The 64310-nt window shown below is 42.3% G+C and overlaps 5 protein-coding genes across 5 annotated transcripts in view; 3 read left to right on the top strand and 2 right to left on the bottom strand.

Annotated features, from left to right (window-relative positions):
- The first annotated feature begins 11139 nt into the window (after positions 1-11139).
- LOC132890334 (uncharacterized) lies at positions 11140-13674 on the top strand. The gene is made up of 6 exons (XM_060927144.1): positions 11140-11220; positions 11517-11897; positions 12083-12199; positions 12297-12386; positions 12494-12528; positions 13435-13674. Exons 1-6 carry the CDS (start codon positions 11178-11180, stop codon positions 13546-13548), a joined length of 780 nt encoding a protein of 259 aa, XP_060783127.1. The 5' UTR covers positions 11140-11177; the 3' UTR covers positions 13549-13674.
- A 10228-nt stretch (positions 13675-23902) lies between these two features.
- LOC132889998 (uncharacterized) lies at positions 23903-26138 on the top strand. The gene is made up of 6 exons (XM_060926798.1): positions 23903-23988; positions 24326-24691; positions 24846-24938; positions 25555-25677; positions 25781-25806; positions 25939-26138. Exons 1-6 carry the CDS (start codon positions 23946-23948, stop codon positions 26074-26076), a joined length of 789 nt encoding a protein of 262 aa, XP_060782781.1. The 5' UTR covers positions 23903-23945; the 3' UTR covers positions 26077-26138.
- Positions 26139-36884: 10746 nt separating this feature from the next.
- On the top strand, positions 36885-38744 carry LOC132889996 (uncharacterized). The gene is made up of 6 exons (XM_060926797.1): positions 36885-36959; positions 37193-37573; positions 37759-37875; positions 37973-38062; positions 38149-38186; positions 38562-38744. The coding sequence occupies exons 1-6, from the start codon at positions 36917-36919 to the stop codon at positions 38676-38678; spliced, it is 786 nt and encodes a 261-aa protein (XP_060782780.1). The 5' UTR covers positions 36885-36916; the 3' UTR covers positions 38679-38744.
- A 10774-nt stretch (positions 38745-49518) lies between these two features.
- On the bottom strand, positions 49519-52356 carry LOC132890333 (uncharacterized). The gene is made up of 6 exons (XM_060927143.1): positions 52314-52356; positions 51681-52025; positions 50217-50552; positions 49952-50068; positions 49744-49787; positions 49519-49650 (listed from the first exon to the last, which is right to left on the bottom strand). The coding sequence occupies exons 1-6, from the start codon at positions 52354-52356 to the stop codon at positions 49519-49521; spliced, it is 1017 nt and encodes a 338-aa protein (XP_060783126.1).
- An 11311-nt stretch (positions 52357-63667) lies between these two features.
- Positions 63668-64310, bottom strand: part of LOC132889995 (uncharacterized) — a 6133-nt gene continuing 5490 nt past the window's right edge. The window contains exons 5-6 of the mRNA XM_060926796.1: positions 63903-63946; positions 63668-63799 (exon numbers count right to left, since the gene is read on the bottom strand). Of these exons, the coding sequence (XP_060782779.1) occupies positions 63668-63799; positions 63903-63946 (176 nt within the window). The remainder of the gene's footprint in view (positions 63800-63902; positions 63947-64310) is intronic.

The raw sequence follows: 64310 nt of genomic DNA, 5'->3' as shown, positions 1-64310 counted from the left end.
CATGTTGTAGGCAAGGAACTGGACTCTCTGACAGTGGTGTTGGAGAAGAGGACACTGTCCAAAATAAAAACAATCCTAAACTGTCCTTCCCACCCTCTACATATGGAGCTGATCAGCCACAGGAGCACGTTCAGTGAACCGGCTGATTCTTCCATGCTGCACAACTGAGAGACACAGGAAATCATTCCTACCTGCTGCAGTCAAGCTGTACAATGCCATTGTATAACTGGTACATTGTCTTACCATGTATACTGTATCCTTAACTCAGGTGCAATATATATAGAGAGGAATCATTGTATATAAAGTCACTTCATTTTACTTTTACTTAAGTTATTGAACTCATTTAAATGTATTTTATTTTTATTTATTCTTTTTGAAAGACTATTTTATCTTCTATTTTTAGACATGTTTACTTCTTCTTTGATTCAGGAGCTTGGTTGCAAATTTTAATTTCCCTCCAGGGATTAATAAAGTAATTCTAATTCTAATTCTAGTGAGAGGGTCATTGAGTTCAACTGCCCTGTTTATGGAGGATTTTTTCACTTTATTTCTAATTATATGTCCAGTCTAATCCAAAAGTCTCAGATCACAAGTGAAAATGCTCCAATTTCGCATTTTTTTCGAAATTAAACCAACAATTTTCATTATAAGTTCAAAGACAGGGCGGCACGGTGGTGTAGTGGTTAGTGCTGTCACCTCACAGCAAGAAGGTCCAGGTTCAAGCCCTGTGGCTGGCGAGGGCCTTTTTGTGTGGAGTTTGCATGTTCTCCCTGTGTCTGCGTGGGTTTCCTCCTGGTGCTCTGGTTTCCCCCAAAGACATGCAGGTAAGGTTAACTGGTGACTCTAAATTGACCGTAGGTGTGAATGGTTGTCTGTGTCTATGTGTCAGCCCTGTGATGACCTGGCGACTTGTCCAGGGTGTACCCCGCCTTTCGCCCGTAGTCAGCTGGGATAGGCTCCAGTTTGCCGCGACCCTGTAGAACAGGATAAAGCGGCTAGAGATAATGAGAATTATATATATATATATATATATATATATATATATATAAAGTTAATTAAATCTTTCTTTTTTTCTCAGGAATCTGGAATCTGTTGGTGACAGTTTGACTTATGAAGCTTCACAGATGTTGAAGAGGAAAGTTAAACCTGGAGGACGGGATGATTTGCTGTACTCTCATGTGATGTATATGAAACTGTTATATTTATCAGAAAAGACCCAGGACACTTTATTGTTGTTGTTTTTGTATAAATGATACTAATAAATGTCACACATCTGAGTGTATATTGTATCTCTCAATGTTCTCATTGCTCTGTGTTCTACACGACATCCATCTCCAACACTTGTTTATAACAATAAATGTCGTACTTTTACTCTGAGCTTCATGAATGATTTTGATCACTGAATAGAAAATCCAGATCATCCAGATTGTTCAACATTAGATCTCGACTCTGAGTGAAGTGACACACTGGAGACTTCAGCGTCACCCAGACAGCAGTGTCAGAGACAGTTGAGCGATTGAATGTTCAGCACTCAGGTTCACTTTCATGTGCATTATTACATCCTTTTCATTGTGGTTACAGCATTTTGCACAAGTATCTGTTGGCACGTCACTGCGCTTAAACAGGAAGACTAACAATAGCTCACAACTGACCTCAACTGTCATCCAACAGCAGCTTTGACCAACGGTGAAGTGTGTTCAGCTCTTCCAGCTCTTTAATACTGACTTTCACACACTTGGTTTCTTTCAATGAGTTGTAAATTATTAATTTAAAATTTATTTGCGGTTCGATTTTTAGCCTCAGAGTCAAAGATAATTTCTAAAGTGGTTTCTTTGATTGATCAGGCTGATAAAATACATTGAAACGCGATAATGATGTCATTTACTTTTGCGCACAATTTAATATATGAATTCATTTTCTTATTTAATCTTTCTATAAAGTTAAAACAGTTCTTGTCTGTGTCTTGGTGATATTTTTCAACTGTTACTTTTTATTTTTTATAAACTGTTCATCTCCTGCTGTAGATGATCTTCATCACTACTTCAGTTCACCTCACTGCTCAACTCCCTTTCACTGCCTTTGTCTCTTTTATTGCTCTGGTCTTCATCTCTTCCTCAAAATCTTCATCACTGCTCTCACTCTCACTACATGACGGACCTGATGGAAAGGTTTCTCCCAACACCCTTCATCCTCAGCACTTACTTTTGTGTTTTTTGTGTAGTTTGTGTGTCGACCCAAAAGGGTGTTAAAAACAGATGGGGGACATTTCAATTTGAATTTCTACACTGAAATTCTAACTACATCATTTTCCATATTACATCACAGAGTACATGATTAATAAACTGGAGACTAATTCTACAAAAAATAATTATTTTAAATGTCCTGAATCAATTCAACAGTTAACAGGCCCAGGAGATGTTACACTCCCATACACTTTGCCACAGATATGGAACCAATTTCACAATCAGTCATCATTTCTGAATAATCCATCACATATTGTATCCACCTTGTCCCAGGCTACAGCTCTCACACAGTTTTTCATCAGTCGGCCTATGCTGCAAGGCTGATAAAGAATATCTGGATCACAAAACAGTGGTGTAGTGGTTAGCACTGTCGCCTCACAGCAAGAAGGTTCTGGGTTTGAGCCCAGTGGCTGATGAGGGCCTTTCTGTGTGGAGTTTGCATGTTTTCCTCGTGTCTGTGTGGGTTTCCACCGGGTGCTCCGGTTTCCTCCACAGTCCAAAGACATGCAGGTTAGGTTAACTGGTGACTCTAAATTGTTCGTAGGTGTGAATGTGTGAGTGTGCAAAAAGGAATGAGCCACACAACCAAACACAGTTTACAAAAAGCCTGGATCGGGGTCGGCAGTGACAACAATGGAACACAAAATACAGTACATTAAATATAAACAGATAATGCACACTTCTGGCTGAATAAATGTTGCTTAATATTCAGGATGGGATTGATTAATAAATAAATAAATTCCTGACTGATGAGGGTAATTAATGACGATATTAAGATTTTTTTCCCCCCGGAGTTTGAGATCAGTGAGAAGTGCAGTGTGTCGCTGTCCATGGTGTTGAAACTCCTGTAACAAAACCAATGAAGTTCGCTGACCAGAGCAACATAAACAACACAACAATCAACAACAAATACAAATTCCGATGAATAATTGAGGAGCACATATTAATGTAAAGACAAATGTGTCAAACAAAAACAAATGAATAAATAAATAGTCCAGCACTGTCTTCCAATCAGAAGGCCGAGTCTTATATGAACATCATTTCTGAGTGGTGTTTGTCCTCTCCTGAGAAAAGGTGGGATTTGAAGGCAGCATGGCGTGTCTCCTTCTCAGACAAGACAATCCCATAATGCACTTCACCAGACCAGAGATCTGAAATTTGGATTCAGTTCAATTACATTTAAACTCACAGCTTTCTCCAGCAGCGACCAAACAACTGTTGACACAAATTATTTAAATCTACACCAATTTTAACCACTAGGTGGCAGTGTCCAGCTCTGATAGTCAAATGTAGGTGTAAAAAAAAAGTTGTAATACAATTGACTTCTTCTTCTTCTGCTTCTTCTTCTTCTTCTTCTTCCTCTTATTATTATTATTATTATAATTCAGTGTCTTGTTTATTTGATTTACTGTTCAGTCTTCAGTCCCTTTAATAACTGATCTGTTTCAGGTCACAGAGCAGGACATGACTTTGCTGTTTACTTCTGGGATTTATTAGATTTTATTTATCAAAAATTAAAGAGAATACTCAAGACTTTTGAGATTTTACAGTATTTAATATTAAAGGAAGGAGTCTCCAGTGTCAGTGCATTGTAACAGTCAGAAGTAATGACATTTTATAATGAAATTAATCAATATAAATTCAGATATAACATGATACAGATTTTCCAGCATGCATTAATAATAAAATCTTATTCCTTATATATCATTAATAATAAACTACACAGACAAAATGAGTTGCTCAGCAATTGCAGTGTTTAATGTACAATATAGAACATTACAGTGTCAATAGTTTGTGCACCCTGATGAATCATCATGATGGTCAAATTTTGAGGTGATGTTTGTTCTTCATGCAGAAACAGAACCCCACACTGACACGCCCATGTTCCAGGATGGTCACTCTCAGGTGAACTGAGGGTCAAATCCGTGCCTGTTATTACCTCAACCACGATGGAGTAAGCGGGGCGAAGTATTGTCATCAATGTGGTTTGTGTGTGTGTGTCTGACTTTTAACAATCTAGCATCTAGACAGTTGCACCAATTGACTTCAAATTTTCAGGGTAGGTGGGCAATGGTCTGTAGATTGCCTGATTAAATTTTGGGGGGAATCGGGTCAAGGTGAAGGTCAAGGTCAACAGAAAGGTCAACCTTTTGGTCAAAATAACATATTTTCCATTATAACTAAAAACGGTTGCTGATAGACATATGTTTACTATTATGAGTGTATAGGAACTCCCATATGACCTTTCATTTGGCACCATGATCTTTGACCTTGAGTGACCCTGAAAGGTCAAACTCAAGGTGATGGATTTTCAGAGGGCTGTAACTTTAAAACAGTTGATGGTAGACAGATATTTACCATTATCAACATATTGGAAGTGCCATATGGGCTTTCATTTGGCACCTTGATATTTGAACTTGAAAGGTCAAACTCAAGGTCATGCATTTTCAAAGGGCTGTAACTTTACACTGATGGAATGAAAGTATTTTGATGGTCAGAATGTATCTTTTTTATTTTTCAAGAATTATCACATTTTTCACAAATTGCTCCTTTCACCAGTTTGTTTACATTCAAAGCAGAAATGATTTGGTCACAGCTTTTGTATAAAGATTTTATTCCTCGAATTTGCAAAAAAACAAAAAAACAAAAATGCTCTGTTTATCAAAATCCAGTGAATGTGGATAGAATAAAACAGTTATTCCACTCAATCTTGTCGTACATGGATTATAGCTAACTCAGTGCTATGTGTCTTGTTGACTAGCAGCTCATGTACGACTCAATTTCATGGAATAACCATTAAATATAACTTAATCAGAGGGTCCCTGTGCTGTGGAAGACATCAAGCCTCATCCCTGTACCGAAGAAGCCGCCTCCCAGTGACCTCAAAGACTACAGCCTCGTGTCATTGACGTCACACATTATGAAGACCCTTGAGAGACTCATCCTGGAGCAGATCTGGCCTATGGTCCAACCACTTCTTGCCCCCCTTCAGTTCGCCTACCAACCCCATCTTGGAGTAGAGAATACAATCATATACTTGCTCAACAAAGTCTACGGCCACCTGGACAAGCCAGCCAGCACTGTGAGGATCATGTTTTTTTATTTCTCCAGTGCTTTTGATACCATCCGGATGGCTCTGCTGGGTTAGAAGTTGACAGCGATGCAGGTGGATGCCCCACTGGTGTCCTGGATTGTAGATTATTTGACTGGCATACCACAGTACACGTGCTTGCAGTGCTGTGTGTTGGACAGAGTGATCAGGAATACCGGGGCTCCGCAAGGGACTGTCCTTTCTCCTTTCCTTTTCACTCTCTACACCACTGATTTCAACTACTGCACAGAGACCTGCCACCTCCAGAAATTTTCTGATGACTCTGCAGTGGTTGGATGTATTACCTGTGGTGATGAGAGCGAGTACAGGATGGTGGTGGATAACTTTGTCACGTGGAGCAGGAAGAACCACCTACAGCTCAACGTGATGAAGATGAAAGAACTGGTGGTCGATCTGAAGAGAATCAGGGCTCTGGTGAACCCTGTTAACATCCAAGGGGTCAGTATGGACATAGTGGAGGGATATAAGTACCTGGGGGTGTACTTGGATAATAAACTGGACTGGTCCAAAAACGTGGACACTGTATACAAAAAGGTCCAGAACTGTCTCTATTTTCTGAGATGGCTGAGGTCCTTCAACATCTGCTGAACGATGCTGCAGATGTTCTATGAGTCTGTGGTGGCCAGTGCCATCCTGTATGCTGTCGTCTGCTGGGGCAGCAGCTTGAAGGTGAAGGACACTAACAGACTCAATAAGTTCATCAGGAAGGCCGGCCATGTTGTAGGCAAGGAACTGGACTCTCTGACAGTGGTGTTGGAGAAGAGGACACTGTCCAAAATAAAAACAATCCTAAACTGTCCTTCCCACCCTCTACATGAGGAGCTGATCAGCCACAGGAGCACGTTCAGTGAACCGGCTGATTCTTCCATGCTGCACAACTGAGAGACACAGGAAATCATTCCTACCTGCTGCACTCAAGCTGTACAATGCCACTGTATAACTGTGGTACACTGTCTTACCATGTATACTGTATCCTTAACTCAGGTGCAATATATATAGAGAGGAATCATTGTATATAAAATCACTTCATTTTGCTTTTACTTAAGTTATTGAACTTATGAAATTTATTTTATTTTCATTTATTCTTTTTGAAAGACTATTTTATCTTCTATGTTTAGACATGTTTACTTCTTCTTTGATTCAGGAGCTTGGTTGCAAATTTGAATTTCCCTCCAGGGATTAATAAAGTAATTCTAATTCTAATTCTAGTGAGAGGGTCATTGAGTTCAACTGCCCTGTTTATGGAGGATTTTTTCACTTTATTTCTAATTATATGTCCAGCGTAGTCCAAAAGCCTCAGATCACAAGTGAAAATGCTCCAATTTCGCATTATTTTTTAAATTAAACCAACATTTTTCATTATAAGTTCAAATACAGGGCGGCACGGTGGTGTAGTGGTTAGCGCTGTCGCCTCACAGCAAGAAGGTCTGGGTTCAAGCCCCATGACTGGTGAGGGCATTTCTGTGTGGAGTTTGCATGTTCTCCCCGTGTCCGCGTGGGTTTCCTCCGGGTGCTCCGGTTTCCCCCACAGTCCAAAGACATGCAGGTTAGGTTAACTGGTGACTCTAAATTGAGCGTAGGTGTGAATGTGAGTGTGAGTGGTTGTCTGTGTCTATGTGTCAGCCCTGTGATGACCTGGCGACTTGTCCAGGGTGTACCCCGCCTTTCGCCCGTAGTCAGCTGGGATAGGCTCCAGCTCGCCTGCGACCCTGTAGAATAGGATAAAGCGGATAGAGATAATGAGATGAGAAATATATAGTTTTAATCTGAAACATTTTGTTTATGCCCAATTTTAAATCATAATAAAATAAATCCAGATCTCACACTCCTGGACCCCTCAAAAATGTTTCCGTTTTCAGTAATAGGTCGTGCAGAGACCACTGGGATATAAACCATTTAAACAATGCTGATCCAACGACTCACACAAGATTTTCTTTCAAGCTGGTTATGATTTGGGCCTTAAAATAAACTTCAGTGAAGTTTCCATTCCACGTGTGAGTGCACAGAAACCAGTGGAGCTGAATGGGGTGAGATGTGGTTTGGTCAAAACACTGCGTGGCTTATTGTCTCTGCTCCACCCGCCCCCTTTTTTTTATTAGAACAAATCACATGGTGTATTTGGGGCGTGCTCAGTCCAGACCAGTGATAGTATAAATAAAATCCTTGCTTCATGCACATTCATAATCTGATTATAAATGAGATCGAAAGGAAATTTAAAATGACTGGATTCTGGATTTCAGTTTTGGTCTTTAGCACCATGTGTGAGTATTTTTTTTCTTCTCATTCTGTTTATTGGTTCTTTAGGATGATTTTAAAATACCAAACTATATCTCAAAAAAAAAAAATACTGGAGCTGATTAGTCTTCTCCAAATGATGTTAATTTCATTTGCTGCATTTTTCATGAAATTAATGTTTTTTTTGTTGTGTTTTTTTCTAGATCCAGTCCAGTCTGGTAGACGCCGTGTTACTGCACAATCCTCAGAGCCAGATGTTTATCAGCCTGATAAGAAACTCATCGTGGATATCGGAGCCTCGGCGACTCTGCAGTGTTTTATTTTTGAAGTCGAAGTTGAAGAAATGATCTTTTTTAAGCAACAAAACAGAAAACAGCCTCGAATAATCGTCAGATTCTTTAACGCTGGTCGAGAAACGTTTTACAATGAATTCCAAAATCCTCGTTTCCAGATTAAAAAACATACAAACTGCTTCAATCTGACCATTTTAAACCCCACGCTGTCTGATGAAGCCGTGTACTACTGTGCACTGACGAGACCCGACCCTGTGTTTGGAGAAGGAACTGGTTTAAAATTTAAAGGTAGGATTTCTACTGAAATGAATAATGTGCTGGTTAAATGTAGAAACGTTTCATTCTTCATTACTGTTAGTGTGTGAAGGAGTGAAATGTTCACTGTGTTTGGTAACTTTAACAACACGGCATTCAGGGTTTATTTTTAGTCCGTGATTCATGATAAATGTTTACAGGTCAGAGTTTTACCACTGAATCAGAAACATCGAAACCAGCTCTGTGTGATCACAACACGAACATGAACACACAAGAGAAAACACTCAGATGTCTCATAATTTTATAATTCACAATAAACTGCGTTCATGGCTCATAACGTTCTCAGAAGTGACCAGATCTCTCCACTCCTCAGTGCTCGGTTTGGGAACGGCTTTGGGTTTGTGTGCACTTCTGATTTTCTGCCTCTTTTATTTCATACTGAGGAGAAGAAAATGGGATAAAAGTAAGTGATTCTGTGATCAGATAAAAATTCCAGTTACTTTTATTTCTATTAAAACACTAATAACTGTGTTTGTGTATTAATAGTGAACCCTTCTGTAGAAGATTCTAAAGGAATGAATCAGGTACGTGTGTAAGAAATTATATTATCTCTTTATATTATTATAGTGTCGCAGTAAGTCTGTTTTTCTCTCTCTCTTGATATCACTGTCCCTTATTCGTGTTTGATTCTCACTTTGACTTTTCCTTCTCATGGATGTGAAATGTTGCTCATTAAAGATTTAAGATACGGATTTTACAGTCACTTTGACGAAATTTGCACAACAATCCCATGTTTTGTTTTTGTCCTGAGTGTGTTTCATGGCTTTGACCCGGATTTCTTATTTCTTATTATTTTTCTGTATTATTATTATTATTATTATTATTTTCATCTCATCTCATCTCATTATCTGTAGCCACTTTATCCTGTTCTACAGGGTCGCAGGCAAGCTGGAGCCTATCCCAGCTGACTCCGGGCGAAAGGCGGGGTACACCCTGGACAAGTCGCCAGGTCATCACAGGGCTGACACATAGACACAGACAACCATTCACACTCACATTCACATCTACGGTCAATTTAGAGTCACCAGTTAACCTAACCTGCATGTCTTTGGACTGTGGGGGAAACCGGAGCACCCGGAGGAAACCCACACGGACACGGGGAGAACATGCAAACTCCACACAGAAAGGCCCTCGCCGGCCACGGGGATCGAACCTGGACCTTCTTGCTGTGAGGCGGCAGCGCTAACCACTACACCACCGTGCCGCCCTATTATTATTTATTTTATTTTATATTTTTCAGGAATCTGAAGCTGAAACACTGAATTATGCAGCTTTGAAATTCTCCAAGAGGAAACCCGAAGCTGGAAAAAAGAAAACTGACTCTTCGGATGAGTGTGTGTACGCCGATGTGAAGAAAACTGGGAGATGGAACAGAAATAATGTTTAACACATGCTGCGATTACACTGCAGAAACAGGAAAAACATATTTTAGTGAGTGTCTGGACTATTTGAGAATTTATTTCATCTTTTCATCATGAGATCAGAATGTAACAGAGAAACGGTTAATAAATGAAAATTTGGGGGAATTTAAAACTTGACTGATTATTTATCAGCAAATATACATTCTAGAAGCAGAATTGTAAAAAAAAAAGTCACATCATGAAAGGTATTCTTTCTTTCTTTCTTTCTTTCTTTCTTTCTTTCTTTCTTTCTTTCTTTCTTTCTTTCTTTTTTCAGTTTCAATGTAGAGCTAAACCTCCAGACTACAGGTTTTACTTTGGTACAGATGATCACAATTACTGCTTATTGTCTTTTGTTTGTTTGTTTGTTTGTTTGTTTGTTTGTTTGTTTGTTTGTTTTTGGCAGGTTGACTGTTTGCTTGTTTATTTGTTTTATGGGTTGTTTGTTAGTTTTTGGGCTGATTGATTTTTTTTTGTTTGTGCATTTGTTTGCTGGGTTGATTGTTGTGTGTTTGTTTGCTTGCTCTTTTTCAGTGTTTTAATGAAAAAATAAAAGGTTTTGTCGTATCATTTGTATAATTTTGCTTCTTTTTTAACAAGAAACAATTTCATTAAAGATGTAACAAAAACATGCTCTGAAACATTATTCTGAAATTTCTGAGTAAAAGTAAAGTCTCAGTGTTGCGTATGTTCAAGACAGAAGTGTGTTGGACATAAAAGTCAATGACTGCAACCACGACATTAACTGGGGGCGGGGCTTGTTTTCTCCACCCACCTCTGGGCTTGAAACTCATGCCCTGTGAATGCAGTACCCAGAACCAGGAAGTAGTTCAGTGTTGAAAAAAACTTCAGACACATTTTACATGAAACAAAGTGAATCATTAAACCACAGCAGAGTCTTGTGATGATGATGATGATGATGCCTTTTAGTGCACTGTTTGTAAATGCACCATCGTGTCTCTCTGAGGGAAATCCTCCTCAGTGTCTAATCCAGCTGCGGTGGGAAGTTCACCCTCAGTACAGGAAATGATTAAATCCAGCCATCAGGGCTACAGATGCCTTCAGAGATCAAACAATACAGTAGAAACACATTTAATACATAAAATCATCCATCACTTATAATCTGAACACGACTGTCAAGGCCTTACGGAAAAAAAACATCTGATAAAATGCCAAAATTGAAATGTATTGACGCTGTGTTTGTCCCAGATCATCATGAATCTGTAGGGAAGATTTTGTACAAACAAGTTGAATAAAGACAGCAATTAAAATAATAACAATGAGGTGTTAGTGTCAGCACACGTGAGGGTAAAAATAATTTTTCTTTTCAGTGCAAAACCGAAACACAGATATGGAAAATACAATATGGGGCAGATGTAACTACATCAGAATACCACGTGCTTGTTTATCATGACTTTTTTTTTTAAACAACCAATCACGTGTCATACTCTGGGACGTCCTTAGTGCAGAGTGTCTTTAGTATCAGGATAAATTCAAATCAGGCTTCGAGCACATTCACATTCTGTTCATAAATGAGACACAAACACTGTCGAATTTATAAGAAATAATTTAAAAAAACATGAAAACCTTCTGGATTTTGAGTTTCATCTGCAGCACCATGTGTAAGTAATATGAGTAATCTTAATTTATATTCATCTTCATTATTGCTGAATAATTTCTATTTAGAACATTATTATTATTATTATTATTATTATTATTATTATTATTATTATTATTATTATGACCTGTTGTTTTAAAGCACTTTTGTGAGCTGAATGTGGAAGTAACTTTCTTAAACTTTGTTTAAGGTTTTAGTTAATAACCCGGTGTTTATTAATATCTGAAATACTGTACATTATTATGTGTTGTGTTCTGCTTTTTTGCTCTACCTTTCAATGTTTTTTTCTTTTTTCTCTAGATCCAGTCCAACCCGGGAGACGCTGGGTTGCTGCACAATCCCTCACAGAGTCAGGAGTTTATCAGCCTGATAAAGAGCTCAGTGTGGATATCGGAGACTCGGCGACTCTGCAGTGTTGTATTTCTGAAAAAGTATTTGGGATGATCGCCTGGTTTAAGCAACCAAACAGAAAAAAGCCTCAGATTATAGTCAGGGTGTATAAAAGTGCTGGAGAAAGATTTTCCAATGAATCCCAAAAGTCACGTTTCCAAATAGAAAGATCTTCAAACTGCTTCAATCTGATCATTTTAAACATCATTCAGTCTGATGAAGCCATGTACTACTGTGCACTGACGGACTCCAGCCTTGTGTTTGCAGATGGAACTTATTTAAAAATTAAAGGTAGGATTTCCACTAAACTTTCTTAAACTCCTGGTTTAATGTCGTGATATTTTTCCTTATTATCATTAAAATGTTCAACCTGGAAGACAAATAATCCTGAAGTAGTGAAATGTTCACTGTGTTTTCTTCTTCAACTACACTGAGTTACAGACTTTTAGTCAGTGAATGATGATAAATGTTTCCAGGTGAACATGTTACTATTGAATCAGAAACATCTAAACCAGCTCTGGGTGATAATTCAGTGGGCTGTGAACCAACACTGCATGGAAACAGCACTAACATGAACACACAAGAGAAAACAGGTCAGATGCCTGATAATTCATTATTAATTAATCATCCTTAATCCATAATATAGTGAAATAACATTCTCAGAAGTGACCAGATCTCTCCACTCCTCAGTGCTCGGTTTGGGAACGGCTTTGGGTTTGTGTGGGCTTCTGATTTTCTGTCTCATTTATTTCTTCCTGAGGAGAAGAAAATGGGATAAAAGTAAGTGTTTCTATCATTAAATTATAGTAATAATTACTTGATAACCACTAATTAATAATAATCTAATGAGTGATTTTTTTTTTATTTTTTATTTGGATCCTCTGTAGAAGTTTCTCCAGGAACAGGACAGGTACATGTGCAGGTAAGTAAAGACTTTTTGCTTTGGGTTGTATTTAGTTGACAGGAATTACATTTTGATTGATGGAGTATTTCTCCACTCAGAAAAAAAAAAAAATCTGCTCAGTGCTCGTCCTGTTGTAACCCGATATACATGTACATTATATAATCAATTACACCATCACCTTCCAAGTAGCACAAACATCAGTGAAGATGAACGATCACAAATCAGAGCTTTTCACAAATCAGATGTTTTAGTTGCTCCGAGTCGACTATAAGCCATGTACGACGAGATTGAGTGGAATAACTGTTTTATTCACTCCTCATTCACTGGATTTTGGGAAACAGAGCATTTTTATTTATTTAATTTTTTTACAAATTTGATACATTTGATTAAAAAACAACCTTTACACATAACATCTGACAAAATCATTTCCGCTTAGTCGGACTTCTTAAAAACCTATCGCTGGCTGCACGAATTGACTTTAGTGTTGTTTTTGTGTAGAAAGTGCCGTCTTGCTGTCGTGCCGAGGTATAGAACAGCTTCATACATTTATTTAATTCTTCCGTGGACATTTCAGTTGTTTAATTTTCAAACATCTTTGAGCTTTTGAACCAGTCTAAAAAAAATCAACAAGTTTTATTGTGTAAAGATGACGAATGTAAACAAAACAGTGAAATGACAGGAGCAATTTTTGTAAAATGCGATAATAATTCTTAAAAAAAGATAAATTTTTTACCATGAAATACTTTCATTCCATTTTTTGTTTTAATATTTTTTGGGAGATTTGTTTTCGAGTAGAGTTTTTATTTTATCCTCGGTTGGTTCAGCAACACGCTCCTCCATTTTGTTTTTCTGTACTCATGGTATATGAGCTGATATCCTAGTAGTAGAGTAGCCAAGTGAATTAAATCTTTCTTTTTTTCTCAGGAATCTGTTGGTGACAGTTTGACTTATGAAGCTTCACAGATGTTGAAGAGAAAAGTTAAACCTGGAGGACGGGATGATTTGGTGTACTCTCATGTGATGTATGTGGAACTGTAATATTTATCATAAAAGACCCAGAACACTTTAGTGTTGTTGTTGTTATTGTTTTTGTATAAATGAATATTTGTAAAATAAATGTCACACATCTGAGTGTATATTGTATCTCTCAATGTTCTCATTGCTCTCTGCGACATCCATCTCCAACACTTGTTTGTAAAAATAAATGTCGTACTTTTACTCTGAGCTTCATGAATGATTTTGATCACTGAATAGAAAATCCAGATCATCCAGATTGTTCAACATTAGATCTCGACTCTGAGTGAAGTGACACACTGGAGACTTCAGCGTCACCCAGACAGCAGTGTCAGAGACAGTTGAGCGATTGAATGTTCAGCACTCAGGTTCACTTTCATGTGCATTATTACATCCTGTTCATTGTGGTTACAGCATTTTGCACAAGTATCTGTTGGCACATCACTGCGCTTAAACAGGAAGACTAACAATAGCTCACAACTGACCTCAACTGTCATCCAACAGCAGCTTTGACCAACGGTGAAGTGTGTTCAGCTCTTCCAGCTCTTTCATACTGACTTTCATACACTGGGTTTCTTTCAATAAGTTGTAAATTATTAATTTAATGTTTATTTGTGGTTTGACTTTTAAGTTCAGAGTTAAAGATAATAAAGTGGTTCCTTTGAGTGATCAGGTTGATAAAATACATTAAACTGTGATAATGATGTCATTTACTTTTCATTTACTTTTACGCTCAATTTAATCTATGAATTCATTTTCTAATTTCACTTGTCTATAAAGTTAAAACAGTTCTTGTCTGTGTCTTGGTGATATTTTTCAACTGCTACTTTTCATTTTTTTCTAAACTGTTCATCTCCTGCTGTAGATGATCTTCATCACTACTTCAGTTCACCTCACTGCTCAACTCACTTTCACTGCCTTTGTCTCTTTTATTGCTCTGGTCTTCATCTCTTCCTCAAAATCTTCATCACTGCTCTCACTCTCACTACATGACGGACCTGATGGAAAGGTTTCTCCCAACACCCTTCATCCTCAGCACTTACTTTTGTGTTTTTTTGTGTAATTTTGTGTGTAGAACCAGATGGGTGTTAAAACAGATGGGAGACATTTCAATTTGAATTTCTACACTGAAATTCTAACTACATCATTTTCCATATTACATCACACAGTACATAATTATTAAACTGGAAACTAATTCTACAGAAAATATATTTTTTTAAATGTCCTGAATCAATTCAACAGTTAACAGGACCAGGAGATATTACACTTCCATACATTTTGCCACAGATATGGAACCAATTTCACAATCAGTCATCATTCCTGAATAATCCATCACATATTGTATCCATCTTGTCCCAGGCTACAGCTCTCACACAGCTTTTCATCAGTCGTCCTACGCTGCAAGGCTGATAAAGAATATCTGGATCACAAAATGGTGGTGTCATGATTAGCACTGTCACCTCACAGCAAGAAGGTTCTGGGTTCGAGCCCGGTGGCTGACGAGGGCCTTTCTGTGTGGAGTTTGCATGTTTTCCCCGTGTCTGTGTGGGTTTCCACTGGGTGCTCCAGTTTCCTCCACAGTACAAAGACATGCAGGTTAGGTTAGGTTAACTGGCTCCTCTAAATTGTTCATATGTGTGAGTGTGCAAAAAGGAATGGGCCACACAACCAAACACAGTTTACCTCAAGCCTGGATCGGGGTCGGAAGTGACATTAACGGAACACAAAATACATTAAATATTTTATAGTGGGCCTGTTAAGCATAACAATTGTGCACAAAATGAAAAAAGCATGAAACTTTCAGAGTTTGTTCTTGAAGGCATAAGCTTTAATTTGAGACGTGGAGGCATTCTCAGTTTGACCTCTGGGGTCAGCTAGAGGTCATTGACCTCCATGATGGCACATTTCTATGCATGAAATTAGAAAAGGCTGTATCTTAACATCTAAATGTGATGTAAATGTAAAATAAATGTGTTTTTCCATGTTACTGGGCATGAAAAAATCATATATAATACTGATATTCCTCTTAGGGGTAACTTCAGGGGTCAGGTAGAGGTTATTGACCTTTGAAATTTGAAGCTTCTATGCATGACATTCTAGACGGGTGTATCTTAGGATCTAAATGTGATAGAAATGTGAAATTAATGTGTATTTCCTTGTTTCTGACCATGAGAAACCCATTTTTGATACTGATATTACTAAAGAATACTGATATTATTAAAGAAAGGAAAGAAAACACACAAGGGTGCACTTGTACTACTGAGTCTACTGTTTATTTTCCCATGCTGCTGAACAGTGTTGGGAGAGAGTGAGAAAGAGAGAGCAGCACACAGGTTTTGAAGGTTCCAAGCGTGGGAAAACCACACCCCTTGCCCCACTCTGAACCACGGGAAAATAATGGGCTACGCACAAAACATGAACATGAAAATTCCGTTGAATCTCTACCTCTGCTAGACTGACATATAGTTATTCCTGTGAATTTAGAATTGCCCTATCAATGTCCAACATTAAAATGACTGAAAATTAAACTACAATATACTGTATTCTTCAACTCTAGTGCAAATGAGAGCAAATGCTCCAAAACATTACTCACTTTGAAATTATCAATGGAAATGGGGCAACTGTGTTCAGCTTCTGACATAGTTTGTGACCACTGGAGATGTTTTACTTATCAGAAATGAGTTGTGTCATGTCCAGAAACATGGAATCATATATTAACTTTACATTTACAGTATTTCACATTTTAATCCAAAGATAGATTGTTTCTAATTTCATGCTTAGAAATGCATTATCGTGGAGGTCAGTGACCTCTAGCTGACCTCAGAGGTGACTTATAAAAATGATATCGGTATTAGAAATTAGTTTATCATGGCCAGAAACATGGAAATACACATTTAGTTTACATTTCTATCACATTTAGAACCTAAGATACACCCATTTCTAATTTCGTGCATAGATACTGTATGCATTATGCTGGAGGTCAGTGACCTCTAGCTGACCCCAGAGATGACCCGTAAGAGTAATACCAGAATTAAAAATGGGTTTCTCATGGTCAGAAACAAGGAAATACACATTAATTTCACATTTCTATCACATTTAGATCCTAAGATACACCCGTCTAGAATGTCATGCATAGAAACTTCAAATTTCAAAGGTCAATGACCTCTACCTGACCCCTGAAGTTACCCCTAAGAGGAATATCAGTATTATATATGATTTTTTCATGCCCAGTAACATGGAAAAACACATTTATTTTACATTTACATCACATTTAGATGTTAAGATACAGCCTTTTCTAATTTCATGCATAGAAATGTGCCATCATGGAGGTCAATGACCTCTAGCTGACCCCAGAGGTCAAACTGAGAATGCCTCCACGTCTCAAATTAAAGCTTATGCCTTCAAGAACAAACTCTGAAAGTTTCATGCTTTTTTCATTTTGTGCACAATTCTTCTGATAATAAGAGCTTAACAGCCCCACTATTAATATAATATAAACATGTAATGCACTCTGCTGGCTTGATAAATATTGCTTAATATTCAGGATGGGATTGATTAATAAATAAATAAATACATTCCAGACTGATGAGAGTAATTAATGATGATTTAATTTTTTTTTTTTCCCCAGAGTTTGAGATCAGTGAGAAGTGCAGTGTGTCGCTGTCCATGGTGTTGAAACTCCTGTAACAAAACCAATGAAGTTCACTGACCAGAGCAACATAAACAACACAACAATCAACAACAAATACAAATTCTGATGAATAATTGAGGAGCACATATTAATGTACAAACAAATGTGTCAAACAAAAACAAATGAATAAATAAATAGTCCAGCACTGTCTTCCAATCAGAAGGCCGAGTCTTATATAAACATCATTTCTGAGTTACTAAACTAGGTAAGAAGGGGGATTTCCCTATTGTGAAAACAACAGAGGAATTACTCTCCACTGTGTTGCATCCAAGCTATTCCAAATCATCATCATCACGAGATTGTCTGATGGAATCGAAACCACACTCCGTGAGAACCAATGCGGCTTCAGAAAAAAACGTTCCTGTACAGACCAACTCTTTTCCTTAAGAGTCATAATAGAGCGTGCTCTTGACTATAATCTACCACTCTACATTAACTTCATCGACTTCAAAGCTGCCTTTGACTCGGTAAATCGTGAATACATCTGGTCTGCCCTGGAGCACTACGGGTTCCCAAACAAGTATATCAACATCTTCAAAGCCTTTTACTGTAACACCGTGAGTGCAGTGCGTGTCGAAGACAATTTAACAGATTGGTTCAAGGTGAAATCCGGGACAGGGCAAGGCGATATCCAAGCCCCTTCAATCTTCAACATTGTCCTGAACTGGGTAATGGAACAAGCCATCAATGAGAAGTCCATATCGAGTGGCTTCTTACTCCAACGCCGCAGGAGCTCACGATACCCTGCTATCTTTGTTACTGACATGGACTACACCGATGACATAGCTGCCCTGGATAGTTCCGTTGCTGGTTTACAAGAAACCACCACTAACATCAGGAATTTCGGCAAGGTAGCCGGCCTACAGATAGGGGTCAACAAGACCAAGATCATGCTCATCAGTAAGTTTCACAACCAGCGCCCCTACCACTGGTCTGAGATGCTAGATCTAGAGGTTGATGGTGCACACCTGGAACAAGTGAACCACTTTTGCTACCTTGGCTCTACGATCTCCAGTGATGGATCTATTGACAAAGAAATTAACATGAGGATCGGCCTAGCATCTAATGCCTTTAATGCCCTCAATAACATCTGAAGGAACAGAGGAATTTCTCTCTCCAAGATTAAATTCTACGAATGTGGGGTCATAACACCTCCCTTATATGGCTGTGCTACCTGGGCTCTTAAACTGCAGCAGTTGCATCGGCTGGATGCCTTCCATCATAACTGTCTGCGTCGTATCCTTAAAGTACGATTTTATGACCACATTTCTAATGTGGAAATCAGGAATCGCACTGGATGCTGTAGTCTGGGTATCACCACTAGCTACGCCTGCCTCCTATACTTCGGTCATGTTGCCCGTATGCCTGATGGCAGGCTTCCTAAGTTTTTACTAGACTGGATCCCCTCCCATGGTTCTCGCGCTGCTGGATGCCCAAGACATCATCTAATAAAAGCCATAAGCAGTGATCTAAAGATGTTCCTAGGAGAAGATTGCGATATTGAGTTGGGGAAGCGCATCGCCTCAGATCGCGCAAATTGGCGGCGTCTCCTAAAGTCCGCCAAATCTCATCTGAGTAATTGTGAGCAGGCAGACCCGTTGAAAGACGGATGAAGACCTGATCAAGGTACGAGGTAAGGTATTTCTGAGTGGTGTTTGTCCTCTCCTGAGAAAAGGTGGGATTTGAAGGCAGCATAGAGTGTCTCCTTCTCAGACAAGACAATCCCATAATGCACTTCACCAGACCAGAGATCTGAAATTTGGATTCAGTTCAATTACATTTAAACTCACAGCTTTCTCCAGCAGCGACCAAACAACTGTTTACACAAATGATTTAACTCTACACCAGTTTTAACCACTAGGAGGCAGTGTCCAGCTCTGATAGTCAAATCTAGGTGTAAAAAAAAGTTGTAATACAATTGACTTCTTCTTCTTCTTATTCAGTGTCTTGTTTATTTGATTTACTGTTCAGCCTTTAGTCCCTTTTATAACTGATCTGTTTCAGGTCACAGAGCAGGACATGACTTTGCTGTTTACTTCTGGGATTTATGAGATTTTATTTATCAAAAATTACAGATAAGACTCAAGACTTTCTAGATTTTATTTAATATTAAAGGAAGGAGTCTCCAGTGTCAGTGCATTGAAACAGTCAGAGATAATGACATTTTATAATGAAATTAATCAATATAAATTCAGATATAACATGATACAGATTTCCCAGCATGCATTCATAATAAAATGTTATTCCTTATATATCATTAATAATAAACTACACAGACAAAATGAGTTGCTCAGCAATTGCAGTGTTTAATGTACAATACAGAACATTACAGTGTCAATAGTTTGTGCACCCTGATGAATCACCATGATGGTCAAATTTTGAGGTGATGTTTGTTCTTCATGAGAAACAGAACACCACACGGACACGCCCATGTTCCAGGATGGTCACTCTCAGGTGAACTGAGGGTCAAATCCGTGCCTGTTATTACCTCAACCGCGATGGAGTAAGTGGGGCGAAGTATTGTAATCAGTGAGGTTTGTGTTTGTGTCTGACTGTTAACAATCTAGCGTCTAGACAGTTGCACCAGTTGACTTCAAATTTTCAGCGTAGGTGGGCAATGGGCCGTAGATTATCTGATTAAACTTTGGGTGTAATCGGGTCAAGGTGAAGGTCAAGGTCACCGGAAAGGTCAACCTTTTGGTCAAAATAACATATTTTCCATTATAACTCAAAAACGGTTGCCAATAGACAGACGTTTACTGTTATGAGCATATAGGAACTCCCATATGGCCTTTCATTTGGCACCATGATCTTTGACCTTGAGTGACCTTGAAAGGTCAAACTCAAAGTCACAGATTTTCAGAGGGCTATTACTTGAAAACGGTTGATGGTAGACAGGTATTTACTATTTCAACTTATAGGAAGTGCCATATAGGCTTTCAGTTGGCATTATGACCTTTGACCTAGAGTGACCTTGAAAGGTCAAACTCAAGGTTATGGGTTTTCAAAGGGTTATAACTTCACGCCGATTGACTTCAAATTTTTAGGCTAAGTGAGCAGTGGTCCGTAGATTATCTGATTAAATTTTGTTGGTGATTGCCTCAAGGTCACTGGACAGGTCAAAGTCTTTTTTTGTGATAACTTTCTTCAAATGCATCATTTTTGACTTCAAACCAAAACACAAATGTACATCTTTCATTTCTGCTTCCAAACATATGCTGCATGGTGGGGTAGCTTGGACAATCTCCATAGCAGTTGGGGTTAAAGGTCGGGGAGTCAATGTCATTGGTCAAAATAACATATTTCCATTATAACTCAAAACCGTTGCCGATAGACATATGTTTACTCTCATGAGCATATAAGAACTCCCATATGGCCTTTCATTTGGCACCATGATCTTTGACTTTGAGTGACCTTGAAAGATCAAACTCAAGGTCACAGATTTTCAGAGGGCTGTAACATGAAAACAGTTGATGGCAGACAGATATTTACCATCATCAACTTATAGGAAGTGCAATATGGGCTTTTATTTGGCACCATGATCTTTGACCTTGATTGACCTTGGAAGGCCAAATTCAAAGTCATGGGTTTTCAAAGGGCTATAAATTTAAAATGGTTAATGATAGCCAGATGTTTACCATTATCAACATATAAGAAGTCCCATATGGGTTTTTCAGTTGCCACCATGACCTTTGACATTGAGTGACTCTGAAATGTCTAACTCAAGGTCATGAGTGATCTTTGTTGGTTGACCTCTCCTGGGGAGGGTAACGATGGTTTTGAATTTCCTCCATTTGTACACAATCTGTCTGACTGTGGATTGGTGGAGTCCAAACCCTTTAGAGATGGTTTTGTAACCTTTTCCAGCCTGATGAGCATCAACAACGCTTTTTCTGAGGTCCTCAGAAATCTCCTTTGTTCGTGCCATGATACACTTCCACAAAAATGTGTTGTGAAGATCAGACTTTGATAGAGCCCTGTTCTTTAAATAAAACAGGGTGCCCACTCACACCTGATTGTCATCCCATTGATTGAAAATGCCTGACTCTAATTTCACCTTCAAATTAACTGCCAAACCTAGAGGTTCACATACTTTTGCCACTGACAGATATGTCACATTGTATAATTTTCCTCCATAAATAAATGACCAAGTCTAATATATTTGTCTCATTTGTTTAACTGGGTTCTCTTTATCTACTTTTAGGACTTGTGTGAACATCTGATCATGTTTTAGGTCATATTTATGCAGAAATATAGAAAATTCTAAAGGGTTCACAAACTTTCAAGCACCACTGTAGCTTGTACTTAGTGTATTTAGCTTGCAACATTTATTGCGCCCACTTTACATCATTCCTTCTGGACTAGACGGGGATGGAGTGAGGTACGCCATCATAATTCTTATTAATTTTACAAATGTTTGCAAATTTTGAGCTTGAACTTGCCTCATGTTGCTGACAGATAGATTTCATGCCAAAGCAAAATTATATTCAAAGGAAAAAAAAATATGGAAAAGCCTAGAAATAATCTGACATGGTATTTGTTTAAACTAAACTTATATTATAAAAAGATATATTAAATAATTTGCTGATATTCAAAAAATATATATATATTTTCACTCCTGGACACATGTTTAAAGTAACTCCTCGAGATATTTCCCCCCGTCCCCAAGTTTAACTAATAGTGTGTCATGTCAGCACCAGAGTCCATTCCGCACTCCGATTCCCAGAGCACGCAATGGCATCGAGACCTGACCGCTGCAGACTCCAACTCTGAGAAACCATCACATCAACCATCACAAACTCTCTCCTGACTGTTGGTTCAGCTACATACTGATTGCACACAACTGGACTCACTCACACAATCACCAACAATGCACACACACACACACACACACACACACACACACACACACACACACACACACACACACACACACACACACACACACACCACAGAGACTTTGCAAAGTGTACTCTATGTGTTGGTTAAGCTTCAAGGTGTGACCAAGTCTGTTTATTTTCACAAGTGTTATTCTGGTTTTGACTCAAGTTCTGGTTTCCTGTTTTCTTGTTTGTTGATCACCTGATGGGAAGTAAAGACTTCATTCCGGCCCTTAACTCAAGTTCTCAGGTATCTCTACTTTGAGTATTTATTTTTCTGACAACTTTACTTTCACTTCAAACACTTTAACACAAATATCTGTCCTGTCTCCTCCTTACATTTTCAAATCAGACTTGTTACTTTAGCTTTAATGGAACTGTCAATTATAATTATTGACTATTTTTATCTATATAAAATGTCGCCTTATATCCAGAAGGTTCTGAGTTTGAACCTTATGGCCGATTTGGAGTCATTCTATGTTGAGTTGGCATGTTCTCCTCATGCTTGTGTGGGTTTCCTCCGGGTGCTCTGGTTTCCTCCCACAGTCCAATCACATATTTATGGATGAGGTCAACTCGGCTCCTCTAAATGGTCCATAGGTGTGAATGTGAGTGTGAAGATGTTCAAATGTTGATGGTGCGATAGATGAGTGACCTGCTCAGGATGAACCCCGCCTCTAACCGGAAGTCATCTGGGATTGGATCCAGCTTCCTCCACAACCCTGTGGATGGACTGAAGTTCCGTAGTTTGAATGCTATTTACAGGTCTTTTGTTTCATGAGAACTAAAAGGCAAGAAGCACCACTGATTTTTTGCAATCTGTTTAAAAAATCAGGTGCTATGTTTCACAGTGCAGTCAAGGGTTTAAACAGCTCAGATTGTAAAATAGATAGATAGATAGATAGATAGATAGATAGATAGATAGATAGATAGATAGATAGATAGATAGATAGATAGATAGATAGATAGATAGATAGATAGATAGATAGATAGACATATATTCAAACTTTGTAAACCAGAATCGGTGCCATGTGTGCACCATGTGAGGTTTATGCCAACACTTGTTCTTACTGAATAAAGCCATCCTGTCTCACAGAACAAAATGAAGCCACCTCTCGAGACGACGCCATTCACTCATTATGAATACATAATGATTTCATACAGTTTGACAAACTAAAGAAAATGAGGGTGGATGTCACACTCATTAATTCTTGAATTCATATAAATACTTTTTTTTTTAAATATTTATATCTAAACTAATAAATTAACAAAATACTATAAATATTCATATACATATGGTATTGAATACACACACACAATCATACATATATATATATATATATATATATATATATATATATATATATATATATATATATATATATATATATACACAACAATGTAATATAAATATGAATATTAAAAAAATCTACTTTTCTCTCAGTTTATTACTGATAATATTATTTCTCATAAAAAAACTGCCCTATCTTCTCCTTTGATTTCTCCAGTTTTCCATGAATACTTTCTTGAGATGTTCTACAAGAAGAAATAAGAAAGGATTTTCAAGAAACTACAATGAAGCACACATGTGAGCGAGTGCGTGTCAAAGTAAACCACATTTCCATTTTGAGACCTTTGTCAAGGTGACAAAAATGGAACAAAAAAAAAAGTGAGCTGATGTTGAGAAAACCATGTGGCTGCTGATCCTGTCCAACCAATCATGTCATATCCTGGGGCGTGTTCAGTACAGAGTGCCGAGAGTATAAATATAAATTCAAAGCATGCTTCAAGTACATTCATATTCTATTCGTCAGTGAGATACGAACACTAGAATTTCAATGTAATGAAAAATGGCTGGTTTGTGGATTTTAGTTTTGATCTTCAGCACCATGTGTAAGTAAAATGTCTCAGCATTACGGCTGACTGATTTAAATATTGTCTGATGCTTATTTTCATCATTATTGATGGTTTCTTATTATCACAGAGTACTAAAAAAAACCTATAGAGACTAAAACTCTAAACTAGCTTAGTGTGATCTGTAAAAGTGATCAGTAAAAGTCTTTAGATTAATTTTGTAAAAATAAATAAATTAATAATAATAATAATAATAATAATAATAATAATAATAATAATAATTATTATTATTATTATTATTATTATTATTATTATTATTCCTGGATATTGTTATTTATTTATTTAAGTTTCCCAATTAACACATTTGCTTTTCTAGGCACAATGCAAACTGACAGACTCTGGATTGCTGCACAATCCCTCACCGACGCAGAAGTTTATCAGCCTGATGAAGAGCTCAGTGTGGATATCTGTGGCTCGGTGACTCTACGGTGTTGTATTTTCCAGAACAAAGGAGGAAAACTTTTCTTGGTTAAGCAACAAAATAAAAAAACGCCCGTGTTTATCGCTGGACCGTTCAACCCTGCTGAAGAAACGTTTCACAGTGAATTCCAAAATTCCCATTTTCAGATTAATAAAAGTGGAAACTGCTTCAGTCTGATCATTTCAAAGGCCACGCTGTCTGATGAAGCCATGTACTACTGTGGACTCACGTTTTCATCTGGGACTCAATTAAAAGTAAAAGGTAGGATTTGGACTGAAATGAACCGTGTGACTGGCTGAATGTAGTAACACTGTGCTCTATATTACTGTTTGTATGAGTTTTAGTGAGAGTGATATTCAGACTTTTAGATATTAATGATAAATATTGATATGTGCGAATGTTATTATTGCATCAGGAACATTGAAACCAGCTCTGTGTGATAATTCAGTGGCATCTGAAACAATGCTGCATGGAAACAGCACAAACATGAACACACAAGAGAAATCAGGTAACACTGCTGGTGTATAGTACTGTGCAAAAGTCTTGGCACCCTTTTCATACAAACTTTGTTATCGATTCCTATTTTATGACTTCTACATTACTGAGTCAGCACAAAAACATTTTAGAGTTCCAAATGTTTTTTGTTTGTTTGTTTTTTTGTTTTCCCAGCACAAAATTAAATGCTACAGGAAAAAAAATGTATCTGAGCAGCATATTCCATAAGAGTGCACTTTTCAGATAAAAAAAGAAAGCATAACGAAGGCTACTGAGTCAAAGTGTCCAGAAGAACTGTGTCTGGTTCTGTAAGATGCTCAGTAAAACCTACAGCTCATTTCCTTATAAAACTGTCCTCACTGTGCCTGAGACGACTATTTTTTTTTTTAAAGCAAAGGAAATTTCATCTCACACCAAATACTGACTTTGTTTCATTTTTTATGGTTTACTGTTTTTAGTATTTTTATTTTTTATTTCATTTCATTATTTTTAAGCCATTTTTGGTCGACAGCATTTCTTTACATCTCTGTAAGACTTTTGCACAGGACTGTGCATGTAAGAAATATACATACATATATATATTTCTTATCATCTCCCATAAACTGTTCATATCTTCCTAACATTCTCAGAAGTGACCAGATCTCTGCACTCCTCAGTGTTCGGTTTGGGAACGGCTTTGGGTTTTTGTGCACTTCTGATTTTCTGCCTCATTTATATCATACTGAGGAGAAGAAAATGTGAAAACTGTAGATGTAAGTGTTTTTGTCCACCAATATACTTTACCTCACAGCAGTATACATATTTAACTATTGTTGACCATCAGAAAGACTGATAAGTGTGTTTCTGTATTAATAGTGAAGGCTTCTCAAGGAACGATGGAGGTACGTGTGCAGATACATAAACACTTTCTGCTATAACTTTTATACAGTGAGTGAAGTACCCGTATTGTCTGTTTTTTACTTTGAGCTGAAATTCTTATTTTGTTTTTGCTTTGATATTATTATTTTTTCCAGGAACATGAAGCTGAAACAGTGAATTACGCAGCTCTGAAATTCTCCAAACAGGAAGCCAAAGCTGAAAAGAGAAATGCTGGTTCATGTGATGAGTGTGTGTACTCTGGTGTGAAGAAAACCAAACATAACAGAACATGAAGTAACATAACACACAGTAACACTACAAATACATCATTATGATTCTTTATTTCTTTTTTTCATTTCACAATTATAATAGTTTATTTCTAAACATAAAATAAATATAGAAATATACCAAAAGGAAAAAAAAAATAATCTTCGGTTGATTTCCAAGATCTGATAAGAAATGTTCAATCAATTTTCCTGAAATTCAACATATTAGATAAACTACGATGCAACATCATTTATTCCATATCCATTTTTAAAATATCTCCTGATGCCCCCCCCAGAGTTTGATTCTTTTTTTCCCATTCTTTTTTAAAATTATTATTATTATTATTATTATTATTATTATTATTATTTAACTTGAACTTTGTGGAGATTTTGTGGTGTCAATCATCTACCTCTGAATTTTATTGAATACACAATAAATGTAAAAAATCAACTTAATTAAAAATGTTCCAAATGCATTCTCTTAATCATCATTCTGAATAATGAATATATTCTGAGTTTCAACAAAAGTAACCTTTCAGTGGATTTTCAAAAAGGATGTGTGTTGGACTTAAATCTAAGTTGTATCGCTCACCGTTGTGCTTGTGTTCCGGCAAAAGTGAAAGGACAGAAAATCATATATCATGTATCAATGTGGTGCCCAGAACCTGGAGATAATATTGTTCAGAATTAAGTGTTGAGTAAGGCTCGCCCCACACGAGAGGATAATTGGGCTGATTTTGGGTCCAGTTCACTCCATCTGATAATCCTGGTGGCGTTCCTGATTCAAGCCTGGCCGGAACTGAATATCAACCCAAATAATCCTGTAATGTGAGGTCTACAGACACAATCTTATGGTCATCACCTGGATCTGAGTCTCACTGATTTCAAAGCCAGGGTGGGTTCCAGAAAGCAGGTTGAACAAACCCTGAGCTTGACCTTGAACACTAGACTTCATTTTCAGTTCTTGCTATGGGACATATATTTATTTCTAGAAGCAAAAATACTGTAAATGACAGCAGAAAAAAACAGAGAAGCTGATAATCATATCTGTTTACAATAATCTGCGAAGGCATATTCAATAAATTTGCTTATATTCAATATTTTTTCCTGTGTTTATTTCAAGTGTGGATAATTAAGCATAACTAATGGAGAACATGTGAATAATACATTTTTGCAAAACATAACATTTTGTGGCCTCATTTGTGTGACTATCTTTAGCTGAAGAGCAATTTCATTAAAGATGGAACAAAAACATGATTAGAAATATTTCATAATGGTTGGGGGTTGGCCTTAAACATAAGTCAAGGACTGTGACAGCCACATTAATTGGGGAGGGGCTTGTTTTATTCACTCTGTGGCCGTGTTTCCAGCACGAGTCAAAGGACACCAGGGCTCAGATAGTAGTGGGAGGTTTACTACCAGTATTAGTGAGAAATCAGTGATTGTGCAGGGGATTATGACAACAGCAGTAAGCAAAAAAAAACAAACAAACAAACAAACACTGATGTATTTAAGGGAAGCCTTTAGAGAAACAGCTTTGGGACCAGAAGGTTGCTGGCTCGATTCCCTGGACCAACAGGACTAGCTTAAAGCATATACGCAGAACCATGACCTCACTTTTTGTTTATAAATGCCCTGAGACCTCAAGAATGGCACAGGAATAGTTTTAAGCGTTAACAATAAATCTATTACAGTAATTTTTACGATTAAACTGATTTATATAGGTAGCGGTCTGAGTGAATGACCTTGATGTCCGTAACGTCACAGCAGGAAGTCTATCGGTCTCATTGCCACTTCCATTATACTAAAACACAGAGCTGACTGCAACTCCGATCCTCCATTTTGAGCTAATTTATCGCCATGCCATGTAGATGTATTTTTGGCCGGTGCAGCAACATGACAGAAGGTGGATTTATGTTGCATTCATTATCCAAGAATTTTCAAACTGCAAAGACTTGGACGCGTTTTGCAAGAATTCACGGGCACATTGGGCACCTATGAAGTGGTCTCTACTCTGCTCCGCACATTTTACTGAAGACTCATACGAAACCTCTGATCTGTTGAGGAGCGTTGGCTATAAGCCCATATTGAGAGGGTGCAGTACCAACAATTAAAGAAAAAGAAAACTACAAGAAAAGGAAAGTATTTATTTATTTATTTATTTATTTATTTTTTAAAGGAAAGTGAGTTTAGTTGCACCAGTCCTCCCAGAGTGAGCTGAGGGTTGTTGCTAAAACCTGGGATGGAACCGGATGGAACATATCGCTCAGACAGTGATCTCCCTGCAGTTGTTGCTAAAACTGGTGACATCCCGCTCCATCCCGGGTTTTTGTAATTTCCTGAGCTGAGTAATAATGGCAGACTACACAGTATGCAGAAAAGTGAATGAGTGGAGCAGATAAACTGGATATTGCTGCCATCTTGCCCTTACATGGAAGAAGTGAATGAATGGAGAACTGAACGAACAAATGAAAGTCAGATTGTTTCAAAAACAATCAGCCTTCAAGAAGCGAGAACACAGATGGGTAAACTCTGACTCTCATTTGGATAAAAAAAACAACAACATTGTTTACCTGCATTTAGATTAATACATGGGACTTGTATTGTGTGTTTAAGTTCCTGCTATAAGATTATTTAATTAGCTTCAGAAAGTGATTGTCTGAGTTCATCTGATTATTTACATAATTAGCCTTTTACGTTTTATCAGTGAAAATGCATGCATGTACTTATATGTTGCATAAGTTATAACACCTATCCTGTTTTAATGAGAGTCAATTCACAATCAGTGAAGTCAAATCAGTCTTAGTTGAGGAAGTCGGTAATGGTATTTCTTACTTTCACCATAATTTTTGCATACAAGAGTCAGGGATGGGGATACTATCCACTCAGAAATTTAATTAAAAATTAGGGCTCTGTGCATCTCCTTTAAGTGCCGTTGAGCAAGATGCCTAACCCCAAACTGCCCTGGCAAAAGTGGTGGCATACCTTGTGTCTGATTAGCCAATGAAAAACTGATCAGTTCAGGCATTGAACCTGATCAACTGAAATGATGGTGCAGACTTCATCACCTCATAACACTGGACCATCATATCAAAATAAAACATTTCAGAGAATATGAAGATGAGAGAGAGAGAGAGAGAGAGAGAGAGAGAGACAGAAGGAGAGAGAGAAAATGAACACAGGCTGTGTTTGATGTGTAATAGTTAACAACTCTGCTGTTAAGTTTTGTAGAGGTTGCAAACACAGTGGATGTCCGAAAGGTCATTTCAGTCCCAGGAATTTAAACCTCTTTCAGTCTGAAGTTCTTGGAGCTGCTAAAGGCCACGAAGGTTACTCTTTAAATCAAAAACGTATAGGGAAATAAAATGCTCATGAACTCAATTAAAAGTTAGATCGATTCATATTCTAGCATATAGACATTTTCATGACATTACGTTACATGGCATTTAGCAGACAGACACTCTTATCTAGAATGATGTACAACAAGTGCAAAAGTCAGGTACAAAAAGTGCTGAACCTCTAGATAAGAAAGTTCTCAGGCCAATTGAACAAGTGACAGAATCACACTTAGTGTGATTGTGGCAGCGGGGGTGTGGCCAAGCAGCAGTCTGTGAATGGAGGGTGGGGTCGGGGAAGGTAAGTGGCTAAGTCATTCTACCTGCTGTCAATTAGTGTGGGTGTGTTTGTTACAGGGATGGAGCATAAAAGGAGAGAGAGAGCAGAGAAAAGGAGCTCTCTCCCCGACCACAATGCATGTGTGAGTGAGTGAGTGAGTGAGTGAGTGAGTGAGTGAGTGAGTGACAGACAGACAGAAGGGAGGGTGAGGGCGGAAGACCACAACGCTGACGAGATCATTGATCTGGTGGCACTGGAGCAGTTTGTCTCTCGACTTCCGGAAGGAAAGGCGGAATGGGTCCAGTGTCATCACCCGGCGTTGCTGGAGCAAGCCATCGAGCTGGCAGAGGACCATCTGGAGGCGGCTCTGACGGCAGGCAGACGAGGCATCTCCCCTTGCTTCTCTTCTCTCTCTCTCTCTTCTCCCACGTCTCTCATCCCTCTCTCCACCCTGTTCCCCTGCCACGGAGGTGGTGGCTGGCTCCTCCCCAGCCGGCCCGTCACACTCATGTCCTCCCCTCTCCCTCTCCTGTGTCTGTGTTGTCTCCCCCTCAGGTGAGTGACACCCATAACACCAGTGCAGAGGAAAAGCCTGGGCTGGTGTGCTGGCGCGGCAGGGAATCAGAGCATCTCCAGGGTCAGAGCTCTGCACGGGAGGTGAGTGCTGTAATCTGGATCCCCAATGCAGCAGAAACCACCCCCGATTGGGCGTATTGCATACCGGTGAGTAGTCAAGGGGCTACATATCATGCTTTGGTGGATTCTGGTTGTAATCAGACCTCAATTCACCAATGCCTGGTGCAAGGTGAGGCACTGGGGGGAGCACAAGTGGTGAAAGTGTTGTGTGTGCACAGAGATGTTAACCATTACCTCTAATGTCTGTCCAAATTCTATTCCGGGGCCAAATGCATAGAATAAAGGCGGCGGTTAGTCCCCGTCTCACCCTCTCGTTGATTTTGGGTGCTGATTGGCCAGAATTTAAAAAAACTAATGGGATATTTAAAATGTAGTGGGTCCTGCACTAGTAAGTCACATCATATCCTGGTGTGGCATTGACTGGAGAAGCTGTCACAGAGACGTCTAAGTCAACACTGTGTCAGAGTGAGGAGCAGCCCACTCCTCCTCCCTCTCTCAGGGAGTCCTTTGGGGATTTCCTGTTAGAGCAGTTGCAAGATGAGACTCTGTGGCATGCGTTTGACCAAGTGAGAGTAATCAATGGTCAAACTCTTCAGCCAAGCGCAGCACCAACCTTCCCCTATTTTGCCATTATTAAAGATAGATTGTACCGAGTGACACAGGACACTCAAACTAAGGAATGAGTAACCTAGTTGTTCATCTCAAAGAGCCATAGGGAACTCCTATTCCATGCGGCTCACTTTAATCCCATGGCTGGACACTTGGGGCAAGATAAAACTCTAGCCCGAATAATGGCCTAGTTCTATTGGCCAGGGATTCACGCAGATGTCCGTTGGTGGTGTGTGGCATGCCGTGAATGCCAATTAGTAAATCTCGTGGCCACTCCAAAAGCACCTTTGCACCCTCTTCCTCTGATCGAGACCCCATTTGAGCGAATTGGGATGGATCTCGTGGGGCCATTAGATCGGTCGGCATGGGGATATCACTTTATTTTAGTTCTAGTGGACTATGCAATGCGATATCTGGAAGCAGTGCCTCTCCGCAATATCTCAGCAAGCAGTAAAGCAGTATTGTGGAAGCGGTCTTCCGCTTTATCTCCCGGGACGGGATTCCAAAAGAAATCCTGACAGACCAAGGCACTACATTGATGTCACGCACACTGCGCAAGCTGTATAGGTTACTGGGGATAAAGTCTATCCGCACCAGTGTCTATCACCCACAAACGGATGGCTTAGTAGAGCGATTTAACCAAACACTTAAAAACATTATCCAGAAATTCGTAAGTGAAGATGTGCATAATTGGGATAAGTGGCTTGAGCCCCTGGTATTTGCAGTATGAGAGGTCCCACAAGCCTCCACAGGGTATTCTCCCTTTGAATTATTATTTGGGCGTAAGTCGTGTGGCATTCTGGATGTGCTACCGGAAAACTGGGAGGATGGACCTTCACAGAGTAAAAATGAAATCCAGTACATTCTTGACCTGTGCGCAAAACTCCACACCCTCACACACCTAACCCAGGAGAATTGGCGGCAGGCACAAGAACGTCAAAGCCAGCTGTATGACAGGGGCACATGCCTTGGAGAGTTCATGCCAGGAGACAAAACGCTCGTATTATTGCCCACATCGAGTTCTAAATTAGTTGCCAAGTGGCAAGGGCCCTTTGAGGTCACACGGCGAGCCGGGGACGTCGACTATGAGGTGAAGCGAACAGATAGGGGCGGGGCACTGGAAATCTATCACCTCAACCTTTTAAAATGCTGGAATGAGGGGGTCCCCATGGCATTGGTGTTGGAAGTCCCAGAGAATGCAGAATTGGTGCCAGAGGTAAAAAAGATAACATCTCGGACCACTCCGGTCCCTTGTGGAGACCACCTCTCACCGGCCCAACTCATGGAGGTAGCAAAGTTGCAGAAGGAATTTTCCGATGTGTTCTCGCCCCTTCCTGGTCATACCCACTTCATAGAATACCACATCGAAACGACCCCGGGGGTGGTAGTGCATAGCCGCCCTTACCGATTGCCCAAACACAAGAACAAGGTGGTTTGGGACAAACTCAAGGCCATGCTCGAAATGGCATAATCGAGGAGTCCCACAGTGACTGGAGCAGCCCAGTGGTCCTGGTTCCCAAGACTGACGGGTCGGTCAGGTTCAACCGAAAGGTCAACGCGGTGTCTAAATTTGACGCATACCCAATGCCTCACATTGATGAGTTGCTTGATCAGTTAGGAGCTGCTCACTTTTATTCCACACTGGATCTAACAAAGGGATATTGGCAGATCCCCTTGACTCCTCTATCCCGAGAGAAAATGGCCTTTTCCACACTGTTTGGATTACACCAATGTGTCATGCTCCCTTTTAGGTGGTTTGGGGCACCCGCTACATTCCAGTGGCTTATGGACAGGGTCCTCCGACCTCACGCTGCCTACACAGCCACCTATCTAGACGGCATCATAATTTACAGTAATGATTGGCTGTGGCACTTGGAACACCTGAGGGCCATTCTAAAGTTACTGAGGCGAGTCTGCCACATAGCTAACCTGAAAAAGTGTATGATTGGGCAGGTGGAAGTACGGTATCTGGGGTTCCACTTGGGCCCTGGGCAGGTGCGTCCCCAAATTAACAAGACCGCAGTGATTGCGGCCTGCCCTACGCCCAAGACCAAAAAGGAGGTGAGACGGTTCTTGGGGCTGGCTGGCTATTATCGTAGGTTTTTACCTAATTATTCGGATGTCACCAGCCCGCTAACTGATCTCACGAAAAAGGGGGCTCCAGATCCGGTCCAGTGGAAAGAGCACTGTCAACAGGCCTTCTCTGAGGTAAAAGCTGAACTGTGTGGGGGGCCACTTTTACACTCCCCTGACTTCTCTCTCCCCTTTATTTTGCAGACTGATGCATCAGACAGAGGGCTGGGGGCGCTTTTGTCCCAGGAGGTGGAGGGCGAGGAGTGCCCCATGTTATACATCAGCTGGAAACTCTCGATGCATGAAAGCAGGTACAGCACAATCGAGAAGGAGTGTCTCGCCATTAAGTGGGCAGTCCTCGCCCTCTGATACTACCTGCTGGGGTGCCCTTTCTCTCTCTGTTCAGACCATGTGCCCCTCCAGTGGCTCCACCGCATGAAGGATACCAATGCGTGGATCACTCCTTGGTATCTTGCCCTCCAGCCATTTAAGTTCGAGGTGATCCACAGGCCGGGGGCACAGATGGTGGTGGCAGACTTCCTGTCCCATTGGGGGGGAGTCAGCTTCAAGCCGGACAGCTTCCCGGCCTGACTCAGGCAGTGGGGGTATGTGGCAGTGAGGGCGTGGCCAAGCAGTAGTCTGTGAATGGAGGGCATGGTTGGGGAAGGTAAGTGGCTAAGTCATTCCACCTGCTGTCAATTAATGTGTGTGTGTGTGTGTGTGTGTGTGTGTGTGTGTTACAGGGATGGAGCATAAAAGGAGAGAAAAATCAGAGAAAAGGAGCTCTCTACCCAATCACAACGCATGTGTGAGTGAGTAAGTGAGTGAAAGAAGGGAAGCTGAAAAGATAAAATAAAGTGTTAATGCAACCATCAACTCTTGCCTGCCATGCTTCTGTGCTTCACCCACATCAGGAAGTGATACAGTGATATTCTGTTGCATAACAAGAATCAGGAAACAGCCAAGGAAAACAAGCCAACCGAAGAAATTAGCCTCCAAAGTACAACTAAATAGAGAAAAATAAAACTCCAATGCATAACCCAAGTCATCTTGACCAGGCTAGATAGTACACAGCCTGGGTTGGTCAAGACAGATCTTGTCACATGATTACACAGTGGGTAGGGAAGCAGGGGAGAGTTACAGCCTGAAGAGATGGGTCTTCAGTCTCCATTTGAAGGTGGTTAGGGTTGTTTCAATCTCTGGAGATATGCTGGACCTGACCCCTTGACTGACTGGTAAGCTTGCACCAATGTCTTAACTTTGATGTGAGCTGTGACAGGGAGCCAGTGAAGGGCAGTGTGCAGAGGAGTAATGTGAGAGGAACAAGGGAGGTTGTAGACCAGGCAAGCTGCAGCATTCTGGATGAACTGTAGGGGTCTGGTGGCAGATGCTGGGAGGCTGGAGAGGATAGAGTTGCAGTAGTTCAAGCGGGAGAGGATCAGCACTTGGACAAGGAACTGAGTAGAGTAGGTGGTGAGGAAGGGGCAGATGTTGTAAAGGAAGAATCTGCATGTCCAGGTCACTGGAGCACTGTTCACCAATGAGGAGAGTCTGTCATTGAACACCACCCCTAGGTTCTAGCTAAGTTGGTAGCTGGCTAAAAACAGATCTGGTCCTCAGAGTCAACTGGCAACTGACATTTCTTCACATGTTATTCTGTTCTGACATGATGTTCTCTTCCATACCCAGCTACTGACAGTAGAGATTGAACCTGTAAATTCAGAGACCAATAAAATGTTTGTTCGTGACTCACTCAGACATTCTGTCAACCCAAGAATAGTCTGGACAGAGAAAGCTGATCACAGAGTGCCTCACACATGTAGTCTCCAGGGCCCCTGCAGCTCCACATCCATAAACCAACAAACAAATGGCATGGAGACTGTGCCCAGAGTGCCATCATTTGGTACAGGTCTTAAGCAAGAAAGGTACCACCAACCCCCCCCCCCCCCCCCCCATACAGACCCTTAAGGGGCGGTCACACAGCACTCCGCGTCTATATCACGTACAAAAAGATACAAAAATCTGGTGGACGTGGTCGTAAGTGCTAATTTTTGGTCAATTTTGGCTTTGCCGTGCTTTGTACGGGGTATGGCCGTCGGTGGCTGTTTCACTGCTGCAGCACTGCCTAAGCACAGCTAACCAAGTCCAGCCACGCACCCAGATGTTCCGTACCACCCTCCTCCTCCTCCTCCTTCTTCTTCTTCTTTCAGCAAGGATATGTTGAGCCTGTATCAGTTGGTTCTGTTGGTGCTGGAGCATTAAGATGAGGACATCACAGCGTTGAGGGTTCATGTTCACCCCTTGACATCTAGACTGCAAGTGCAGAGGTCTCAGAAAATTACGGTATTTATACATGCCGCAAATCAGAAGTGATGCAGAAGTGATTAGACAGTGATCAATCGAATTTAGAACTTGTTTGAGACGTCGTTTAACGGGCTTAGACAGTGCTATGTACGCGGAAAAATCCATTTCTCAGTGATAAGCCGCTAAACACACGCTATATCCCGTGATACCAACGCGTAACACCCGTCCGATGACCGTGTTCTGCCCGTGATAGACCGCCAAACTTTCGCGTCTTACCACGTCTCCCCAAGTTTTAATAACGGCCGGGACACTGATTATCACGTGTTTTTCACGTGTGTTGCACGTCTTTACCACGTGTGCCGGCCGTGGTTGTCCGCGGTCGAAAGTTTTTAGCAGTCCAAAACTTTTTGCCGCGTCCGACACCGTTCCGATTTTCCCCTGCGTCCTGTCACGTCTGTATATCGACTGTAACACGTCTTAACTTCGACATCAACATGAACAACATCGTCTGCTTCACGGGAGAGCACTTTTTGACGGGTTTTGGCCGTGATAAAGCCGTAAAGCGCTGTGTGACCGGGCCTTTAGATTGTGCTTTCAACCTGTTGCCAAGGGACCATCATCCTAGTTCCAACATCTAACTTCTGTCCATCACAGAGGCTGCTGCTCTGGAGGAGTACTTCCAGAATGGCCTGAGGCAGAGGTTAATTTAACACACCATATCTGTTTGCAACTACATGGAGAAAAAGGACAGATGACTGTGGTCATGGGTGGCATGGTGGTGTCGTGGTTAGCACTGTCACCTCACAGGAATTAGGTTCTGGGCTCAAGCCCAGTGGTCGATGACCGCTTATCCTGTTTTGGGTCACGGGCAAGCTGGAGCCTATCCCAGCTGACTATGGGTGAGAGGCGGGGTGCACCCTGGACAAGTTACCAGATCATCACAGGGCTGACACATAGAGACAAACAACTATTCACACTCACATTCACACCTACGGTCAATTTAGAGCTACCAATTAAACTAACCTGCATGTTTTTGGACTGTGGGGGAAACCGGAACACCTGGAGGAAACCCACACAGACACAGGGAGAACATGCAAACTCCACACAGAAAGGCCCCCATCGGCCACTGGGCTCGAACCCAGAACCTTCTTGCTGTGAGGTGACACCTATAATAATAATAATAATAATAATAATAATAATAATCTGATAAAATACCAAAATTGAAATGTCTTGATGCTCCATTTGTCCCAGATCATCATTAATCTGTAGTGAAGATTTTGTACAAACGAGTTGAATCAAGACAGCAATTAAAATAGCAACAATGAGGTGTTAGTGTAGGCGCACGTGAGTGTAAAAATAAACCACATTTTTCCTTTCAGTCAGAACACCATTGTTTGCTATAAAACCAAAACACAGATATGGAAAATACAATATGGGGCAGATATAATTACATCAGAATACCACGTGCTTGTTTATCATATTTTTTTTTTAACAACCAATCACATCCTACTCTGGGACGTCCTTAGTGCAGAGTGTCTTTAGTATCAGGATAAATTCAAATGAGGTCTCGAGCACATTCACATTCTGTTCATAAATGAGACACAAACACTGTCGAATTCATAATTTAAAAATGGCTGGTTTCTGGAACTTAATTCTGATCTTCAGTGCCATCTGTGAGTAATATGCATCATCTTCTTTTATTCTCATTTTGATAGTTATTATTTGGAATTACCAGAAAATTTAAACAATTATTGGCACCGATTACACTCAAACACTTTGGGATGAGCTGAATGTAGAAGGAACTTTACATTTTTATTTGTTTAAGGTTTAATACACCAATGTATTTAATAATACCTGAAATACTGAACCTTATTGTGTGCTGTGCTTGTTCTTTTTATTTTTCAAGATCCAGTCCAACCTGGTAGACGCTGGGTTACTGCACAATCCCTCAAAGAGTCAGGAGTTTATCAGCCTGATAAAGAGCTCAGTGTGGATTTCGGAGACTCGGCGACTCTGCAGTGTTGTGTTTCTGAAAAGAAATTTGGGATGATGGCCTGGTTTAAGCAGCCAACAAGAAAAAAACCTCAATTTATTGTCAAATTCTTTAAAACTTCTGGAGAAACATTTGGCAGTGGATTCCAAAAGTCACGTTTCCAAATAGAAAGATCTTCAAACTGCTTCAATTTGACCATTTTAAACACCACTCAGTCTGATGAAGCCATGTACTACTGTGCACTGATGACACCCAACCTTGTGTTTGCAGATGGAACGTATTTAAAAATTAAAGGTAGGATTTCCACGAAACTTTCTTCAGCTTCTGGTTTAATGTCATGATATTTTTCCTTATTATCATTAACATGTTCAACCTGGAAGACAAATAATCCTGAAGTCGTGAAATGTTGACTGTGTTTTCTTCTTCAACTACACTGAGTTACAGACTTTTAGTCAGTGAATGATGATAAATGTTTCCAGGTGAACATGTTACTATTGAATCAGAAACATCTAAACCAGCTCTGGGTGATAATTCAGTGGGCTGTGAACCAACACTGCATGGAAACAGCACTAACACGAACACACAAGAGAAAACAGGTAAGATGCCTGATAATTCATTATTAATTAATTATCCTTAATTCATAATATAGTGAAATAACATTCTCAGAAGTGACCAGATCTCTCCACTCCTCAGCGCTTGGTCTGGGCACGGCTTTGGGTTTGTGTGCACTTCTGATTTTCTGTCTCATTTATTTCATACTGAGGAGAAGAAAATGTGATAAAAGTAAGTGGTGGTTTTGTGATCAATTAAAAATTACTTCAGTTATGTTTTGTTAAAATAACTAAGTAGTTGTATTTCTGTATTAATAGTGAACACTTCTCGAGAAGATTCTTCAGGAATGAGGCAGGTACGTGTACAAGAAAATATGGTATTTTTTTTCATGATTAAATGCCGTATGAGTAATTCTGTTTTTTGTAAGTGAACAGCCAGTGTTTACTTCAGTCATGTACGAGTCTTCTGACTGATCACTCTTCACTTCTTATGTATATTATTTATTAATATGTTACTTTCATATATGGTTACTTACTTTCTTAATTTCCCTGAGGGAACCCGCCCAAAGGGATCAGTAAAGTTTTATCTAATCTAATCTAATCTAATCTAATCTAATCTAATCTAATCTAATCTATAATGGTAATTTATATAATCAGTCTGCTTAGCTTTGTACAAATGTTAATTTAATTCATTTAATTTTGAATTTTATTCCATTTTATTTTAAATTCAGGAATTTAAGACTGAAACGGTGAATTACGCAGCTTTACAATTTCCCCTGAGGAAAGCCAAAGCTGAAAAAAGGAAAATTGTTTTATCAGAGAATTGTGTGTACTCTGATGTGAAATAAAATTGTTCTTATGTAACATTAATGATTGGAGATTTTACTTCTGTACACATATTAATTTATATATGTAATGCCACTACCATTGCGCCTGAGTTGAACTAGTCTCTTAAATTATTATTATTATTATTATTATTATTATTATTATTATTATTATTATTATTGTTGTTGTTGTTGTTTTTGCTGTTATTTGTAAGTGCAATTTATGTATATTTGACTCTACTGGATTATTAAAATGTTGTCCTGTGTCCAGTGGCCTGTTTTATGACAATAACAGAGGTTTTTACAAGATATTAGGGAAATAAAACTGTTTTGGAGCAAGTGTTTATTTTATTATTTCATTTAAAATTTACTCACAATGAGCAATGAAATAATGAAAAGAAAATTAAGCAGGCTTTAAATCACATTTCAATATTGTATTTTTGTACACTTTAATGAGACTCTAAATGAGTGCATCAAGAGAATGCACTACTTTGGTGACACATTTACAGGTACAGTGAAACTGTCAGAGTGCAACAAAAACTTGCAAACATTTCTCAGTTCACTTTTATGTTCTAATTCTCAAAGTTCATGGCTTGAATTTCTTGAATGTTGAAGTTGTTCATATAATTTGCTCAAAAACCTTTGAGTGTGAGCAGATATACACACCCACCTTCCAGCCGTGGCATGGTTGTTGCTATCAGATGGGCTGGTTTGAGTATTTCAGAAACTGCTGATCTGGGGTTTCCACACAAAATATTCTCTCGAGTTTACACAGAATGGTGAGAAAATATATCCCATGAGCAGAAGGTCGACAGACTGGAAAAAAAAACAAACTTGGGACAGAGGCATGTTTACCACTGTGATACATCACCTCAACTTTTAACAACACTCTCTAAACATTTGGGAACTGAGAAGACCAAATGCTGTATACACCGCCTTTGCCATGTTAATGGGCACAATCTACTGCCTGAACCTTGAGTATCCCCATGAGATGAAATACTCTTGAGTTCATTCAGAGGGTTATTATGAAGATCAAACTGGATCAGTGCTCGGCAAGCATCCATGGGCTCAGAAGCCTATGTACTGTATGCACATCTCAAGCCCATTCCAGGAGCACGCTGTTCAGGACTCCTGCATTGTTCTTCACACAAAAAGTGCCCATGTTTTCAGTTTGGTTTGCACAAAACAAGTATGGTGTGACAAATTAATAAACAAAATGTAACTGTTCTGAACTGAAGTATGACTGTTCCGCATTTACGTACTACTAAGCAACGAATGTTGCTTTAGAATTGTGTTCTAAATTGTGTTGAAAGAAACTTCACACATATTACACACAGTTAAATGTGGTTTTATGAAGCTCAATAATTCCCACATGTTGTCACTGTAGCAAGAGTTCTAGGTGGGTGGAGCACAGAAGCACGGCAGGCCAGAACTGAGTTCTCAAAAACTCTTTTATTTTAGCTTTTCATCTGTTATGTTCACTCTCTTACATACATGCACACACACAAGCGTCCAGGTTGAGGGAGAGCTCCCTTCCTCTGCTCTCCCTCTCCTCTTTATAGGGCACAGTCACTGGGGAAGACACACAAACACAGGTTAATTCCCATCAGGTGCAGTGATTCTGCCACTTACCTTCCCTAACTCCGCCCTCCATTCACAGACTGACGCTTGACCACGCCTCCGCTGCCACATACCTCCACCACCCGACTCAGGCCGGGGAGCCATCTGGCCTGAAGCCGACTCCCCTCCCCCCCTTGACGGGAGAGGAAGTCCGCCATGACCATCTGCGCCCCCAGCTTGTGGACCACCTTGAACTTAAATGGCTGGAGTGCCAGATACCAACGGGTGATCCGCGCTTTGGCATCCTTCATGCGGTGGAGCCACTGCAGGGGTGCGTGGTCATGGGTGAAACAGAGGGTGAAAGGGCACCCCAGCAGGTAGTAGCAGAGGGTGCGGACCGCCCACTTGATGGCGAGGCACTCGTTTTCTATTGTGCTGTAGCGGCCCTCGCACACCGACAGCTTCTGGCTGATGTACAGCACTGGACGGTCCTCCCCCTCCACCTCCTGGGACAGAAGGATTCCACCGCATGAAGGATGCCAATGCGCGGATCATCCGGTGGTATCTGGCACTCCAGCCATTTAAGTTCGAGGTGGTCCACAGGCTGGGGGCGCAGATGGTCATGGCAGACTTCCTCTGCCATCAAGGGGGGTGGGGAGGGGAGTCGGCTTCAGGCCGGATGGCTCCCCAGCCCCTGTCCGACACGTCTGTCTGCAAAACAAAGGGGAGAGCGAAGTCAGGGGAGTGTAATAGTGGCGCCCCACACAGTGCAGCCTTTACCTCCGAGAAAGCCCACTGGAATTGCTCTGTCCACTGGACAGGATCTGGTGCCCCCTTTTTAGTGAGATCAGTCAGTGGGCTGGTGACATCCGAATAATTAGGTATAAACCTACGATAGTAGCCAGCCAGCCCCAGGAACTGTGTCACCCCCTTTTTGGTCGTGGGCCTCAGGCAATCCGCAATCGCTGCTGTCTTGTTAATTTGGGGATGCACCTGCCCATTGCCCAAGTGGAAGCCCAGATACCGTACTTCCACCTGCCCAATTGCACACTTCTTCGGGTTGGCTGTGAGACCTGCTCGCCTCAGCGACCCAAGGATGGCCCTCAGGTGTTTTAGGTGCCGCCGCCAGTCATTACTGTAAATAATGATGTCATCTAGGTATGCAGCCGCGTAGGTGGCGTGGGGGCGGAGGACCCTATCCATAAGCCGCTGGAACATAGCGGGCACCTCAAACAGCCCAAAAGGAAGTGTGACGAACTGGCATAAGCCAAACGGTGTGGAAAAGGCTGTTTTCTCTCAGGATAGCAGAGTCAAGGGGATCTGCCAATATCCCTTTGTCAAATCCAGTATCGAATAAAAACAAGCCGTGCCTAGTCGATCAAGCAACTCGTCAATACGAGGCATTGGGTATGAATCGAATTTAGACACCGTGTTGACTTTTCTATAGTCCACACAGAACTGGACCGACCCGTCGGCCTTGGGCACCAAGACCACTGGGCTGCTCCAGTCACTGTGGGACTCCTCGATGATGCCCATTTTGAGCATGGCCTCGAGTTCTCCCCAAACCACCTTTTTTTGTGTTCGGGCAGTCTGTAAGGGTGGCTGCGCACTACTACCCCCGGGGGCATCTCAATGTGGTGTTCTATGAGGTGGGTGCGGCCGGGCAGGAGAGAGAACATGTCAGAAAATTCTGTTTGCGACTGGGCAACCACTGCGAATTGGGTCAGGGAGAGGTGGGCTCCACAGGGGACCGGAGCAGTGGGCGATGTCAATTTTCCTTTTTGAACCTCCGGCCCCAGCTCCGCCTTCTCCGGAACCACCGCCACCAATGCCATGGGGACCTCCTCACTCCAAAGTTTTAACAGATTGAGGTGGTAAATCTGTAATGCCCCGCCCCTGTCCATTCGCCTCACCTCATAGTTGACATCCCCGACTCGCCGTGTGACCTCAAAGGGTCCTTGCCACCTGGCGATTAATTTGGAGCTCGACATGGGCAACAACACGAGTACTTTATCTCTCAGTGTGAACTCCCTCAGGCGTGTGCCCCTGTCGTACAGATGGACTTGATGTTCTTGGGTCTGCCACAAATTCTCCTGGGTTAAGTGCATGAGGGTGTGGAGTTTGGCGTGCAGGTCGATAACGTACTGAATTTCATTTTTAATTGTTGAAGGTCCCTCCTCCCAATTTTCATGCAGCACATCTAGAATGCCATGCAGCTTACACCTGTATAATAATTAGGATGGGGAGAACCCCATGGAGGCTTGTGAGACCTCTCGCACTGCGAATAACAGGGGCTCGAGCCATTTATCCCAGTTGTGTGTGTCCTCGCTTACAAATTTTTTAATTATGTTTTTGAGGGTGCGATTGAACCGTTCAACTAAGCCATCCGTTTGTGGGTGATAAACGCTGGTGCGGATAGGCTTAATTCCCAGTAACCCATACAGTTCGCGCAGTGTGCATGACATAAACATAGTGCCTTGATCAGTCAGAATCTCTTTGGGGATTCCAACTTGGGAGATGATGCGGAAGAGCGCTTCTGCAATACTACATGCTGAGATATTGCAAAGAGGCACTGCTTCTGGATATCGTGTTGCATAGTTCACCAGAACTAAAATAAAGCGATATCCTCGTGTTGACCAATCTAATGGCCCAACGAGATCCATCCCAATTCTTTCGAACGGGGTCTCAATTAATGACAGAGGGTGCAAAGGCACTTTTGGAATGGCTGCTGGATTTACTAACTGGCATTTGTGGCACGCCGTACACCACCTACGGACATCGTTGCAAATCCCTGGCCAATAGAACCGGGCCATTATTCGGGCTAGTGTCTTATCCCGCCCCAAGTGTCCAGCCCTGGGATTAAAGTGAGCTGCCTAGAATATAAGTTCCCGGTGGCTTTTTGCAATTAAAAGCTGAGTTATTGTTTCTTTAGTCTGAGTGTCCTGCGTCACTCGGTATAACCTATCCTTCATAATGGAGAAATAGGGGAAGGATGGTGTGGCGTTTGGCTGGAGTGTTTGACCATCGATTACTCTCACTTGGTCAAATGCATGTCGCAGAGTCCCGTCCTGTGACTGCTCTAACAGGAAATCCACGAGGGATTCCCCAAGAGAGGGAAGAGGAGCAGGCTGCTCCTCACTCTGATGCAGTGATGACGTAGACGGCTCTGTGACAGCTGCTCCCCCCAATGCCACACCAGGACCTCCCCCCGCTAAACTATGGCTGGCCCCACTCTTCACTAAATGAGTCATTAATTCCCTAAATCCTGGCCAATCAGTCCCCAAAATTATCGAGTGGGTAAGGCGAGGATTAACCACCACCTTTACTCTCAATTTCTCCCCTCGAAATAGAATGTGGACCGACACTAAAGGGTAGTTGTGAACATCCCTGTGCACACACAACACCTTCACCAATTGTGCTCCCCAATGCCTCATCTTGCACCAGGCTTTGGTGGATTGAGGTCTGATTACAGCCGGAGTCCACCAAAGCCTGACACATATCCCCTTGGATACTCACCGGTATGTGATACACTCCGGCCCAATCGAGGGTGGTCCCTGGCGCTTCGGGGATCCTGACCACCGTGCCCACCTCCATTGTCGAGCACTGATGCTGGAGGTGCCCCGGCTCCCCACAGCACCAGCATACCGGCCCAGGCTCTCCCTCTGCACTGGTGTTCTGGAGTTCACTCACCTGAGGGGGGAAGACACAGACAAGGAAGAAGGAAACAGTAGGGCACCGCAGGTGCGGCGGGCTGGCTGGGGTGGAACTGGCCCCCACCTCCATGGTGGGGGAACGGGCTGAGGACGAGGAGCAGAAGGAGAGGGAGAGAAAGAAGAGAGGGGAGAAGAGGGGACACGCCATCCTGCCGTCGGAACAGCCACCATATGGTCCTCCACCAGCTCGATGGCCCGATCCAGCGATGCCAGGCGATGGCACTGGACCCATTCCATGTTTCCTTCCAGAAGTCGGGCGATGAATTGTTCCAGTGCCACCAGGTCGATGATTCCCTCGGCGTCGCAGTTGTCAGCCCTCAGCCACCGCCGGCAGGCATCCTGGAACTGCTGGCCAAACGCGAATGGCTGGCCAACCTCCTCCAAGTGCAGTGCGTGGAAGCGCTGCCGCTGCTGTTCCAGTGTGGACCCCACATGTTGGAGGACGGCCCTGCGGAGGTCGGCGTAGACCAGCCGGCTGTCGGCGGGGAGCTGTAGCGTGGCCAGCTGCGCCTCGTCCATTAGCAGGGGGAGGAGGCACACCACACGCTGCTCCACCAGCCAACCCCATGCCTCTGCTGCCTGCTCAAAAAGAGCGAGGAAGGCTTTGGGGTCATCCTGTGGACCCATCTTCATTAGGGTGAGGTGGGAAGGGTCCACTCTGGTGGTGATGGCGGACCCCACCAACACGAGCAGGTGCCGGAACACCTGGTGATCTTCCTGCTGTGCCAGCACCAGGGCTTCGGACCGTTGTTCTTGCTCCTTCTGGAGGGCGACCAGTACCTGGTGCTGGCTCTGTTGGGCCGTGGCGAGGGCATGGACCAGGTCCTTGAAGGGGGAGGACTCCATGGGGCTGTTCTCTTCCGTACTCTGAGTCCTGTGTTGTGGCATCACTTTAGCAAGAGTTCTAGGTGGGTGGAGCACAGAAGCACGGCAGGCCAGAACTGAGTTCTCAAAAACTCTTTTATTTTAGCTTTTCAGCTTTTATGTTCACTCTCTCACATACATATACACACGCACATACACAAGCATCCAGGTTGGGGAGTAGCTCCCTGCCTCTGCTCTCCCTCTCCTCTTTATAGGGCACGGTCACTGGGGAAGACACACAAACACAGGTTAATTCCCATCAGGTGTAGTGATTCTGCCACTTACCTTCCCTAACTCCGCCCTCCATTCACAGACTGATGCTTGACCACGCCCCCACTGCCACAGTCACCTTTAAGGTAATTTGTACTGTTAAATAAATGTGATATTTTCAACATTCAAGAATTTGGTGTGATTTCTGAGAGAACATGCAAACTTGCAATTATTAGTCAGGATAACTTATACAGTACAGTACATGTAAATTCAAACAAATCTGGAATTTGTATCCCCTGAACTTGAAATGGAAAGTTGTATAAATTTAGTAAAGTTATTTCAACCTGAAAGTCTCAGTTACAATAATGCAGAAATGTGTGTTTGTGCAACTAGGTAATGGAAGTTTTCTTGTGTTGATGATGCGAAATAATATTTATTTTAACTCGCAGTATAACATTGAAACAACAAATGATTAAAGGTTCAATCAACTTTGACAACTTGGTAAAATATTTTGAAACAACTAGAACCTTGTAGTTTAATCAACTCTATTAAATTTGTCGCATTTTGCGCTTAATAATGCACCAAATATTTTAAATGAGAGTCAGGTCTGGACTGCAGGCAGGCCAGTTTAGCACCCAGACTCTTTAACGACAGAGCCATGCAGTTTTAATATGTGCAGAAAGCAGGTTGGCATGGTCTTGCTGAAAGAAAGTAGGCCTTCCCTGAAAAAGATTTTGCCTAAACGGCAGCATATTGCTCTGAAATGTGTATATATCATTCAGCATTAATGATGCCTTTCCAGATGTACAAGGTACCCATGTCGTGTGCACTAATGCCCCCTCATACCATCACAGATGCTAGCTTTTGAACTGTGCGCTGATAACAAGCGATATGGTCCCTTTCCTCTTTAGCCTGGAGGACACAGTGTCCATAATTTCTAAAAAGAACTTCTACTTTTGATTCGTCAGACCTCAGGACAATTTTCCACTTCGCCTCAGTCCATTGTAAAAGAGCTCAGGCCCAGAGAAGGGGTCGGTGTTTCTGAATATAGTTTATATCTGATTTTAACTTGCATTTGTGAATGCAGTAATTAACTGTTTTCACAGCCGATGTTTTTTTGAAGTGTTCCTGAGCCCGTACAGTGATTTCCACTACAGACACTTGTCTGTTTTTAATGCAGTGTCACCTGAGGGCCTAAAGGTCACAGGAATCCAATGACAGTTTTCAGCCTTGTCTCTTGCATACAGAGATTTCTCCAGATTCTCTGAATTTTTTCATGATATTATGGACCATACATGATATGATCCCAAAATTCTTTGCAGTTTTACATTGAGGACGTTATGTTATTTTTAAATTGTTACACTGATTGCCCATGCAGTCTTTCAAAGAGCAGTGAACCCCTCCCCAGCTTTACTTCTGAGAGACTCCGCCTCTCTGGGATGCTCTTTTTATACCCAATCATGTTACTGACCTGTTGCCAATTAACCAAATTATTATTATTATTATTATTATTTTCACATGACAACTTTTTCAGACTTTTCTTGCCCCGTCCCAACTTTTCTGAAACATGTTGCTGACATCAAATTGAAAATGAGCATATATTTTTCAAAAATAAAAAAAAAAACTAAACAATATTTTTTCTCAGTTTCAACATTTGATATTTTGTCTTCATTCTATTTTAAATTAAATACAGAGTTTCCATAATTTTCAAATCCTCACATTCTGTTTTTATTCATGTTTTACACAGTGCCCCAACTTTTTTGGATTTGGGGTTACAATAGTTTGTTTAAATAATGAGAACATGAAGGTACAATTTCATGATTATTTACCATATTGGCTGGTTTCTCTACCACAGAATCTCATTGAGGTCTCACTGTCAAGAGAAAATATACAGGTACATATATGGTGTACACCAATCAGCCATAACATGAAAACCACTGACAAGTGAAGTGAATAACATTGATTATATCATTACAATGGAACCAGTCGAGGGGGTGGGATATATTAGGCAGCAAGAGAACAGTTCATGTGTTGGAAGCAGGAAAAATGGGCAAGCGTAAGGACCTGAGTGACTTTGACAAGGGCCAAATTGTGATGGCTAGATGACTGTGTCTGAGCATCTCCAGAATGGCACATCTTGTGGGGTGTTCCTGGTATGCAGTGGTAAGTGCCTACCAAAAGTGGTCCAAGGAAGGACAACTGGTAAACCAACAATGGGGTCATGGGTGTCGAAGGCTCATTGATTCACATGGGGCACAAAGGCTAGCCTATATGGTCCAATCCCACAGAAGAGTTACTGTAGCACAAACTACTGAAAAAGTTAATGCTGGCTAAAACAGAAAGGTGTCATTCTACGAGTCATGGAAACAGGAAGCTTGAGGATTAATGAGTGTCACAACCACAATCCAGGATGAAACGAGGAGCATCCATGAATACATCAGAAAGAAGACCCACCCGGGATTAACTAGTAAGAGAGTGCCTCAGGCAGCCAAAGACAGGAGGTGATGAGCATGAACATCCCACTATGGAATGTGTCATCAGCAGATACAGCAAGTGGTTAGAGACATCTACAGTAGCTTGAAGGATAGCACAGAGGCCCTGATTATGGCAGCACAAGAAGAGGCACTAGTTTCTGGACCTAAGCACTAGTGTAGGTCCATTGAGGCAGGGTCTAAGATGCAAGCTGAGACAGCGTACACTGAGAGGCATAACCAAGTGACTGGGATAGTGCAGAGGAACATCTATGTTGAGTACAGACTAGAAGTCCCCAAGTCCTCAGTGGGACATACAAAAGGTGGTTGAGAACAACAAAGCTAAGCTTCTGCGGGACTTCAATTTCCAGACTGATAATAAGGTGCTGGCTAACCAACCAGACATAGTGGTGACAAGTGGTGTCATAGTGGTGACAAGGAGCAGAAGAGTGTAGTTGAGATAGATGTGGCAATCCCAGCTTATACGTAGTAACATTTGGCAGAAAGAGCACGAGAAGCTCGAGAAGTACCAGGGAAGTAGCTCCAGGTAGTTACACACTGAGCGATACTTCACACTGAATGTGTGGAGAGGGAGAACTTAAGTACTGTTGGCTATTTGGGCTGGAGATGAGGACCAGGTGCGGTGGTAATTAGAAGTCCGGAGAGGGAGGACGATGTGGCGTTTGGGAGTTGTAGTCCATGGCAGCCATGTTTGGAGGCTGCCATAAACTCTTGTCTCAAGCATGATGTGTGACAAATACAGGTCAAATATTATTTACAAATCATTGTTTTGAGCTTTAATTTCAATTTCAGCATACTGTTCTGGCAGCATGGTGGTGTAGTGGTTAGAACTGTCGCCTCACAGCAAGAAGGTTCTGGGTTTGAGCCCAGTGGCCGACGAGGGCCTTTCTGTGTGGAGTTTGCATGTTCTCCCTGTGTCTGTGTGGGTTTCCTCTGGGTGCTCCGGTTTCCCCCAAAGACATGCAGGTTAGGCTAATTGGTGGCTCTAAATTGACCGTAGGTGTGAATGTGAGTGTGAATAGTTGTTTGTGTCTATGTGTCAGCCCTGCAATGATCTGGTGACTTGTCCAGGGTGTACCCTGCCTCTCACCGATTGTCAGTTGGGATAGGCTCCAGCATACCTGTGACCCTGCACAGGATAAGCAGTTATGGATAATGGATGGATGGATGGATGGATGGATGGATGGATGGATGGATGGATGGATGGATGGAGATACTGTTCTAGGTTTTTCTGATTTGGTGTTGTAACATCTGTTAAACTTGTAGCCTTTATTTGTTACTATTAAAGAAACACTTTAAAACTTGCACATTGTGTTCAGAGATCAGAGAATAATCCACAGTGGTGTCTTCAGAGGTGAAATAACACTCAGGTCGAGCTGCTAAAATGTGGTCAAGGGATGAAAGCACTAGGTGTTTTGTAATGGAGACGTCATCTGATTGGCTGATTCGAGTCACAAGTTGTATTTCCTTTTTACATTTGTTTCTATTTTTGTCACACAACGGAAAACAAACAAACAAACAAACAAACAAACAAACAAACAAACAAAAACCATGTTGGAAGAAAATGTCACAGAAAACATATCTGCACTGTTACATATCTGTGTGCAATGAATTGTCACTAAATTTGGATGAACTAAACATTCATACAAGGTTGAAGAAAGATCAGATACTTTAAATTTTATCATTAGTATATATTTTTTTTAATTTGAGTGAACTGTCCCCTCATTCAGTGTTCATTTATAATAAACGTTCGTCAGATTCTTGTGAAATCATAGAAACAAAACTCAAGCACTTTCTCAAGAACAGTGTTTTCTATTAATCAGCTCAATGATCATTTTTATCAGGCTTTTCCTGATTGATAAATATAGAAACTGTAGGTGCCATTAATATCCGATCACAATTTATTTGCTGTCAGTCTTTGAGATTAAAATGAAATAAGCAGCCACTAGTATAAACTTTATTCCTGAACAGACTCAAAACAAGTAAAATTTGAAGAAATAAAGTTAATTATTGAAGACGTGCGATCTAAGTGAGGGTCAGAGATCTGGCTTCAGAGTACACAGTGTCTTCTGACCGTTCTTTTTTCTCTCTCTTTTTTGTGGTTTTCCTTTCATTAAAATGTAATGCAGCATAATTCAGCTCCACGGCGTCACGGTCCTGTGTGAATGAAAATGAAATTAGAATTAACCATTAAAAGTAAAACTACTAATAAGGGAAATTCTGAGTCTTTTTTTTTTTTTTTTTTTGTACCTGAGTGCTTGTTCTTTCTGGTCGTCTCTCAGTGCTTTGTCTCTCTGGTAAATAAATAAATAAATAACATCATTGAACATTAATTTTAGTATTTAGAGGGCCAGTCTCATCATATGCAGAGATCTGACCTGATCTGATATTACTGTAGTTCTAGAAAACCCAATTTAAATGTATTTAAAAAGGTATTGTTGTGCTATAGAACACTTACTGATGAGTTGTTCACGGTTTCTCCATTTACAGAGTAAAAGAGCTTGAACCAAGTTCACAACCGCACACACTCCCAAAGCTACAGTGAGGCAGATCACTACAGGATCCACAGACTCAACTGTAGCACAAAAATAATAATGATGTAATAATCAGTTTACCTCCCTGTAATAACAGTGATATTATAAATATTTACAGTCAGTAACTTAAGCAATTAAAGACAACAATTACAAAATAAAACCCAGTAATTTTCTGAAGCGCGTTCTTACCCAACTGTACTCGAGTCCCGTTCCCAAAAATGATCTTCCCACACACGGCCACAGCGCAGTAGTAAGTTCCAGTATCATTGATGCTGAGGATGTTCTTGGAGAAGTCGTACACACAGGTGTGTGTAGAAGAGCCGCTCTCACACTGACGGCTGCTGTTGTGATGAGTGTAAATGATTTGAGGATGGGATTGTGGTGAAGCAGCTCTGAACCAGAGCACTTGGTGTTCTGCTGCTCTGCTCTCAGAGAGAACCGAGCACTGCAGAGTCACTGACGCTCCTGCAGGAACCGAGTCCAACACGCCGCTCTGGGTCACTGACACTTTTACATCTCCATCACCTGTTCAGAGTGATAGAGACAGAGTGAGATCTGAGTATAATGTAATGTGCAGTCCAGAAAGCACCTGTTCTCAGTTACAGTATTTTATACCACAGTCGATCAGTCAGAATGCTTTGATTAATTTTCTATAACAGCAGCTCTGACAGTAGTGCAGCTGCAAATCACTGGATTATACAGGATTAAGAAATTTGTTTGAATGCACAATCTTTAGAGTAATGTCTTCAGGACAGAGGACTTTACATACTCTGGTTTCTCATGGCACTGTCGAGATCTGATGCAAAATGTTTATAATGCAAATACAGTACTAGTCAAATGTTTGTACACCCCATTCTACTCATTCACAGGTTTTTGTGTTCAGTATTTTGTATTTTCCACATTGTACAACAACACTGAAGGCATCAAAACTATGAAATAACATCCGGAACATATATGAAACTATGTCGGAAACAAAAAATGTGTCAAAATGTGTTTGATATTTTAGATTCTTCAAAGTATCCAGCACTGACCTTGATGACACTTTGCACACTATTGGTATTATCTTAACCAGCTTCATGAGGTAGTCACCTGGAATGCTTTTCAATTAACAGATGTGCCTCGTCAAAACATAATTAGTGGATGAGTTTCTTACTTTCTTAATGCATTTGAGATCAAACAGTAAATTGTAAATAATAAAAATACAAATAATAAAATAGCCCTATTCCACTCCACAACTGTAGCCATCCATACTGTATGATATCAAGAACTGCTCAATAAGTAAAAAGAAATGACACCCATCATTACTTTCAGACATGTACTGATAATAATTAATAAAAGTAAAGAAAAAACATTGAATTTGAAAGTGTATCCAAACTTTTGACTGTTCCTGTATATAATTTTTTTTTTTTTTTACTGTGCAATGAATTAAATATAGAGTTCTTTGGTACACATACTGGATGCTTAAACTCATATGATGTTTTTAACAGGTTAGACAATTCAAAGTCATACAAATGGGGAACACCTTGAGCAACATTTAATTACTTAGACCCCTGTGATCTCAAATGAAACAGAGGAAAAGATTCGGCGAGATCAAACTGGCTTAAAACATGTTTGTTTCATTTATTTGCTTTCAAAATAAATTAAAGTGCTTACCTTTCACTGATAAATATGTTCCTTTTCCAAATATTTTTAAAAGTTTTAGAAGTCCACAGTAATACATGGCTTCATCCGATGGTTCCACTTTGGCAATTTTCAAATGGCAGCTCGTTTTTTCTTTCTCGATGCTGAATCTTGGTGACTTGAACTCATCTTCAAAACTTGGTTTATGAATTACTGTGACCATTAAAAGAGGCTGATGTCCTACTTTTTGCTTGTACCAAACAATTGTTTCACTTTGATCTTCTTGCAGGCGAAAGCAATGCAGAGTCACGTTTTCACCAACATCAGCAGTGATCACTGGGTTCGGCTGATTGATGCCATTTTCCTGTGCAGAATCTGCTGGTAGGGGCATAAAACATGCACAAATGTACCAGAGGTTTATTTTACTGATAACACATGGAGACTGTCACTGGGGTCATAATAAAATGCTGTTTAAAAAGTATTTCAAATAAATCCTTTTTTTTGTTGTTTGTTTTTAGCAAGAAATAATGACCAAATGAAGTGGAAGTTCAGTGAATACTCTTATAAAACAGCCTAGACAATGATTTATTTACAATGTTATGATATTTGCATCAGTAATCATAATTACAGTAACCTGCATTTGATCAGAAAGCCATCCACACTTACCAATTTTATTAAAAAGCAACACTGTAATCCACACCCATGTCATCATCTTCATTGTGAGCTCTGTGTACATCATGTCTCCTCTTGCTGCACTGGGAGATGGTCAAACTGATCACATGTCACTTTGTGCCAAAGGTTTATGATGTGAAACTCTGACATCACAGAATTTTCCACATATGGTCTCAACTACCAAGTGAGCAGCAGAAGAAACCTGTGAGCTTGACTGAATTCAGCATTTCAAAACTGACATTAACAATAGCAGGAAATGAGGTGGATGAGAATTTTTGAAAATGTGTTTGTGTGTGTGTATTTAGAAAATTACAACCATAAATCAGAAAATGTTGAGACAGTATGTTGAAATTGAAATTAAATTTCAAAATGGAACTTTTTTTTTTTACTGAGATATCAAGGCATTGTTGTTAAACCATGGACATTCAAAATTGTTGATGCAGAGTCATGTTCCACATGAGCACATGCTCTGTTAGATACACCTTCCAGGTCTATCTGCATGCATTGCACATGGAGATGTACATGTATGTTTGCTTATAGGGATACCAATACACATTTGAATACAAATATAATGACATATATAAAATCCAGAGTAAAAGAGTCTGGGTGCTAAACTGGCCTGTCTGTAGTGCTGACCTGTCTCCCCTTGAACACATTTAGTGCATTATGAAGAACAAAATATGACAAAGGAGACCCTGAACTGTTGAGTAACTGAAATTTTATATCAGGCAAGAATGGGAGAATATTTCACTTCCAAAACTACAACAATTGAGCCTCCAGTTCCACTCTCTCGGCCTGATTATCTCTGCTCATGGTCTATCCAAACACTGCTATATTGATGACTGTGGCAGCGGGGGTGTGGCCAAGCAGCAGTCTGTGAATGGAGGGCGGTGTCGGGGAAGGTAAGAGGCTAAGTCATTCCACCTGCTGTCAATTAATGTTTGTGTGTGGTTGTTACAGGGATGGAGCATAAAAGGAGAGAGAGAGAGCAGAGAAAAGGAGCGCTCTCCCCGACCACAACGCACGTGTGAGTGAAGCTGAAAAGCAGCAGAGTAACAGAAAATAAAGTGTGTGAGAACTTCAACTCTTGCCTGCAGTGCTTCTGTGCTCCACCCGCATCAGGAAGTGCTACAGTGGTGCTGAAACCCAGGAGCACAGAAGGGAACCACCCTATGGAGTCCCCGCCATTCGAAGAGCTCATCCTTGCCCTCGCTACCGCCCAGCAGAACCAGCATCAAGCGCTGATCACCCTCCGAAAGAAGCAGGAGCAACGCTTTGAAGCCTTGATGCTGGCCCAGCAAAAAGATCACCAGGCATTCCTGCACCTGCTCGCATCAGCAGGGGCATCGACCACCGCTGCCACCACCCTCATGAAGATGGGCCCGCAGGATGATCCAGAAGCATTCCTCACTCTCTTCGAGCAAGCAGCCGAGGCATGGGGGTGGCTGCTGGAGCAGTGCATGGTGCGCCTCCTCCCGCTCCTGACTGGCGAGGCGCAGCTCGCAGCACAGCAGCTCCCTGCTGACAGCTGGCTGGTCTACGCTGTCCTAAGCAAAGCCATCCTGCAGCGGTTCAGCTGCTCCCCGGAGCAACATCACTTGTGCTTCCACATGCTGGCACTGGAGGAGGCCGGACAGCTGTTTGCATTCAGCCAGCAACTCTGGGACGCCTGCTGGCAGTGGCTGAGGGCAGAAACCGCGATGCAGAAGAGATTATCGATCTGGTGGCACTGGAGCAGTTTGTTTCTCGACTTCCAGATGGAATGGCGGAATGAGTCCAGTGTCATCTCCTGGCGTCAGTGGATCGAGCCATCGAGCTGGCGGAGGACCATCTGGAGGCAGCTCTGATGGCAGGCAGACGAGCCGTCTCCCCTCGCTTCTCTTCTCTCTCTCTCTTTTCTCCCCCATCTCTTGTCCCTCTTTCCACCCTGTTCCCCTGCCACAGAGGCGGCAGCTGGCTCCTCCCCAGCCAGCCCATCATACCCGTATCCTCCCCTCTCCCTCTCCTGTGTCTGTGTTGTCTCCCCCTCAGGTGAGTGACACCCATAACACCAGTGCAGAGAGAAAGCCTGGGCCGGCATGCTGGCATGGCGGGGAATCAGAACATCTCCAGGCTCAGAGCTCCGCAAGGGAGGTGGGTGCTGTAATCCGGATCCCCGATGCGCCAGAAACTTCCCCCGATCGGGCCGGAGCCTATCGCATACCGGTCAGTATTCAAGGGGATACATATCACGCTGTGGTGGATTCCAGTTGTAATCAGACCTCAATTCACCAACGCCTGGTGCACGGTGAGGCATTGGGGGGGAGCACAAGCGGTGAAAGTGTAGTGTGTGCACGGGGGTGTTCACCATGACCCTCTAGTGTCTGTCCATATTCTTTTCCAGGGCCAAAAACATAGAGTAACGGCGGCAGTTAGTCCTCATGTCACCCACTCGTTGATTTTGGGTACTGATTGGCCAGGGTTAAAAAAAAAACTAATGGAATATTTAACACATCGTGGGTCCTGCACTAGTAGGTCACAGGATGATCCTGGTGTGGCATTGGCTGGAGAAGCTGTCACAGAGCTGTCTACGTCAACACCGCATCAGAGCGGGGAGCAGCCCACTCCTCCTCCCTCTCTTGAGGATTCCCTTGGGGATTTCCTGTTAGAGCAGTCGCGAGATGAGACTCTGTGGCATGCATTTGACCAAGTGAGAGTAATTGATGGTCAAACTCTCCAGCCAAGTGCAGCACCGACCTTCCCGTATTTTGCTATTATTAAAGATAGATTGTACCGAGTGATGCAGGACACTCAAACTAATGAATGAGTAACCCAGTTGTGAATCCCAAAGAGCCATAGGGAACTCATATTCCATGCAGCTCACTTTAATCCCATGGCTGGACACTTGAGGCAAGATAAAACACTAGCCAGAATAATGGCCTGGTTCTATTGGCCAGGGATTAGTGGGGATGTCTGTCGGTGGTGTGCGGCATGCCGCGAATGCCAATTAGTCAATCACGCGGCCTCTCCAAAAGCACCTTTGCACCCTCTTCCTCTAATCAAGACCCCGTTTGAGCGAATTGGGATGGATCTCGTCGGGCCCTTAGATTGGTCAGCACGGGAATATCACTTTATTTTAGTTCTAGTGGACTATGCAACGCGATATCCAGAAGCAGTGCCTCTCTGCAATATCTCAGCATGCAGTATTGCAGAAGCGCTCTTTCACTTTATCTCCTGGGTCGGGATTCCGAAAGAAATCCTGACAGACCAAGGCACTATGTTTATGTCACACACACTGCCGAGCTGTACGGGTTACTGGGGATTAAGTCTATCCGCACCAGTGTCTATCACCCACAAATGGATGGCTTGGTAGAGCGATTTAACCAAACATTCAAAAACATAATCTGGAAATTCCTAAGTGAAGATGCGCATAATTGGGATAAGTGGCTCGAGCCCCTGTTATTCACAGTACGAGAGGTCCCACAAGCCTCCACAGGGTTTTCTCCCTTTGAATTATTATATGGGCATAAGCCGTGTGGCATTCTGGACGTGCTACGGGACAATTGGGAGACGGGACCTTCACCGAGTAAAAATGAAATCCAGTATTTTCTTGACCTGTGCGCAAAACTCCACACCCTCACGCATCTAACCCAGGAGAATTTGCAGCAGGCACAAGAACATCAAAGCCAGCTGTATGACAGGGGCACGCTGGGAAACAAAGTGCTCATATTATTGCCCACGTCGAGTTCTAAATTAGTCGTCAAGTGGCAAGGGCCTTTTCAGGTCACACGGCGAGTCGGGGATGTTGACTATGAGGTGAAGTGAACGGATAGGGGTGGGGCACTGCAAATCTACCACCTCAACCTTTTCAAACACTGGAATGAGGGGGTCCCCATGGCGTTGGCATCGGTAGTCCCAGAGAAGGCGGCGCTGGGGCCAGAGGTAAAAAAGATAACATCTCAGACCACTCCGGTCCCTGGTGGAGACCACCTCTCACCAGCCCAACTCACGGAGGTAGCCAAGTTGCAGAAGGAATTTTCTGACGTCTTTTCACCCCTTCCTGGTTGTACCCACCTCATAGAACACCACATCAAAACGACCCCAGGGGTGGTAGTGCGTAGCCGCCCTTACCGATTGCCCAAACACTAAAAAAAGATGGTTCGGGATGAACTCAAGGCCATGCTCGAAATGGGCATGATCGAGGAGTCCCACAGTGACTTGAGCAGCTCAGTGGTCCTGGTTCCCAAGACCGACGGGTCGGCCCGATTCTGTGTGGACTATAGAAAGGTCAATGCAGTGTCTAAATTTGACATATACCCAATGCCTCGCATAGATGAGTTGCTTGATCGATTAGGTGCTGCTTGCTTTTATTCGAAACTGGATCTAACAAAGGGATATGGGCAGATCCCCTTGACTTCTCTATCCCAAGAAAAAACAGCCTTTTCCACACTTTTTGGATTACACCAATTTGTCATGCTCCCTTTTGGGTTATTTGGGGCACCTGCTACACCTGAGGGCCGTTCTAAAGTCGCTGAGGTGAGCGGGCCTCACAACAAACCCAGAAAAGTGTGCTATTGGGCAGGTGGAAGTATGGTATCTGGGGTTCCACTTGGGCCATGGGCAGGTGCGTCCCCAAATTAAAAAGACCGCAGTGATTATGGTCTGCCCGAGGCCCAAGACCAGAAAGGAGGTGAGATAATTCTTGGGGCTGGCCGGTTATTATCATAGGTTTATACCTAATTATTCTGATGTCACCAGCCCGTGAACCGATCTCACTAAGAAGGGGGCTCCAGCTCCGGTCCAGTGGATGGAGCAGTGCCAACAGACCTTCTCTGAGGTAAAAGCTGCACTGTATGGGGGGTCACTTTTACACTCCCCTGACTTCTCTCTCCCCTTTATTTTGCAGACTGATGCATCAGACAGAGGGCTGGGGGCCCTATTGTCCCAGGAGGTGGAGGGCGAGAAGCACCCCATGCTGTACATCAGCCAGAAACTCTTGATGCATGAAAGCAGGTACAGCACAATCAAGAAGGAGTGTCTCGCCATCAAGTGAGCGGTCCTCACCCTTTGATACTACCTGCTGGCACGCCCTTTCACTCTCTGTTTGGACCACCTGCCCCTCCAGTGGCTCCACAGCATGAAGGATTGGTATGCTGGTAAGCACACCCATTGGTATCTCGCCCTCCAGCCATTTAAGTTCAAGGTGACCCACAGGCCAGGGGCGCAGATGGTGGTGGCGGAGTTCCTGTTCCATCAGGGGGTAGAGTCAGCTTCAGGCCAGACGGCTCCCCGGCCTGAGTTGGGCAGTGGGGGTATGTGCCAGGAGGGGCGTGGCCAAGCAGCAGTCTGTGAATGGAGGGTGGGGTCGGGGAAGGTACGTGGCTAAGTCATTCCACCTGCTGTCAATTAATATGTGTGTGTGTGTGTGTGTGTGTGTGTGTGTGTGGTTGTTACAGGGATGGAGCATAAAAGGAAACCACAACACGTGTGTGTGTGTGTGTGTGTGTGTGTGTGTGTGTGTGTGTGTGTGTGTGTGTGTGAGTGAAGCTGAAAAGCAGCAAAGTAACAGAAAATAAAGTGTGTGAGAACTTCAACTCTTGCCTGCCATGCTTCTGTGCTCCACCCACATCAGGAAGTGCTACAATGACAATCACTTGTTTCTTTCTTTCTTTTCTTCCTTCTGACACACAGGCCTCAGCTCGCATCTCTGCTTGTCTGCATGACATCCAGAGCTGGATGGCCACCCTGCACCTGAAGCTCATGTCAGGCAAGACAGAAGTGATCTATATTCCCGCTCCATTCTCTCCACCCCTAGACTTTATCATCTCTCTCGGGGATATCTCTATGTCATCTTCACACAGCACAAAGAACCTAGGGGAGGGGTTTGACAACAAACTATCCTCCTCAGCAAACATTTGCTACAGTGACCTGGATATGTAGATTCTTCCCTTACAACATTCAAAGTGTCCTCCTCTTTCTTACTACCTACTCTACTCAGCTCCTGGTCCAAGCACTGATCCTCTCCAGCTTGGACCACTGCAACTCCATCCTCGTCAGCCTCCCAGCATCTGCTATCAGACCCCTGCAGCTCATAAAGAATGCTGCAGCCCGCCTGGTCTACAACCTCCCTTTGTTCTTCCCATGGCTAACCCTCTGCTCGCTGCTCTTCACTGGCTGCCTGTAGCAGCTCTTATCAAATTGAAAAGGTTGGTGCTTGCTTACCAGACAGTCATGGGGTCAGGTCCAGAATACCTTCAGAGACTGATCCAACCGTACATGCCAGTTAGATCCATACATTCCACTACTACTGGTTGCCTGGCCCCTGCTCCTCTCTGCACCTGCCCAGCCCACTCAAGACTACTGTCTGTCCTGGTTCCCCATTGTTGGAATGACCTTCCAATTAAGATCTGACTCCCTGACCACCTTCAAGCACAAACTAAAGACCCATCTCTTCAGGCTGCACCTCTTCCCTGCTTCCCTGTCCACTGTGTAATCATGTAGCTGTCTCAGCTGTCTTGACCAACCCAGGCCATGGAGCATGATGACTTCATGATAGTTTTATTTTTCTCTATTTAGCTGTACTTTGTCAGCTCATTTGTATGGTTAGCATGTTCTCCTTGGCTGCTTGCTGCTTGCTGTGACTTCAGCAGAATATTATGCTAGGTGTTATTCTGTCAACTGGTCATTTGGTATGAGAACTTTCTTGTCTAGAAGTTCAGCACTTCTTGTACATGACTTTTGCACTGGTTGTACATCACTCTGGATATGAGTGTCTGCTAAATGCCTATAATGTAATGTAATGTAATGGTCTCCTCAGTTCCCAAATATTTACAGCATTTTGTTAAGAGTAGAGGTGATGCATCACAGTGGTGAATGTCAGTTTGTGAACGGAGGGCAGCATCATGGAAGGTGAGTGGCCAAGTCATTACACCTGTTGTCAGTTAATGTGTGTGTGTGGGTGTGTTTGTTGCAGTAATGGTGGAACATAGAAAAAGAGGAATAGAGCAGAGAGAAGGGAGCTCCCTGGACCAGAACACAACTGTGTGTGTGTGTGTGTGTGTGTGTGTGTGTGTGTGTGCACACCTGCGTTCATGTGTGTGTACTCGAATGACCAAGTGAAGCTGAAAAGCCTCATTAAAAGTGTGTGTGAATATCAGCTCCTGCCTGCTGTGCCCCTGTACTCCACCCACATCAGGGAAGTGTTACAGTGGTGCCGGAACCCAGGAGTACAGAAGAGAACCACCCAATGGAGTCCTTGCCATTCAAAGATCTCATCCATGCCCTCTCTACCACTCAGCAGAACCAGCATCAAGCACTGATAGCCCTCCAGAAGGACTAAGAACAACGCATTGAAGCCTTGATGCTGGCCCAGCAGGAAGATCACCAGGCATTCTGGCACCTGCTTGCATTGGCGGGGTCCTCGACCTCCACCGCAGAGGACCCTCCCCACATCAACCTCATGGAGAAGGGTCCACACGACAATCTGGAAGCCTTCCTAGCACTCTTTGAGCAAGTGGCTGAAGCGTGCGGGTGGCCAGTCGAGCAGCGCGCAGTGTGCCAACTTCCACTATTGACTGGCGAGGCACAGCTCGCCACACAGCACCTCCCTGCTGAAAGCTGGCTCATATATGTTGACTTGAAGAGAGCCATCCTGCAGCATTTTGGCTGCTCCCCAGAACAACATTGTCAGTGCTTCTGGACACTGAAATTGGAGGAGGTTGGCCGGCCGTTCGCATTTGGCCAACAGCTCCAGGACACCTGCCGGCAGTGGCTGAGGGCAGACAACAGCGATGCTGAGAGAATCATAGACCTGGTGACACTGGAATAGTTCACTGCGTGACTTCCAGAAGGAATGGCAGGGTGGGTCCAGTGTCATTGCCCGGTGTTGCTGGAACAAGCCATCAAACTGGTGGAGGGCCAGCTGGTGGCGGTTCTGATGGCAGGCAGATGTGTCACCGCTTCTCTTTTTCTCTCTCCTTCCCCCCTCTCTTCTTCCCTTCCCTGCCATGTTCCCCACCGTAGAGGCATGGACCGGCTCCCCCCATTACACCCGTGGTGTCCTTCTGCCTTCCCCTTCCATGTCTGTGTCTTCTCCCCGTCAGGTGAGTGAGGCCCATAACATCAGTGCAGAGGGGAAGCCTGGGCAGGTGTGCTGGCACTGCAGGGAGCCAGGACATCTCCAGAGTTAATGCTCTATGATGGAGGTGGGAGCAGTGGTCCGGATCCCTGATGTGCCAGAGACCACCCCCAATCAGGCCAGTGCATATCGTATACCAGTAAGCATGCAAGGGGATACATATCATGCACTTGTGGATTCCAGCTGTAATCCACCAATACACCAAAGCCCAGTGCAAGGTGAGGCATTGGGGAGAGTGCAAATGGTGAAGGTTTTGTGTGTGCACAGGGATGTTCACAACTACCCATTAGTGTCCATCCACATTGTATTTCAGGGAGAAAAGCATAGAATAAAGACCATGGTTAATCCTCGTGTCACCCACTCGCTGATTCTGGGGACTGATTGGCTGGGGTTCAAAGGATTAATGGAACACATAGTAGGAGGTGGGTCCTGCAATAGTACGTCATGGGGAGATCCCAGTGTGGCATTCACTGGGGAAGCTGACACAGAGCCGTCTATGTCAGCACTGCGTCAGGGCGATACAAGGAGTGAGGAGCAGCTTGCCCCTCCTCCCTCTCTCAGGGATTCCCTCAAGGATTTCCCATTAGAGCAGTTGTGAGATGAGACTCTGTCATGCGCTTGACCAAGTGAGAGTAATTGATGGTCAAACTCTCCAGCCAAATGCGACACCCTTCTTCCCATATTTTGCTATTATTAAGGATAAGCTGTATCTCGTAACGCAGGACACTCAGACCAGTGAACAGATAACCCAGTTTTTAATCCCAAAGAACCATAGGGAACTCGTGTTCCATGTGGCTCACTTTAACTCCATGGCCGGACACTTAGGGCAGGATAAAACACTAGCCCAAGTTATGGCCTGTTCTATTGGCCAAGGGTTAGTGGGGGTGTTTGTTGGGGGTGTGTGGCGTGCCACGAATGCCAATTAGTAAATCCTGTGGCCACTCCAAAAGCGCTTTTGCGCCCTCTCCCTGTAATCGAGACGCCCTTTGAGAAAATTGGTATGGAGCTTGTTGGGCCATTAGATTGGTCAACATGGGGATATCATTTTATTTTACTTCTGGTGGACTATGCAATGCAATATCCAGAAGCGGTGTCTCTCTGCAATATCTCAGCACAGTATTGTGGAAGCACTCTTCCGTGTTATCTCCCAGGTCAGGATTCCGATGGGAATCCTGACAGACCAAGGCACTTCATTTATGTCACGTACACTGCACAAACTGTATGGGTTATTAGGAATTAAGTCTATCTGCACCAGTGTCTATCACCCACAAATGGATGGCTTCATGTACCGATTCAATCAGACACTCAAAAACTTAATTTGGAAATTTGTAAGGGAAGAAGCACATAATTGGTATAAATGGTTCAAGCCCCTGTTATTTGCAGTATGAGAGGTCCTGCAAGCCTCCATGGGATTTTCACGATTTGAGTTATTACATAGGCATAAGCCATGTGGCATTTTAGACGCGCTATGAGAAAATTGGGAGGAGGGACCTTTACCGAGAAAAAATGAAATTCATTACTTTCTCGTACTGCACACAAAACTGCACACACTCACGCACTTAACCCAGGAGAATTTACGGCAGACACAAGAACGTCAAGCCTGGCTGTATGACAGGGGCATGCGCCTTAGAGAGTTCACATCAGGAAACAAGATACTCGTATTATTGCCCACATCAAGCTCCAAATTAATTGCCAAGTGGCAAGGGCCCTTCGAGGTCACATCTGGCCATCAAATGGGTGGTCCTCACCATCCGATACTGCCTGCTGGGGTGCCCTTTCACCCTCTGTTTGGACCACACACCCCTTCAGTGGCTCCACCACATGAAGGATGCCAATGCACAGATCACGCATTGGTATCTCGCCTTCCAGCCATTAAAATTCGAGGTGGTCCACAGGCCAGGGGTGGAGATGGTGGTGGCGGACTTCCTGTTCGATGGGGGGGAGCCCACTGCAAGCCAGATGGCTCTCTGGCCTGAGTCACGTGGATGGGGTATGTGACAGTGGGGGTGTGGCCAAGCGTCAGTTTGTGAATGGAGGGCGGGGTCAAGGAAGGTGAGTGGCTAAGTCATTACACCTGTTGCCAATTAATGTGTGTGGGTGGGTGTGTTTGTTGCAGTGATGGTGGAACATAGAAAAGGAGGGAGAGAGCAGAGGGAGGGGAGCTCCCTAGACCAGAAAATGACTCTGTGTGTGTGTGTGTGTGTGTGTGTGTGTGTGTGTGTGTGTGTCCTAGAGTGAGCAAATGAAGCTGAAAAGCCTCAATAAACGTGTGTGTGAAAATCACCTCCCACCTACTGTGCTTAAAAAACATTCAAATCTCTTCTGGAATTTCTTTTGATTGCAACATAGTGTCCTGCTTTTTGATACTTTTAGTCAACTTTATATTTTTGGAAATGTTCAATTTAATTGATATGTAGGTTCAACAGCACTGGCCTAGGTGTGTGGTGTAACTGAACCCAGTTATTAATTAAATTTGGTTGATTTGGAAACATGGGGGAGGGGTTGAATAAGTCCTTTCCTTTGGGTGGCACGGTGGTATAGTGGTTAGCACGGTTGCCTCACAGCAAGAAGGTTCTGGGTTCAAACCCAGTGGCCGGTGAGGGCCTTTCTGTGTGGAGTTTGCATGTTCTCCCCATGTCTGTGTGGGTTTCCTCCAGGTGCTCTGGTTTCCACCACAATCCAAAGACATGCAGGTTAGGTTAATATGGGACGGCCTTGGGCTGAGGTGCCCTTGAGTGAGGCACCTAACTCCCATCTGCTCCCTGGGTGCTGTTAGCATGGCTGCCCACTGCTCTGGGTATGTGTGTGTGTTCATTGCTCATGTGCGTGTGTGTTCAGTGCTTCAGGTGGGTTAAATGCAGAGAGGAAACTTCACAAGTGTGTGATGAATAAAGTTGTGCTTTCTTTCTTTGGGAAATGCAATCATTCAAAAATGTATTTTGTGTTTGTTCAGGTTGCATTATGCTTTCTTTGAAGATTTGTTTTGGAAATATGAAACAGTTAAGTGTGACAATTACACACAAACAGAAGAAAGGGGGAAAAATGCTTTCTCATGTCACTCTGAGACAGAATCAGTGTTTTAGTGATTTTGAAACTTCTTGATCATTCAGTTTTCAGTCTACCGGTAAATTCAGTCTGAACAATCATTAATCATCAACAAAAACATATATCTACAGTCAAAATGAAAACTGATAACAGAATTAATGACATTGAATGAGATCAGAGATCAAATCTAAGTTACAGAATAATGTTGTACATCAGTATATATAATATCTCGAGGTTGTTGTTTCTTTCCTCTTCCTCTTTTGGCTCTCCTCTCACTGAAATGTAAGGCAGCGTAATTCAGCTCCACAGTGTCACAGTCCTGGAGGGATATGAGATTATTAGACTTTTAATACAAAAATTTTACACTAACTGCTTGTCTGTTTACAGCATCATGTATGTATTCACATATCCTGAATATTTACCTGATTGAGGGTCTTGTCTGTCATAGAACCGTGTTTTAATCTCACTGTGGAGAAGAAAATGCAACACCAGTTTATCGCTGCTAGATAACAGGAACTAACTTGTTTTGTGGATGTTCCACAGCATTAAATGTAACTATAATTAATGAATAAAAAGTAAGACATGTTTTTAATTAATTAAAAATGTAGTTGTTACAAATTACTGCAGTATAAGATGAATAAAACACTTCAGGACATGATATTAGTGGGAAAACATTGGAGTGGTAAAGATCAGGCAGCTGGCCGGGGGCACAGAAACTCCAGACACAGAGAAGAGACCTACAGTAACACCTAGCTTTTCTTGCACCAACTGTGGGACAGCCTTTAACCCCAAACTGAACTAAGTGCATTCCATAGTCTGCACAGACGAAA

Source organism: Neoarius graeffei, chromosome 8 (genome assembly GCF_027579695.1).
Source record: "Neoarius graeffei isolate fNeoGra1 chromosome 8, fNeoGra1.pri, whole genome shotgun sequence".
In the NCBI taxonomy this organism is placed as follows: Eukaryota; Metazoa; Chordata; class Actinopteri; order Siluriformes; family Ariidae; genus Neoarius; species Neoarius graeffei.
The sequence above is the reverse complement of the archived record's forward strand: the minus strand, read 5'-3'. Positions and strand labels throughout refer to the sequence as shown.

What these genes read in the sequence shown, in the direction of transcription:
- LOC132890334 (XM_060927144.1), top strand. Translation starts at nt 11,178, where the DNA reads ATGAAAACCTTCTGGATTTTGAGTTTCATCTGCAGCACCATGT. An exon ending in GAACACACAAGAGAAAACAG is followed by an intron (nt 12,200 to 12,296) that starts GTCAGATGCCTG and finishes TCCACTCCTCAG; the next exon opens with TGCTCGGTTTGGGAACGGCT. An exon ending in CAGGACAGGTACATGTGCAG is followed by an intron (nt 12,529 to 13,434) that starts GTAAGTAAAGAC and finishes TTTTTTTCTCAG; the next exon opens with GAATCTGTTGGTGACAGTTT.
- LOC132890333 (XM_060927143.1), bottom strand. Translation starts at nt 52,356, where the DNA reads ATGACATGGGTGTGGATTACAGTGTTGCTTTTTAATAAAATTG. An exon ending in GTTGCTTTTTAATAAAATTG is followed by an intron (nt 52,026 to 52,313) that starts GTAAGTGTGGAT and finishes TGCCCCTACCAG; the next exon opens with CAGATTCTGCACAGGAAAAT. An exon ending in CGGGACTCGAGTACAGTTGG is followed by an intron (nt 50,069 to 50,216) that starts GTAAGAACGCGC and finishes TTTGTGCTACAG; the next exon opens with TTGAGTCTGTGGATCCTGTA.
- LOC132889998 (XM_060926798.1), top strand. Translation starts at nt 23,946, where the DNA reads ATGGCTGGTTTGTGGATTTTAGTTTTGATCTTCAGCACCATGT. An exon ending in GACTCAATTAAAAGTAAAAG is followed by an intron (nt 24,692 to 24,845) that starts GTAGGATTTGGA and finishes TTATTGCATCAG; the next exon opens with GAACATTGAAACCAGCTCTG. An exon ending in AAAATGTGAAAACTGTAGAT is followed by an intron (nt 25,678 to 25,780) that starts GTAAGTGTTTTT and finishes CTGTATTAATAG; the next exon opens with TGAAGGCTTCTCAAGGAACG.
- LOC132889996 (XM_060926797.1), top strand. Translation starts at nt 36,917, where the DNA reads ATGGCTGGTTTCTGGAACTTAATTCTGATCTTCAGTGCCATCT. An exon ending in GAGAAGAAAATGTGATAAAA is followed by an intron (nt 38,063 to 38,148) that starts GTAAGTGGTGGT and finishes CTGTATTAATAG; the next exon opens with TGAACACTTCTCGAGAAGAT. An exon ending in ATTCTTCAGGAATGAGGCAG is followed by an intron (nt 38,187 to 38,561) that starts GTACGTGTACAA and finishes TTTTAAATTCAG; the next exon opens with GAATTTAAGACTGAAACGGT.